The sequence below is a fragment of the Prosopis cineraria genome, unplaced genomic scaffold, assembly GCF_029017545.1.
Source record: "Prosopis cineraria cultivar Desert tree isolate PC_DT_omini unplaced genomic scaffold, ASM2901754v1 PC4, whole genome shotgun sequence".
In the NCBI taxonomy this organism is placed as follows: domain Eukaryota; kingdom Viridiplantae; phylum Streptophyta; class Magnoliopsida; order Fabales; family Fabaceae; genus Prosopis; species Prosopis cineraria.
In genome coordinates this window covers 35,784,552-35,856,640 of record NW_026555335.1, presented here as the reverse complement: position 1 = coordinate 35,856,640, position 72,089 = coordinate 35,784,552, and the positions used below count along the sequence as shown (strand labels likewise).

General features: G+C 31.0%; 4 protein-coding genes across 4 annotated transcripts; 1 reads left to right on the top strand and 3 right to left on the bottom strand.

The window, feature by feature from the left end:
• Positions 1-31: 31 nt before the first annotated feature.
• On the bottom strand, positions 32-5,707 carry LOC129308294 (ABC transporter F family member 5). Its single transcript, XM_054949370.1, has 9 exons — positions 4,612-5,707; positions 3,845-4,186; positions 3,376-3,516; positions 3,074-3,253; positions 2,803-2,958; positions 1,221-1,322; positions 1,013-1,141; positions 506-610; positions 32-311 (listed from the first exon to the last, which is right to left on the bottom strand). The coding sequence occupies exons 1-9, from the start codon at positions 5,509-5,511 to the stop codon at positions 216-218; spliced, it is 2,151 nt and encodes a 716-aa protein (XP_054805345.1). The 5' UTR covers positions 5,512-5,707; the 3' UTR covers positions 32-215.
• Positions 5,708-19,379: 13,672 nt separating this feature from the next.
• LOC129307919 (uncharacterized) lies at positions 19,380-21,606 on the top strand. Its single transcript, XM_054948874.1, has 3 exons — positions 19,380-19,589; positions 20,548-20,793; positions 21,446-21,606. Exons 1-3 carry the CDS (start codon positions 19,572-19,574, stop codon positions 21,491-21,493), a joined length of 312 nt encoding a protein of 103 aa, XP_054804849.1. The 5' UTR covers positions 19,380-19,571; the 3' UTR covers positions 21,494-21,606.
• A 4,385-nt stretch (positions 21,607-25,991) lies between these two features.
• On the bottom strand, positions 25,992-35,062 carry LOC129307918 (developmentally-regulated G-protein 3). Its single transcript, XM_054948873.1, has 10 exons — positions 34,853-35,062; positions 34,170-34,223; positions 33,200-33,373; positions 32,706-32,777; positions 31,894-31,953; positions 30,286-30,395; positions 29,415-29,714; positions 28,388-28,579; positions 26,913-26,964; positions 25,992-26,486 (listed from the first exon to the last, which is right to left on the bottom strand). The coding sequence occupies exons 1-10, from the start codon at positions 34,892-34,894 to the stop codon at positions 26,436-26,438; spliced, it is 1,107 nt and encodes a 368-aa protein (XP_054804848.1). The 5' UTR covers positions 34,895-35,062; the 3' UTR covers positions 25,992-26,435.
• Positions 35,063-42,343: 7,281 nt separating this feature from the next.
• Positions 42,344-45,387, bottom strand: LOC129307917 (pentatricopeptide repeat-containing protein At4g39530-like). The gene is given in 2 exon segments (XM_054948872.1): positions 42,344-44,532; positions 44,535-45,387. Coding segments are annotated over 2 exon segments (2,547 nt in total). The 5' UTR covers positions 45,346-45,387; the 3' UTR covers positions 42,344-42,796.
• Between the last annotated feature and the right edge of the window lie 26,702 nt (positions 45,388-72,089).

Below are 72,089 nucleotides of genomic sequence, written 5' to 3'. Positions count from 1 at the left end.
TGGGGTTTAGCAACATAAGCGCAAGAGACAATTGAGATAACAAAACTTCTATTTTCCATTAAAATTATATCCAAAGCTGTCAGTCCATTCATGCGTGATCTATACAAGAGCTTTAATAGCTAGCTCAATATGGCTACTTCACCTTCTATTCTATCCTGTCTACATGGTAAAATTGATCTAAGGCGGAGTTTCTATGGCCTCATAAAACGGGCCATTCAATTCCATCTCTTGGCATTTTTCGACCCTTTTGACTTCTGCTTTGCTGCCTGAAAAGCCTGCATCTTCTGTTTCTTCCTTGCTTCTTTCTCAGCCTATCATTGCAAACCAAACAATATATCTATACTATCATGGAAATTCCCCAAAACAGCGAAAGGTGCATTTGTATGACTTCAAATTACACAAAAGTACTATGTACATTGTCGCCATAGTGTAGTGTCTTGTGTTCGTGTCAATATTCATGTTTAGGTGAAAAGCGACATCATGCCAATCTTAACGAGGCATATACCTTTGACATCTTGGATTTGGCTTTCACTTTTGGAGCTTTGTCTTCAAGCTCTGCCTCCCGTTCAAGCTCTCTAGCCCTGGCATCAAGATTCTTTTCTAAATAGTACTGAAAATTGTAGGATTCAAAAGTGTAAGAAATTTATCACAATCAAGGAACTCGATTGATTACGTTGAAGTCATTCTGAGTCATATGAAAATGAAATATTACTAATCAGCTACAGGATCATGCGAATGGCAAAAAAAAAAAGGCCTATATACATGCTTATTTCAGCCACCACCACCATATCCTGTTTTTCTTTTCTTTTTAGCAAACGCCACAAAATCATGCTAAGTCTTATCATCAAAACTAAAATAAGAGATCAGACCATAAAAGAATATGAACCTACAGACACCGGAATTGACTGCATCTTGAGTCTTAAAAAGCCATGCAATCCAAAATTAACTAAATACGAATACAAAAATGTTGACTATCACAATGAAGTGGTTAGATTGTGATAATCTGACTTACATTATAGTCTCCTGCATAATCCTGCAAAGTTCCATCTTGAACTTCTATGACTCTATTAACTATCTGCTTTATGAAGTATCGATCATGAGACACTGTAATAACAGTGCCCTTGTACTCATTTATTGCCTCCTGAAAGAAAAATTATAAGTAATGGATCGATCACAAGACGTGAGCAAAGATAAAGTATCCAGGGAAAAGAAAGGCAAACCTCAAGCATTTCTTTAGAAGGTATATCCAAGTGATTGGTTGGTTCGTCCAACACAAGCAGAGTTGACGGTGTTACCATAAATTTGCAAAAAGCCAGACGTGCCTAGTAAAACAAGAGAAAAAAATATCCAGATAATTATGCCTCATAAGATGAGAGAGAGTGTGATGTCATTGAATTGAAAACTTATTAATTTATCACTGCACACTTTCAATAAATAGTGTATAATGGAAGCATGCGTATTCAACTCTGACTCACCATGGATATTTTAAATTTTTAACTGATAATAATGCCATAAAAACTGGACTGGACATTGAATTAGTTGAATTACTTGGTGTAAGGTTCACTGGCTGAACAGTAGTAAAACCATGGTTACATTTGTTGTAATTAAAATAATAAGTTTTCAATTTTATATTTAATTGTTTTGACTACAGATCTTTTTAACACTATTGATTTTCTTTCCTTTTTTTTTTGGGATAAACTAATACTTTTGATTTTTATCAAACACAATCAATCAAATTAAAAACCCATATTCTGTTTTGGTTTACATGAATCCTACCCCATACAGATTCAACTACTGATGCCACATCTAGTGATTGTGTTCTCCAAAGCCCATCCAATCCTGTTCAACCCAGTCTATTTCGAGAAGGTTCGGTCCTATTAAAAACTGGTCCTTTAGAACTGAAAAGACTAAAAAATTCACACTATTTATTTAGGTTGGAATGGACAGGAAATTAAGCATCTGAACCACTTAATCCAATCTGGTCCTATTAAATTTATTTAATATGATTATAATTAATTTACTAATTATTTATAATAAGAAGTTAAGACTATTAATAATTTAATAAGTCTGATTCCTTGCATGGTCACATGCTTAGACTAATAATTTATTAATTTAGACCACTTGGACTATAACTGAAATATTTTTTTCTTGTCGTTGGAAATTATCATGAATTTATTATAATTATAAGTATTTTTATTATCTTAATTGAGTATAGTAGGTTGAAAAGAATTATTGCCTTTCATAGAGGAAAAGGGCAAAAAAAAAAAAAAAGCTAAATGAGTATTGGAGTAACAAGACCAATCTCCCAGTTCTATGGATCAAGTCCAATCCTGTTAATCTTCGGGTTATTACTATACCAAACCGGACTATGAGTTGCCTAGTCCTTTTCATGAAAGAGACCAGACTTCGAGTTATACTATGAAAAGTATGACAAATATATGTGCATCTGTATATATATAGAGATTAGAGAGAAACACAACCAACCCAAAACCTATCTTTATCCATAGCCATGAACAAGGAAGCTTGGATCATCAATGGCACTTGATAATCTAGTACAAGTTGGGTTCATCAACGGCACTTGAGAATGACCCCATCCAGTGATGATGCTTTCCAATCACTTAAGTTATGAGGTCATTGCGTAAATTTTAAGTCAAATAATTATATTAGCTAAGCACATGGAACCAAAAATCGGATTTAGAGAAAACCACAACTCATTGCAGAATTAATGCCAAAATTTGATGTTTTTGTTGCCCACAAAAGCTAATTGGATATCAACCAAAAGAACACCAATCTTGAATTTACCTTCTCACCACCACTCAGTAGAGAAACTTTCCGGTCAAGCATGTCAGATTTGAAATTACAACGCCCAAGAAGTCCTTTAATATCATCAATCCTCCAGTCCTCAGCAGCTTCTTCTATTGTCTCAAGCACTGTCTTCTCCAGATCAAGTGCCTCAGCCTGTGAAATGAATCAAATATATCAGCAATAGCCATGCAAAAGGTTCAGCATAGAGAACTGAACAAATCATCTCTGATTAACTTAAAATATAACATTTACTTGATAAAAGTGATACCTGATTTTGCTCAAAATAGTTTGGTAATACATTATGCCCCCCAAGCACAACTTCACCCTTGTTTGGCTTCTCTAAACCCATTATTAGCTTTAGCAAAGTACTCTTGCCACATCCATTTGGACCAATAACGGCAATTTTTTCCCCCTTTTCAATTGTAAGATTGGCTTTTTTGAAGAGCGCCTAGCACCAGGGTAAAAAAAAAAAAAGGATCAGTTTGATGTCATAAAATTAAGTATCCCGCATACACATAGACACTAACTTCACACCCACTTTTCAGCATAAGATGATCATTGTTAACTCACTTTATCTTCAAATCCAAATTCCAAGTTCTTAATTGTTACAACGGATCTTCCACTTCTTCCACGCTCAGGGAACCTGATTTTCATTTGTTTCCGTTGAAATGGCTTCTCTACTAGTTCCACTTCTTGAAGTCTCTCCAACTTCTGTTGTCATAGAATAAGAAGGAAACACAACTGAGCAACAAAAATTAAATGCTACTCGCCAATAAACCATGTAGACATGCAATAAAGCAGCATAATCTGAACCAACCACTTGGAAATGCAACTAATCTCAGTAGTAAATACAGGCACCCAGTCGCTTAGTAACCATCCTAAGTTATAACTACATACATGAATACTAATACAACCAAATTAAGGAAGTATCCTTCACTTATTCACATTTCAAGAGGAAAAAAGAAGGAAAAAAAAGAGAAAGAGAAAGAGAAAGAAGCATGCCTTTAATAAAATGTCAGTTTAAAAAAATGTCAATTACCTTCTCAGCAGATGAAGCACGGCCAGAATTCACTCCAGCACCTAACCTATTTATTAAGTCCTTGGTCTGCTCAATTTCTTTCTGCTGTTTCTCCCATGCAGCATACTGTGCTTCAATCCATGCTGCCTTTGAAACTACATACTGGGAGTAATTTCCCTCATATGTTCTGGATACACCCATGTCAGTTTCCACGATTTTTGTACACAGCTGATCAAGAAAAGCCCTGTCATGGGAAATGATGACCATTGGCACATCCTGCTTGTTAAGATAGCCTTCGAGCCACTCAATGGTGTCAAGGTCAAGGTGATTTGTTGGTTCATCCAACAGTAATAAATCTGGCTCCTGCAAATGAAGATAAATTTCATCCACATCAGCGATATTCACACTTCAACACATAGCATCTATGTCAAATGGTTACAGATACACGTGGTAGACAAGGTTTAAAGCAAATAAGAGTAAGTAAGCAGTTGCAGGCCGATAGTCTGAAAATTTCAAATAAATTTAGATTTAAACAGTTGTGGTTAATTGCTTTGTAGAAGTATAATCAGTTTCAACATGGAAGCAGCCATTCACAAATTCGTTAACTCCATTAACTCAGCTGAACAAAGACAAAGAAAACATATATGCTTTCAGAGAATTAATTCGGCAATTAACAATGGTTGCAATTAAGTGTAACAAAGAAGAAAATAATAGAAGTGCAAACAATATTTGTAGTTTCAGGTTGAAAATGCAAAAGCTTATGAAAGAGTGTTGCCAAATGTCAATACCTGAAGTAAGATCTTTCCAAGGGACATCCTCATCTGCCATCCACTACTAAACGACGCCACCAGCCTGTCTGAATCATCTGAGGAAAACCCAAGTTCTGGCATCAATTTACTTACCTTTGCATCTACTACATCCAAGCTTACTGCCTGGGCCTTCCTCTGGAGCAAATCAAACTCATCTAGAAGCCTTCCCATCAATTCTAAATCATTCACAGCACCCTCAAGTGCCTTCTGCACCTTGTCCAACTTACCAGCTATCTCCATCTCCTCCTTAAACGCACTTAGAAATTCCTCCCTCACCGTCCTACTCAGAGATACCTCAAATTCTTGATTTAGAAAAGCAATTTTCATATTTGGCTTGGCTTTTATCACATTCCCCGAGTCTGGCTCCTCCTGGCCAGCAATAATTCTCATCTGTGTCGTCTTCCCTGCACCATTTACGCCAACCAATCCCACTTTTTCGCCCTTTTTCACTTCCCAACTAACATCTTTCAAAACAGTGACGCCCTTGTAGCTTTTGCTCACGTTCTCTAACTTGACACCAGATGAAATGCTCGACGCACCGGTACTCGATTGCTTGTTCACACGTCTATTCTCAAATTCATCAACCGAAGTGTCCGAAAACAAAGACTCAATGTCCTCTTCGGTGGTGGATTCTGCCGCCGATGTCTCGACGGCAACCGCAGACGAACTAGCAGCGATACTAAAATTCGCTCTTCTAGTACCAATAAATTGAGTGGATTTAACCAAATTAGCATTACCTCTAAGGGTTTGAGAAACCACGCGACTTGAAGCAGGCCGAACGTAAGGTCGAACAGCGGCCTTCCGTGTGTCCAAAATTACAGTGCCGGTGAGGAAGCTTGAACTGAGCTCAAGGTGATGAAGCTTCGCGGTCAAGTCCATTGACGATTGATGATTAATATGAGAAATTTGATTGAGAAATATAAAGGCAAACAATTCAAGAAACGTATAGTGAATACTCAAGAGGATAGGATTCGGCGATGAACAAAACCAAAATGGATTGGAGTGATTGGGGAGAGAAGAAACCACCAATAGAACTTCTCTCCACTATGAGCACACTGGAAATTTTCAGCCCATCAAAACCTTCAACTCGCATTGGGGGATTTCCAATTTATGGACCACAGCTTTTTTTTCCCTAACGCTTTAATTTATACACATTTCTTTTATTCACTTAAAAAATTTGTCATTAAGTTAATTGATTATTCTCTTTATGCATGTGTTATGTACTCGTTTAAAATAAATTATGTGGAAAGAATTTATTTATTTTTTAAAGGTGGGTGAAAATAGAATAAATGTGTGTTAAATGTACATTATATTTTTTGTGGCATTTTTTAATAAAAAAAGTTGATTGATTTTTAAAAAAAAAGTGATATTGTGCATGTGAAATTTTCTTTCATTCAGCTGCTTATGTTTATGTAATTTAAAACGTTTATTATTTACAAGAAATTTAGACAAAAGATTATAATTATGTATGTAATTTATTTTCTTTATCCAAACAATAGGCTCATGTTTTCCTCTCAATCTGCGAGATGTAATTATTTTTTGTAAAATTATGATTGTAAATTATTTGAATTGATTTTTCTTTCATTCCATTACAACAACAATATTTTATTGCCAATGTCTACGTGAGATTTAATAAAATTTATGCCAAGAGCATAGCAAAATCCTCATTCTTTGTTAAAATTTGGTTTAGCCTATAAAACATAAGCCGAATTATCTAAATACATATATAATCATAAAAAATAAACTATTAAAAAAAATGTGACCACAAGACTTCAAGCAAAGCTAATTCAACAAAAAAAAATCAGCTCTTCGTTTATTAATTAAAGTCGTGAGAAAATCAACTATATTTGCTACCCCAACTCGTGAAGAAAAAAAAAATTAATGGGGACGTAATTTTCAAAATGCTGGTAATGAGGACAAATGCAAGTGTTGAGAAAATTGAATAATACAAGTTGTGTTTGTTTGGGAATTTCAAATTTGGTTACGGCCACAAATAATGATCTTAAATTGTCCAGGCCAGGGATAACGATATTCGGAGAATATGAAATTTGTGGTTCTGCTTGATGTTGGCCAACCAAGTAAGCGATAACACCCTTTCTTCTCTTTCCACGTGTATCTTCGTGCAAGGTCAAGCTCTTTCCACGTCCATCATCTCCCACATGCAACTAAAAGTCCGCAGCATCCAATAACTATTTATAAAATTAATGCATTACTGTATATTTTTAATCAGTTAATTTTATATAAAATTTTAATTTAATAAAATTTTTTTAAACCATTTAACTCTAACATTATTAATTTTAAATAATTATTTTTATATTACTTATTATTATTTTAAAAAAATTAAATTTAATATATTAATATTTAAAAATGTTTATTAATATTTGAAAGTTTAATATAAAAAATTTGTTGGGATAAAATTAATAGTATTAGGGTTAAAGGATTAAAATGATATTTTATAAAATTAAAAGAGTAAAATAAAATAATGTATAAAGTTAAAGTATGAAATATATCTTTTAGCCAAATTAATAACAATTTTAACATGATCTTTCGAGGCGTTTAACTATTAATTTATACCTAAAATTTTCTAAAAAAATACTCCTAATTTTTCAAAAAATAAACAAATAATTTTTGATTTTTATAGTTTTATCAGGTTTTAATTTTAATTCCTATAATATTTTTTAATATTATTAATTTTTATAATTTTAGAAAGGTTGGGTGACTTTTATTTTTCATATCCTATAATTTTAATTTTTTAATATTTTTAATTTTATAGAGATTGAAAACACTAAAAAAAATTACAAGGGCTAAAAACAAAACTAAATAAAACTATAGAAATCAAAGATTATGTTTTCCCTAAAAAAATTGAGCTCAAAAAATTATTAGATATGCAATATTTTAATGATCAAAATAATGTGTGTGTAATATTTTAATAATTAAATAAAATATGAAGAACATGCTTACATAAAAATCATATTGGCGTGTTCAATATAATTTTCTAAATAAAATAATGATCAATCTACTTATATTATTATTATTTTAGTTCTAATATAATTATTATTTTTAATTATTCAAATTATTATTTTAAAAAATATATACATTTTTAATTAAATGATCTGGCACCCCCTAACTCCCGATTTTGGCTCTACCATTGCTTTAAATTGTACCGGAATGTATCAAAAATATTGAAGGAATAAAAAAAAATACATAGAGTTACAATATATATATACATATAAAGGGTAAAGTACACATTTGATTCTCTAATTTTATATAATATTTTAGTTTGATTTTTTAATTTTATAAATTTTCTTTTTAGTTTCTTAATCCTAACGCTATTAGTTTTAAATAATTATTTTTTATATCAATTATATTTTATTTTAAATATTCAAATATAATGTGTTACTAAAAATATTTTATTAATATTTAAAATTTTAATATAATAATTTATTGTTGATGAATTTAACGGTATTAGGGTTGAAACTTAAAAAATATTTTATAAAATTAAAAAATTTAAAATGAAATCTTGTATGATATTGCAGGAATAAAAATATATTTTAACTTTTATATATATATATATATATATATAAAGATGTAAACAGTTGTTATTCATGTATAGTTCAGTCCCTTGTAACTTTTATATTTATGTTGACATTGATGATTCTATTGATTCATTTATTTGAATTATGGAACATGCCTGTCAAGATCTCTATATAATCATAAAGTTCAAAAATTTCTTCGTTACAAATACACATGAATATTTTCGTATATATTACTCTCTCCAATTCTTATCATAATAATCTATCAACAAATTTACATAATTAAATACTAAAATTAAATCCAGTTAATGCTTTTAAAATTTTAAAAAAACTCTCAATGAAATTTATTAATTATGAAAGTTTATTGAGTTAGTTAGAAATATCGAAGTAAATGGCATTTAGAAAAAAAATAATAATATTTTATACAAAAAATTGTATATTGAAAACTATGAAAAAGTTTTATAATAAAGATAAAGGAGTGAATTTATATTACATGAACACACGTAATTTACATGGAACACAATCCACAATAATAAATTAGTTGTCTGATACGTCAAGCGATAAGTAAGAAAGAATCATTGTTGGGCCTCTTATCCTGAAATATGAATTCATTTCTATATAAATTTTGCTGAGGGACTGGGGCACAAATAATTTTTAAAAATACATTTGTGCCATGGCTTTGATTAAACTGGTTCTAATCATGCTTTGCTCGCAATAACTTGAACTGGAATTTCTTCATGCTTTGTGTGGTTCATCATATATGCCAAGTTCTGAGAGTGGATTTAAAATCGGGACATTGTTAAACATGCATAATGAAGAAGCAGCAGCAGCAGCATGGAGGACAAGGGAAGAATCATAACTGGTATATCATTATCCATGAACATTTTCTTCTATAAAGGACAAATAGATTCAATTACATCCAAAAACTAAAAAAGGAAGATGAACAAGCAACGCTAAAAGAAGAAGCTAAAACAGGAGATATATGCATCGGCTTGCAGATCGCATTGAAGTTGGTGAGGGGAGAATGAGTGTGTTTTTAATTTTCAGTTCATATTTGACAAAAATATATTTTAGGAATTCAATTTTTTATTGGATTTGGTGAAAGCATGTTTTGAATGTGGTTTGAATGTGTTTCTAGGTGTTACCCAAACAGGCCTTGAATAACTTTTGTGATTATTGAACTAAAACCTGTGCCAAAGAAGGAGTTCGGTAAGCAAAGAAAATGGGGGTCTTGAGCCCGAAGTTAACAGGAGGAGGGTAATGGGCTGGTTCTTTCACTCAAGAGAGAGGTCATTTATGGGACCATGGAGCAAAATGAGCTTGACTCCAAGTGCTATTCGGTTGTTTTTTTTGGGATCAGAATGGGCTTGATTTGGTGGGTCAGGCCATGGGCTTAAACATGGGCTTTCCTTTTAGTTATTTACCATTATATATTTCACCGTTTTCTTTTGTTTTGTTCACAAAGTTCTAGTCTTCAGACACAATCCCAACTCTGGAACTTTACTCAATGTTTTGGTGGAGATGTTGAAATTGATATTTACTAATACACTTTATCATTATTTTAACAGGGACCTAAACTAATCCAGAGCAAGCGAAAACTTTATCACCAATGCTACTGGAAGAGTTCGAACTTGAGATCTTTAGTTGAGTGTGTGAAAGACTTTTTGATACAGAAGAAAATGCTTCACCAATCAGTGCCACTTGAAAGCCGTTAATAATGGACATCTCATGGTTGGCATCCTCTTCGGCTAGGTTGTTTAAGGTACAGCCCAGAATATGTGTTGGGCTTGACCGGGCACCTGTTTAAGTGTTTTTTTTTAAATAAAGGTTCACACCAAAAAAGGTTAAGGGTTTTTAGTGTAATTGAAGTTTTAAGCTTGGGCTTATTAACCCTTGTAAAAACAAGCTCAGGCTTGAGCAGCCTCCAAGCCCATATTTTTCTTACAAAAAATCATATTAAAAATGAAAAAACAAGAATGTTTTGTAATTCATTTTTTTCAAGTTTGTTTATGAATTAAAATAACCATGAATTCCATCTCCCTTTTTTTTCTTGGTGAATTTGTTATTTAATGTTTTCATGACAATGTGATACTTTGAAATAATTATTGGTTTGGTTCTTTGATTTGTTAAGCAAGTTTAATTGTGAAATATTCCCTTCGTCCCTATGTGTAGATATTTTTAACTGAATTTTGCATACTAATAAAAGTTTATTATTTAGTCAAACTCACATAAAAATATAATATTTTTTTAGTTTTATCTTTAATAATATCATAATTAATATCGTGATGTTAGAGAAAATATATAAGTAATGATCTATTCTCTTTTTCAAAACAAAGATAAAATTATCTAATTACTTAAAAATATCATTGCCACCCCTTATATTTAGGGACAAAATAATCTTTTGGAAAACACTTTATACTCTTACTTCTAATTTAAATTTAAATTGATGTGAGTGTATTGGCTGCTTTCATGGTTTTGTGATGGAAGATTGTTATTTTCTATAAATATGTCTGTTTTGGTGACTTGAAATTGGTTCTCCTCTCCCATACTATCTACATAGTATATTCAATTTATATGTATATATATTTTAAGATATTAGCATGTAAAAGCTTGACTAATGATTATGATATAATTGAGGATCTAGATTTGTTTTATTTATTTTAATTGTTAGAAGATTTTAATTAATTTGTCATGTTATAATGCTGAACTTTATTTAAAAAAATTAATATTTTTTTAATAAAAGAGCTTACAAGTTTGATCCTAAACCTTTTGAACAAGGGTTTGATTGTAAAAAATGGTTAAATGTAAAGCAACTAAACTTATTTAGAGCTTATAAAAGTCACGCCCATATAAGCTAGGCTCCGCTATTTCTATACTATAGTTTAAAGTCAGAGTTAGATGTTGATGGTTGGTTATTGACTATCGGATATACTACTTCTAGTGGGGTTGTTATAAATGCTCAAGGCAATTGATTGTTTCGTTTTTGCAGCAAGTTTGGTTTGTTTGGTTTTTGTAACAAGTTTAGTTTCTTTTCCCAGGACTATAGTGGAAATGTTTGGAATTTTGAGAGGTCTGGACCTCTTATAGTTCAACGGATTAAAAAGTATAGAAGTTTTTTACTTTTAGTAACTATGTTGAGGCCATTAATTTAATCACAAGATTTCAAAACTCTTGCCATCCATTTCAAGTCATCATTCATGTGATACTGTTAAACTTTTAAACAAGGATTGGAATGATTCTATCAAATTCATGTGCAGAGTCTCTGATAGTATTGCAAATAATTTAGTTAGATGTTGTCATGATCTAGCTAGTTAATGATTTTGTATTTTTTATCACCACAAAAGAATCTTGTTTTTCAGCCAAACCCTTTGGGTTGATTATTTTAATTTCATCATTTAATAGTAGAATTTAGTTTAAAGACTTTTAAGAGGTCACCTTTCGTAGGACTATTCTTCAGTAGGACTATTTTTTTCTCAAGCATACTTAACTTTGAAGTTTAAACTGTCTTTTTCTGCTTTTACTTTTTCTGTTAAGCTTTGAATTTTTGAATTTGTATTTTCATTTTGTTATGTCAATATAATTTCTTTTTTATTAAAAAAACTATAAAGTTTTCATAAAGATCCGATGCATTGGCATTGATAAAAAAGAAACACGAACGAGATTGATATTTTTTTAATAGACAGGGCCATGTTTAATACCATGCAATTATAAACTAATCCCTTAATCACAAGGGATCTAATCGTAAAAAATTCTACACCCAAAGGGAGGAATACTGGAAATCCTAATATTGAAATTGCTATGAATCACTTAATGAGCAAGCCCAACAATGTATTGATTTGCTTCTCTAAAAATATGATTAATTAAAACATGTCAATTTCATATAAGTAGACTTTTAATCGGTGGCGGAGTCACATTTTGGGAAAAATTATAACCATGGCATGTAAAATTGGTAACTTTGCACTTTGAACTGTTGATATTTTATATTCCTAAACTAAATAAAAAAAATTTAGGCTTAAAAACTTATTAAATATATAATACTTCAATGATTGATATAAGATATGAAAAAGATATTTACATAAAAGACCATATTAATATATTCAATATAATTTTCTAAAAAAATAATAATTAATTTACTTATGTTATGTTATTACAATTTTAGTCATAATGTAATTATTTTTTAAAAAATTATTTATTTTTAAATTAAATTGTTTTGCATGCTTGAATTCACGTCCTGGCTCTGCCATTGCCTATAACTGTGTTCAATGGTTTTGATAATACTAATAAGAGGGTGAGTTTGATTGTATTTGTTCCTTATGAGATTAATAGCTTTTTATAGAGCCGCCATGAATATTGACACGAGAATACTTTCCATCGCAGTAAAATTTAGACCCTTCAAGATTGATATTTTCTTGAGACAAGTTGGAAGCACTCACATTGAGGTTTTGATTGGGGAAAATAATGAAGGATCACCAAAAAAAATTTATATAAGTCAAGAATAAGTTGTTACCAAAATTTAAATTAAAAAAAATAAATAGACTGTTGTTAATTTAAAATAAATTTTTATTAAAACTTAAATAGATACTTGTTAATAAAATACTAATTTAAATCGATAAGTATCCATTTAAATTTTAATAACAAATAATATTTGATTGATATAATTTTTTTTCAATTATCCTTGATTGATATTTTTTTCTTTGATTATAAAAGGAAGAGAAAAAGAGACAAGGATAAAATCAAGATTGAAAGTTACATAAATATTTTGTATATTAGTTAAATTATATATTATCTTCAAGGGAAAAGCCAATCGAAACCATCACTTGCTGCCTCTTTTGTTCACAATTCTCTGTGTTCACACCAACTCTGCCGGTATCCTTTTCCTCACCTCAAACAAAGTTCGAATCTTCTATTTTTTATTATTGAATAAAAAACATTAAACATCATATATACAAATATTTTTATTTTTTTATGTCATTTCTTTTCAAACTTAATGAAAATAAATATTTATATTTATAAATTAACGTAATTTGATGGTCTTGAGCAATTCTCCGAGGCTATACGAAATCCAACACACAGGAAAAATTGCGCAATCCCAAGTGAATACAGCTGCGCCGCCGGCCATTAAATTATAATTGGAATTACAATTAAAAAATGTAATTCAGGTTTGCCAATTTGGATGTGAACAGAAAATTAGGCAAATGTAAGCTGGCGATGGATTGTCGTGATTGTATGATAACCAATCACATGCCCAACAATAGAGAAGTTGCGTGCTCATGAATATTATTGAGATAATGAAACTTTCAACTTATTAGGTATGTTTTTAGCATAGACTAGATATATTAAATTTAATTTTATCAATTTAATTTTTTAAATTTTTTAAAGTTATCTTAATTATTAATTTGGTTCATTAAATTTAATTTTTATTAATTTAATATTTATATTTTCTTTAACTATCGTGTTAATCTTTCAAGTTTTAAAATATAAATAGACTCTCAAATTAATTTAATATAAGTAAAACATATTGATAACTTAGTGTGTATATATATGTAGTTAAATTGATGCTCAAATCAATTTAATTTTTATTAATATAATCCCTGACATTGCCTTTTATTTTTTTTAAAAAATAATTCAAGTTGTTTTTCCTTATTTAAATAATTACATTTATTTTTACTAATGTACATGATTGCTATCAATATTTCACCACCCATATTATTATATTTTAATAATGTTATATTCTTTTTAAACAATAAAAACTAAAACCATAATTGAAGAAAATATATGGAATCAAATTAATAAAAAATAAACTTAAGAAATTAAATTGATAGTTAAGACAAATTTAAGGGATTAAAATTTTATTATTTTCAATATTTTAGATAAATATTTATTATTCAGCGTCTTATTAATTTTACATTATGATGGCGCTTGTAACAGACTTGATTTTCAGCGGAAAGTGGATCTTAGACTACCTTACTATCAGGAAACAACGCGAGAAAAATGACATACACACACACACACACACAATAAAAAATGATGCATGAAAATTTGAAAATGAAGTGAAAATTTTATATATATATATATATATATATATGTGAGTAAAAAATACAAAGATGTGACACTTGAAAGTTGCTCGGACGAGTCATGATTTTTCTCTTCATTTATTTAATTTGTATCACATGTATATAAATGGATCATATGAAAAAGAAAGAAAGAAAATTCAAATATCAGAAATTTAATTCAATTACATTTTTGGAATTCTTTTTTTCGGGCCAAATTACATTTTTTTGAATTCAATTACATTGACTAATCAATTTCTCACTGTTTTGATTAGTCAAAAAATAATAATCAGTTGCGTGCAAAATTTATCTTCTCATCCTTCAAAGTTCATCATCTGGCAGAAATTTTTGACTAAAATATTCTTGTCTCTTTATCTTGTATTTTTATTTTAAATTTTACATACTTATCATACACCAAATTTTTTATATGTTTTTAAAATAAAATACACACGATATAAAAATTTTAAAATTATAAAAACTATTGAAGCATGATTTAGCCAATCGTTAAATGAAGGGTCATGAAAGAAAAGGAAGATAAGCTGATAGCTTGAGAGATCACGGGGCAGGGAGCAGGATAATTTTTTGAAATACCCAAAATACCCTTCTCAAAACCCAAAAAATGCATCCCTGAATCAACATAAGGGAAAATGACAATTAAGAACCCATAGGTCATGAATGTCAATTGAGAACTATAAAATATTAAAATTCCAATTAAAAATTATAGTCTTTACTTAAAATTTAAAAAATATAAATTGTCTTAAATGCCCCTAAAAAAACTTATTTAGTAAAGTTAGTAAATTCTTAAATCACTTTCGTATATTCATAAATAATATTGAAATATTTTAAAAATGAGTTTCTTTCATACTAGAAAACAATTTATTTTCAAGTATAATTTTTTATTTCTTAACTGACAATAATAATATTCTTATACCACGATAATGATTTTAACAATGTCATCCTTGTATTGTTTAGGTGATACTTATTATAAATAAGCATGAAATTTAACAAATAATTAGGTTCATATTCTTGAGTGAAGCTAGTAAATTTTTAAGACACTTTTTTATATTCATAAGTGATATTAGAACGTTTTAAAAGTGATTTTGTTTCATATTCAACAATTTATTTGGTGTGGTTCTTGTTTTTTCAACTGACATTAATAATATTCTCATGCCATAATAATGATTTCAGCAATACTATATACATTTTAGTGTTTAGTAGAGAAAAATTTTATAAAATTATATATGTTTTTTATTCCAAGCAAAGATTATGGTACTTAATTGGAATTTTAATATCTTATAATCCTTAATTAAAATTAATAACTTTAGGGGGTTCTTAATTGTCATTTTTCCTCAACAAAATCCCCACATCAACTACCAAATTAATAAATTGATACCAGCAAAAAAAATTTCCTTGGGACAAATAGCAATCAAACACCTCTATATAAAATTTATATCAGTCAAGAATTAATTATTGTCAAAACTTAAATAGATACTTCTTGATAAATAATTTTAAATAGATTATTATTAATTTAGAATGAGTTATTGTTAAAATTTAAATAAATATTTTTGATTCGTGTTAATCTTTTATCAACAAATATTTATTTAAGTTTTGACAATAATTGATCTTAAATTATGTGAACTTCAAACAAAGATCCTTAATTGCTATTTTGCCTTTCCCATATTTGATCAATAAGTAACGCAAATCTAAATTAACAAATTCTTTTTAAGTAAGTCTCATCAAATTTAAACAAATCCCTAGCCAGGGGCCTAGGTAATAAAATAAGAGGAAAAAAGAAAAAGCAACAATAACTACAAAATTGTTTAAGAATGACCCAATGCTAAAACCAACAACAAATGAGATAAATCCACCCAAATTTGATGGCAAGTTCCCATTTCCTAATACCTAAATCAACACCAATGTAGTAGTAATTAAGAATGAAGAAGTTGAACAAGAAATGGTCCATTCCTCTCAATGCCAACTTTGAAGGATGATGGATCGAATCAATAGGATGGGAGAAACAATCAACAAGGCCAATATTAAAAAAGGCAAGCCCACTAGACTTCAATATTAAAAATTAGAGATGAGTAAAGAGATAGAAATAGACATGATTTGAGAGTGGGGAGATGTTAGGTCTTTTGAAATTGAGACAATTTTTCTACAGTGAAGCTTTTTTTTTAATTATTGGTAGGAAAGATGCTTGGATTAAATGCTAGCAGACCATCTTCATTCGGACAAGGGTGAAATTTGGTTGCCTAACTTGCATAGTAAGGGAAGTTGGTCTCATGCATAATAAAGGAATGGAAGTTAGTCTCCTTGGATGCCAAGTGAGATTTTTTTTTAATACAAGACCATGGTAAAAACACCATGCAAAAAGACCAAAGTCAGGTCATGTCAAAAGTTAAAATGCTTCTATAATCTATGGGAGCGTCATCAAATAAAATAGTATTAAAATTTTCGCTTGAGGCCTTGTGGGCTAAAAGATGAGCACAGTGATTTGCTTTTCTGTAGACGTGTCTTAAAGTAACCTCCCAATTCCTCATGATAAGATTTTTGATGCTTCTGATAATTGCTGAGAGTAGATGGCTCCGGACGAAGCTACCATTAATGAGGGATATGGCCTTCATTAAATCAGAACAATCATTAATTTTAGGAATCTTAACATTCCAACAAATGTTTAGCCCTTCTAGAATTCCTATAAGCTCAGCAGCTGTGCTATGTTGGTAATCAAGTTTTTTAGTGAATCCTTTGATTTAGTTACCCTTGTCATTTCTAATAAGACCTCCACAAGTTGTGCACCATTACGCTTGACTAAACCATCAACATCAAATCTCGCCTACCCAGGATTCAAAAGCTTACATCTTGCTTCATATTTGGTGTTGAAATTACTCAAACAATCAAGCTTGGATTGAAGTTGCAAGTTATTTATAATTTATTGGGTGTGAAAGAAAGCAATGTCTTTGTCTAAAATAATGTCTTTAGAGTAAACTTCCTTGCATCTTGCTTTCTATATATTCTAGCAGGCTTGGCCAAAAAGTTTTTCCCAAGGTAATTCTCTAGTGTACATGCTTCTTGCTTCATTATTAGCAGTTTAAATTATCCAATCCTGCACAGAAATAAAAAAAAGTATTTTATTTGGAAGGGTTAACTAATTTTTTTCCAAACCTCTTATGCTAAGTGAGATTTTTAGCCAATTACCAAATGGGACTTTCAATGTTTCATGACGTTATAAGTAATACAATTTTTAATAGTATATCCGTCTCTTTTATCAAATATAAGCAATAAAACCCCTATATTTTTTATGCAATTGTAGCCTTTATCTTTAAAAATTTAAAATTTACCTTTCCAACTTTTTATTTTTTCAATTACAGATTCCTCTATGATTATTTTTTAACTATTTTACTAGCAAAAGTTATCACATCATATTAAAAAAGACACAAAGCAGTTTATATGGCACTAATGTAAGCTAATAATAACATATTAACATTTATGTAGTTGAGCTGATGGTCATTAAAATTGAAAGTCTTATGATTGTTTGTGGAAAATTGCACCCAAGGACCAATTAAGAATATTTATTGCAGAAAAAAGAACCAAACATTTCTGAATTTACTTTACAAGACCAAATGACTTAAATAAAAGCAAAATTTATTATAAAAAGACAAAATTACCCCTCATCTGTTTTTTTACTTAAAAACCCACTACTGTAAAAATAATTTTTTTAAATCAAATATGAGGATAGTTTTGTCTTTTCACAATAAATTTTAGTTACATTTAGGTTCCTCAATCATACCAAGAAAATTCAGAATTATTTGATCTTTTTTTGCAATAAATATTTTTTTGGTAAAACGCAATAAATATTTTTCATTGGTCATTGGACGCAATTTTCACGATTATTTATAAGATGCATCTTTGTAAAAATAACTTTAAAAATATTGATGAAAATCTGCAATGGCAAAAGATTCTTATAATTTTTTTGGTAAAAAAAATTCTTATTATTTGTTATATATCCCGGTTATTTGATTTATTATACGCTTAAAGGAGAAGTTTTGTGGTCCTTTTTATAACAAACCAAATTTATTACAATTTTTTCATTTGAGCTCTATTGATGAATGAAAACAATCTTTTTAAAGATGTATTCAATAAATTTTAGAATTTTTCCTTTACTAATAACATTGTGCTTATCAGCAAAGAAAGAAGAAGTGAAGTACCGATGGGTTGTTGGGGAAAGTGGGAGAAATGATACGACCAACACAAAAAAAAATTCATGGAACCGATTAAATGCGAAGAATATTTTGTGCTTTGGAGACAGCTAGGAAACCCAAAGCAAGCCGCGGGTATCTGAGTACCAAAAAGGCAGGAAAAATAACAATTAAAAACCCTAAATTATTGTAATCTTAATAATAGCTTATTGTCCTTGTTTGTAATTAAAAATATATGAGTTTATAAAATATCACTCCACTTAAAAATAAAGAAATTGACACTGTTGAAATTATTATCATTATAAATATCATTAATTTCAATTGGAAAACTAAAGAATAATAGTTGAGAATTGATTTTTTTTCAATATGAAAATAAAATTTATTTTTAAAACTTTTTAAGGATACTTATGAATATATAATAATCACTTAAAAATTTACTGAAGTTACTTTTAAAATGAACCCAATCACTTAAGAATTTTTATACTTATTAATATATAGGTAGACTACTTAAAAAATAAAGAAATGACCTTGCTATAATTATTATCATGTGATGAAATATTATTAATTTAAGTTGAGAAACATAGAGTAATAATTGGGAATGAATTACTTTTCAAAATAAAATTAAAATTTATTTTTAAAAATTTTTAAAAGCACTTGTAAATATACAATAGTTACTTGAAAATTTATTAAAATTATTTTTAAAAAATATTTTATACTATTTTTATTTTTTTAATTTTAAGGATGGATTATGATTTATTATTAAAATTTTAAAAATTTAGAATCTCTAATTATAATTAATGACATTTGGGGTCCCTAACTGTCAGTTTCCCGAAAAAAGGCAAGAGCGATCAAAATAATAGGGCAAATTAGCAAAACGAGGGAGAGAGTAAGGGCATATCCGTAATTGATCGAAAAGTTAATAAAGAAAAGGCCCGCAAGGCTTTCCAGTCGCATATGTTCAGTCATCGTGTTGTACGTTTCCATACAGCTATTTCCTGTTGGCTCTTAGCTATCTTGCTCTTCTCGCGCCCCACTCTCCTTTCTCCTTTGCTTCACTTGAATATTCTATAAATAATTAAATATATACTCACGCGTCTCTACGCTGCTCAGTAGCATCAATATTAGAGTTCTGAATTCTCAAGATCTGAAATCGCGCTCTCATGGAGGATCGTAAGGAGGTAAATTCTTGTCTATTTTCTTTTTTCTTTCCATTCCCTCTTAGATGTGTATGGTGTTTATCCTTGATTTCTCGCGTGGTGGCTAGTCCCTTCCCTCTCAACATTCTTTCGTATGGCGCGGACCTGGAATCGATGTTATTGTGTGAGAGTTGTGCGATTGAGGAATTCTTCAAAATGAATTGATGGTTAAGAGCTCCGTCGGTCTGCATAATCATAAATCTAGATAGAAATTTTCAAGGTTCTGTTTGAACTAGCTTATTTAGGTTCCGTCATAGAAATGCCTGAAAATCAGCTTGTTATTGGTTTTGATTTCTGTAATTAAGCTTGTTTTTGGAAGTTCGCGTGAATGAGTCTTCGAAAGCTCAGTTCGATATTTTGCTTCTCCTGAAGCTTAGCCCATCTTATTCAATGTTCATTTTGGTAATTAGTTATTGGTTCCATATTACAGGTCATGCGCCGTCAGATAGATTAATTCTTTCTTTCATTCTTTCATTGTTTTTTTTTTCCGTTGCTATTTTTCTTTGTGCTCCTTGTACTTTTCGCCGTTTTACTTTGTCAACAGTGGATGCGAATAATTTTCCAGCTCTTTTTTTTTTTTTAATTTCGGGTCCGAATTTTCCAGCTCAGTTTAATCAACCAATTCATCCGTGTTACTGTTAATCCTTTGACTAGACGACGTCAATGATGCATTCGTACAAGTAATCATACATTTCTCTTTAAATTCTAGAACGTTGAAACTTTTTATTTATTTATTTATTTTTAATTTGGGTTCTTCTGGCAAAAAGATATTGTGACCATCTTATTTCTCCAAATACTTGTCTACAACGTTGAAACTTTTTGTTTCATTTCACAATGAGAAATAGTGCCATTGCTTCCTTTAATTCATGTCATTTCCATTATAACCAATGACCATGCGCAGTGATATGTAGATATTAAGTTATGAATCTCTTCCTTGCAGAAAAATGCGCCCTGGTTATCTGTTCCACAGTTTGGGGATTGGGATCAGAAGGGGCAAGTGCCAGACTACTCAATGGATTTTTCAAAAATCCGGGAAATGAGGAAGCAAAACAAGACAAATGTTTCCAGGGCGAGTCTTGGTAACGAAGAAGAGCTCATGGCTTCTTCAACTGCCAGCATAAACACTGGGCACAGTATCACTGATCACCAGCATTCCCATTACCATCGAAGCCACCACTCTTCAACTGTAAGATTCATTGCTAACTTTTCAATTAAGAAATAATTTAACTCAAAATAGGAAATACTATTATACAACTCGTAGTTGGCGCCATGAATGACAAAGATAGAAGTATATCCACAATAGTTTTGCTGAAAATTACGAATGTTCCAAAATGTGTAGCAGAAATGAGGACGCATTCCTAGAAATCTTGTAGGTACCTGCCGTCTGATAATTCGTATCCTCAGGTCTCCTGTCTCTTGTTATGATGTTTGGGTCTATTATTATATTCTTTTCATTAGGCCTTAAAATATGGTTCACCATTAGTCTTTGGGTCAATACGTCAATAGATGTGACACTTTCAATAAATTGAATTTCAGCTTGCTGGAGGAAAGAAATGACCAATCGACATTTCACTAGCATATGAAGTTAATTTGAATTCTTTTATTCCTTATTTTGCTTAATATTTTAGTGTTCTAGTCATGTAGCTGTGTTGGTGGAAGTGTTAAATTGTAGCTTACGAAAGGTGGGGGCAATCTCGAGATTCAGAAGAGAACTGTCCCAGGGATATTTGGGGTTTCTGAAGGAATGCTTTAATACCCAACAATTACTTGTTAATAAACCGCGAACAGTTTATCCTATTTAAGCTAATTCCTCATTTACTTTTCATGTTCTCTGACAGGCAAGAAAGAGCATCTTCAGCTACTTCAACTGTTGCGTGAAAGCTTAACATGAATACGTGGTGTAGAATATTTTTCTTGTCTTCTGTAGATTAATTTGGTTGGGGACAATCATGCTTCTAGGCATTTTGATCTTGAATGAATTTTTTTTTTTCCTTTTTAATCCCGCTCTTTTATTGGTGACACCACTACCTAAAATATTCAGAAATTTAGTTAAAGAATAACATGCACAAAAAAAAAAATTATAAACATGAAACCGTACTCCCGACTGATTTTGCCGGGAAAATATATTAAAAGATATGCATTTTCAAAGAACATGATAATTTTTTACCTGTAAAGAAATTAATGAATTAAATCAATTAAAAAACAAATATAAGCATGAAAAATTAATTATCTTAAGTACACTTTAGGCTGATGGAGTTTTTAGCAAGGAAGGATGAACAAATAATCTCTGGTTTTATAAAGAAATGTAGAAGATAAAAAAAAAAAGGCACTCACTAAAGTTGTTAGTCAAAATCTATAAATTATGTTTGGTAGGTGGATTAAATTTGAAATAAATTAAAGTGGGGTGACAGTAGGATTAAGTTTTAAAACCATGTTCGTATAATTTTTATCTAACATCTATATTTATAATCTAAAATACCATTCTACCCTCACCAACATAAAAAAAATTAACAATAAAAAAATTGAAATCAGCCATCTACTTTGATGAATTCTGCCAACTATTGAAACTTTCAAAAAGCACTATAATAGTTTTCTGGGTAAAGGAACAAATTAGTTGTTAAATTATAGGTTCAAGAATATCTGAAATTTTAAATTTATTTCTTAATATAATATTTTTCTTCAACTTTTAAAAATAATATAATTTAACTCCTATTATTAATAAAAGTGTTGAGTTGACCAAAACATGACAACAACAATTGCCAAAAAAAAAAAGGGATCAACACAAGTTCCTTTATGTTTTCCTATAACTTTTTGGATGCTTGTTTGTATTTTGTATCACCAGATCGTCATCAAATTCGAACTACATCTGGTACTAGTTAATGACGGTGGTTATTCCCCAAACGTCAAGCTAGTCATGTGTTTTTTTGAATCGGTCTCAATTCAGATCAGCTTTATTTGGGCCAATCCAAATAAGCAAGAATATATAGAGAAATCTATATAATCGATCTTGTCCCTAATAATCATCAGATTTATTTTTAAAATTTTACATAATTAGATTAGGAGAGGGAGCACGGTTGGAGCAAGCTTCAACTTGCGGCTTCAGTTTCAGATCAACAAGAGAGGAGCACGAAATGACAATTCCACATAATATTGAAAGGGGGAAAATTAAGTTTCAAGCTTAGCTGTTATGCTTTGTCCATGAATGGACAAAGGATAACAGCTTCTTTGCATCTACCTTTATTAATTTCCGCTGCTTTTCCCAAATATTTATACCAACCAAGATCAAAAATTACATCAGCCAGGATCAGAAAATTTCCTATAACCTCCATACTAAGAAGGCGATGGAGTGAGTGAAGGAGAGCGTGGAGAGGAGATCGTCGACGACACCAGGGAGGGTGGAGAAACTCATCCACGTCGGCGCCAGTGGTATCATCTAAGTTTGGGGTTGTCTTCAAACGCATTTAAGTGGTAACGTTACCAGTTCAGCAGACACATCCATGTTTATTGTTTGGACATCTTATGACACTGCTTAGATTCCTAATCTCCGCCACGCTGTCACCAAGTTTGAGATTGTTGTCGGCATTATTCATTACACATACTTAGTTGTTATCAACCTAAAAAATATATTTTCGTGTTTTTTCAATAGAGATTTCAGCAACTAGAAAGTTATTGGAAACTTAAAAAAAAAAAGAAAATTACACTGAAGTCCCACCAAGGATTTCAATTACCCTCAAATCCCATACTACCAAGTCCTAAATTATTGTACAATTACAAAAAAAAAAAAAAAACCCTTTCAATATTTTATTTTTTTTAAAAAATATATAATTCATCCACCATCGGCCCCAAAACTCCAACCAGCATCTGCCAGGGGCCTCCCAGTCATTCACATTCACTGATATAATAGTGCAAAATATATATATATATATATATATATATATGTTTAATAACTTGTAACAACTTCAACAGAAGAAAATGACAATTTAAATTTACGTAAATAACAGCTTGAATATACGCATATGACGACTTAGACAAAAAAATGACTACAATATCAGAAAAACACAATTTGGGTTGAACTGAATAACAATTCAGGTAAATCAAAATGACAAATTAGCCAAAAAAAAAATGACAACTTGAATATAAGAAAATGACAACTCCACAAAAAAAAATGATAACTCATGTATCAGAAAATAACAACTTGAGTTTAAATAAATAATAATTTGGATATAAAAAAAATGACAATATGCATGTATGAAAATAATAATTTAAGTAAATGATAATTGGGATATATGAAAATGATGACTTGAATATACAAAAATCACAACTTAATAAAAGACAATGACAAGTTGGGCATAGACAAATAAGAAGTTACTATTTTTTTATTCTCAAGTTTTCATTTTCTTTTATTAAGTTGTTATTTACTTAAACTCAAATAGTCATTTTTTTGGGGTCAAATTGTTATTTTCTTAAATGTACATATAATAAATTATAAAATTATAAAGTTTAAAATTATTATATACCAAGTATAAATATTACATCTCATAATTATTCTTATTTTTAAAATCATGAAATAGTAATTAGATTATATTTTGTATTTATCATAACAATTTTACTAAGTTGCAGAGAAGTTAACCTCTCACCTTGGCCTTCCAATTTTTAATTACTAATAAAATGATATTTAATCATATGAGAAAAAATTATTTAAACTCACACTAGAAATTTAATTTTATAAAATATTACTTTCTTCTTTTTTTGAGAAAAATATAAAATATTACTTTCACTGTTATATTCATCAAACTAGAAATACACTAACCTGATCATGATAATTCCAACTATAGTTGGACCCTGATCATACCAATGGCTACTGACTATCCTTTTTCACTGCAACAGCAGGTCCAGTTTTTACAACAATTTCTGCACAATTTAGTTTCTCTCAAAATAAAATTACCCTACCGGCTTTATCCTGGTTCCAGATAACAGTCACTTGAATCAAAATTTAATGCCAACTTTTTTCCCCGGCAGAAAAGGCAAATACATAAAAGGCCCGTTTGATTATTAAAAAATGATGAAATAAAATGAATTAAAAAATTAAAATAAAAATGAACTAAATCATCCTCCTCCCATAATAAGCATAGTAAAATTTATTAATATATTTAAACATGAGAATTATCATACTATCAAAAAATCTTATGAATTGTAATTCTCAACTCCATAAACTAAAGTACCTTTTTCCTTATCAATGTACTCACTCATCCCCTTCAATCATCTTATTTTTACTTTTATTTTTTCAATCCATTTCATTTTATTTCTTTTTAATAACCAAACGGGACCTTTTAAGTATAATCTACACATAAAAATTAAAGAATGAGACTAAAAAGTAGGTGTTAAAATTGAACACCGACACCAGGAACCAGTGACAATAGTGGATCAAGTGGAGAAGATTTAATTAAGTAATGCTACGAATTAAATTTCGGTCTTGTAGATTAAAAAACAAAATCAGACTTTCGCCCATTTAGAAGTCCACAAGAATCAAATTGAGATTAATCAATACTCCCTCTCACCCTATATGTAGAAGCTAGTTGAGAATTTTATCTTGATTCCAAATTTTATTCTAGTCTCCCATCTATATTATTTTTTTCCAAAACCCAAACTACCCTTATAATTAGATTCTTATATGAAGTATAACCTATGTTAAATTGTTAATAATATCCCAATGTAAATGACTAAAACAAAAGTCTTTCAGGAAAATCAGCATACATTTTCATACAAATAATTAACCTACCTTACCTTTTTTTTAATCTAGGTGAATTAGCTCACTAGCTTATACATATAAAATCGAAATAAATAATACCAAATACAAGTAGGGAGAGGGGTCTCAACCTGTTTTTACCCTCCTTTTCTCTCCCAAGTGTTCAAAAAATCATTTTATAAAATGATACCAATGGTTAAGATTGGGGACGCGGAGAGAAAAGGAGGGAAAAAAAAAAAAGAGACACCTCTCCCATCCTATTGCGTGTGTACAAGATAACACCAAACACTAATGCTAAACAGCTATCACAAAAACAAAAAACAAACAGCATCAACATGGTCATGGTAAACTTCAACTCATAATAAAATTTCTCCAACATGATTGATACGTAATCTTCAAAACTAGAAAAACCTACGAACCAAAAGGATTGAAAAGTTAAAATTTTGTAAATTTCATGCAGTTTTCTTTTTTAAAGAAGAAAGAAAAGATTTTATGTTTTATAAAAAGTAATAAAACGAGGGAAAATACTAAAAATAAAAAACTTAATAGAAATTCATGAATCTCAACTTTGGATTTAAATTAGAACCCAAATGGGCCATGCAGAAAGATATGAAAGGAATACCAGGCTACCAACATAGTGAATTCTCAAACCAGATAATTTTATCATTAATCTAGAGAATTGTGTCAATCCCCTAAAGAACTACTACCCATCATTTTGTTCGGATGCCTGGCACTGGACTAAATTTCGCAGTGTCTATAACTAATAAACCTCAGCTTAATGTCTATAAAAACGCCGACACACAACTATGACACAAACTCCGGGGACAACCCACAGAGATTTTACAGGCATCCTTTGACCACAAAATGGCTCAACTATACATCAAGCAGCACCATAGTCTATACCTAACGCTAATTCCCCACTGAAGAAGGGGCACAAAACAAGTTATGGGAATAGAATATAACTGGCAGACCCTGGAATCAGGGATTCACGAGATATTACTGCCCTAGAGCCCAATCCCAAATTACCTGCCTTGCTTTTCGTTCACTTGTCATGTATCATCTTCAATCCCTTTTGAAGTAAACTATACTTTTTTGATAATCTGAACAACGTCTTCATCCTCAAGTTCATGCTCCTGGAGAGGTGACAAAAGACCCTGGTTAGCACCTCACATCTTTTGATAGTTATATATATACTCCCTCTGAAACACAATATATATCATTGTTAACTAATTCACGATTTACAAAAAATATTAGTTGAAACCTCGATTTCCAAAAAACATCCATATCCTTCCATTTATGCATTTTTAAGAGTTCCCAGCCACACAAACACGGTCTTCAAATATGGGGCATTTAAAGACAAGGAATTTAACAAAAAAGGGGGGGTATGAATGAAAAGAAAACATAAAATTTACCCAATGCCCTATATTTTGAACCAATGGTGGCTTCTAAAAAGTGACTTATATTATGGTCTAGAGGAAGCATATATTAACAAGGGAAATAAAGCAAAAGGACAGACTAAGGAAGAAAACAGGTAAGTTAGTAGTTCAAGTGGAATCGACCTTGCCAACTCTTTGAGGCTTGTGCTTCGCGCTCGAACCCCAAACCAAAGCACTGCATCAATAGCATGCGAAAGCAGAGGATAAGTGCAAATCATACTTATGACAACCCCCAAAAATGACCAAGGCATTTGAAGTAACAACATCAAACAAATGGAATCCAGTATTAGTAGATTCAATCCAAAAACCCAGAGTCCAGAGCCAGTAATTTAGGAGGGACAGGCTCAATTCAAGTCAAACTTATTCAGATCAGGCTTAAAATACTCAAACATATAAAAAAACCCATATAACCAAACCCAACCCTAACCCCTAAGGCTTTCAGGCTGGCCTGAATCCTCGAATTATTATATATTATTTTATTTTATTTTTATCTAATTTCAACATCTATTTAAAAAAAAAATATTTTCAATCTTTATCTTAGTTTAATAGTATTTTATTAATAATAAAAAAAGAATTCAGATACTCATACTAAACTGATAGAACCCAACTCTAAACTTAAATGCACAACAACATAAAACTATAAAACAAGCAATAAATGAGGGAAATGCTGAGGTTTTGCTATTAATGACTGGATAACCGAATCAATGTTACAAAAGGACTTTCACTGATTCTGGCCAAAACCCTATTCCCTAATCAGTACCAGGATTACAAGGACAAATGCTGAAACAGCCCCTCGCTGGTTTTTCGAGAGACCAGGACTCTCCTCACTTGTATCTCTTCTCTAAAACATTCTTGATGAGTCCTTCCCAAAACAAAGTACAATATTAAAGCAACCCAAAAGTAACTCTAGCTACTATGCTGAGTCTATAGCCACTCTACAAACATCATGACTTCTCCCTATTATCAGGACCCTTAGTACAATAACCTTAAACTGCTGGGTCTTTCCTCTCTGTCCCTTGTCTCCCCCTCAATTTCCTCTCATATGTCTTGATATATTTTCTGGCTCTATCATAAACCCATTTAGGTTTGGGCTTCGCCCAGATTTATTTTGAACTACCACCTCGGCCAGAGTCCACATAGTCGCAAGCTGTAGACATATGATATGATGGGAAATTAAATTTCAGGACCATAAGTTGATAGATACTCATCAACCAGTTGATGCTTTCATTGTATTTAGAAGTAAGATTGCACAAAATGCTTGGTGCTTTCAATAAATAGGATACATTCTAAGGAAAGTATAAACGAGAGAAGAAAGTCTGAGCACTGCACAGATGACTGACAAATATCTGCAACCATGTTTGAGAGAAGGGACCGTCACAGTGAACAGTTCTACATGAAACTAATTTTCCGCCCTTGAAACCCAAAAACAAAACAAAAAAGAATATCACTCACTGAGTATAATGCATGCTATGCACAATGAGACTACTTGCAATCTGGATACAGTTCTCAAACCCAACTTCAAGCTAGCATGGAAAATTGCTTGGCATTTTGAATGCATAAGCATCAAGTAATATCATATTTTGGGAAGAGGTACTCACTATTTAAACTGTTTAAGCATATCCTTGTGAATGCGATTGCAGAAGTCCTCAACCGTCCTCCTCTTAGATGACAATATTACAGGGTCTTCGTAGTCGGGATTCATCCCTTTTGGCTTTGTATAAATACGAGTCAAATTCAGATATTCCCAAACTTTCTCAAGCAGACCATCAAGGTTCCACTCCAGGTGGGCACTGCAGAATAAATAAAATTATAAACAACAAATTCAACCATGTACGTAAGCAACTTTTTTTTTTTTACACAAGGCACTGTTTTACTTTCTATAATGGCTTGATCACATTACACCTTAAACATAGTTCTCAACGTTTTACTGTTGAATGAAATAGCAAAGCTAAGATTTGGAACCCTGATGCTATTGTTAGGTTCCATAACATTAAACAAGAGACAAAATCTTAAAGGAAGCAAAGATTTAGACCGTCTGTCATACACTGGAGCACGCATGCAAAGCTGCAGCGAGGAGATAATCCACAGGGCGTCCACCAACATAACTAAAGTCTTGGGAAACTAAATATCAAGGGAAGGCAAAAAAGGGAAGGCGAAAATAGATCTAATCACAATAAATAAATGGAAAACTGTAAATATCTCCTATACATTTTGGCACATATTAGGGACATCAGTAAATAAGAGACCTCAGACCCCTCAATCAACAACAACAAGCTTTAATCTCACTAGATTGGATCAGCTAATGGATTGCATAATGCTATTGTGCTCTATCAATAACCAAACCTCTGAGTATATTGTTAACCAATAAGAGAGCTCAGACCCCTCAATCAAATCATCAAAACTGCTCAGAGAAATAATAACAATTCATCAACTCATGCATTTGAGGAAATATATAGAATAAGAAAAAAAATCTTTTACATTCCATTTTATAGTTTTCTACCCAAACAAAAAAAGAAGAAGAAGAAGAAGAATTACAATCATGAAAATCCACCAAAGGCTGCTAATAAATAATAATATGCATTTTTTTTAATAACAGAAAAACACAACGACCAAATGAAGAAGTACCTGATTGGGCAGTAATGGGGTAGCTTATCTAAGATCTCCAATTCTTCAAGTGTAATCTGATCAATCTTGTTCACAACATAGATACAAGGCATGTATACTCTACTGCCCTCTATGACATCTATTAAGTCATCTGCAGTTGCATCATATCTGAGAGTAATATCAGCATTGTGAATTCTATACTCGCTACATATAGCCTTCACGGTCTCAAGATCCAGATGTGTATTAGTCACAGTTGATGTGAGATTGATTCCACCCTTATCTTTTTTCCTAAAAGTCAAGTTTGGTGGTTCTTTGTTTAACCTGTAGTTAAAAGATAAAGCGTAAATATTCCAGAGAAAAGAAAATAGAAGCAGGAATATCTCAAAAGCCAAATATTTAATTCAAACGCATAAAAATAAAGTACATGACTTTTCTAACCTGAATGGCCAATGGCCAAATAAAGCCCAAAATTACAATTATTTACTGAATTTTTATACTAGTTCATTCAGAGAGTATGCACTAACCACCATACAACAAGGTGACTTAAAATTACAATTATTACACCTATTAGCACTAAAAGGAGTCAGAACTCCATGCACATGAGAGAAAGGCAGGGAGGAATGAGTGAAACTACTAACACATTTTCATTAATGTCAGAATTGATAAGTTAACAATTAATGCATGAAACGGATGAAGCTGCAGAGATAGTAAAGCAAAATGATAAAGGGATGCTTCCATAAAGACTCAATCAGGAAGCAAGACCAAGAGTCAACAATATCTCAGAACTGTACTTCATCAAGAGAATGATGACCAAAAACCCATAGTAAATCAATGCTGCCACACAGACAGTGACATAACAGAAACAAGAGAAATAAGGACCATGTATTATTACCTTATGCCAAATCCCTCAAGCTCTTTTTCTATAAGACGCTTATGAGTTATTGGCTTTATTGCATCAAGGACAATCAAAATGCAGTTGCATGTCCTTGCCGTACTGATAACCTGCATTAAAACAAAACAGTTCACAACCCAACACAAAGATATGCAACAAAAGAAGAAATGGCACTGAGAAATTATGAATGAGACAAAATGAATCCTTCATTGTTGCAAGACCCAAAAAAACAGTACATTCAACAGCTAACAAGACTTGAAGTTACATAAAAAACATGTCATGCAAGCTTTTTTCTTGGAAAAAAAATTAACCAACAATAATCTTAGAAAAACTCAAAAGTTCTACAATAAAATGTAATAGAATGTTGGGTCTCAATCTCTTGAAACACTTCAGGATTCTGGAGGTGAGCAACAATTAAAAGTTCCATCTATTCCGATATACAGACCCAGGTGTTTTCAATACTTTAGACTGTGAAAATGATGTGAGCACAGGTGGGGTCCAATATAGCATGCAATAGGACTTCCATGGTAGCATCCATGATGACGTCAAGAATGGCAAAGTCAAGAAGCTGGAGAGAATATTTTGGCTATTAGAGTCTATTTAGTTTAATTCAATCAAGTTTTTATATTTTTATTGAATTTTTCGTATTTATTTTTCATGTATTTTATTTATTTAGTGTTTTAAGCTTCAATAGTCCATTATGTTCTTCTGGGTTTAAGTTACCTATTAGAATTTCTAGAGAGTCCTAGTTGAATTAGGAGTCTTTTTTATTTCTTTAAATATTACTCATATCTAGATGGCATAAAAGGAGAGCATATGGAATAAAAATAAAATTCAAAATGAGCATATACGAGAAAAGTGGGCATAGCACCTATTGAGGAGAAAATGGTAGAAAATCGTTTGAGATGGTTTGGACATATAGAAAAAAGATTGTGAGAAGTATCAGTGAAAAGAGTGGAACAAATAATTTTGAGCCCTGTTAAGAGGTATAGAGGAAGGCCAAAGAAAATACTTACAAAAATTGTTGGCCAAGACCTCTTAGTTAACAACATTCCTAAAAGCTTGGTAAATAATAGAGTACAATAACGTCATATAATCTATGTAGCCAATCCCACCTAGTGGGATAAGGATTGTTATTGTTGCATGGAATAAATTATTTCTTCTTAACAAGCTTCGCTTGCTTATCAATATCTAGGGTTAAATACCATGTGGCTTTTCGAATACTCGTGGCAGTGAGAGTTCCTTGTTTGAGAGATTCTAGGCATGATTCCAGCCCTTTGTGTGGGTATTTTCAATTAGAGTGTTCTCCGTGAGATAACACACCATGGGATTTCAGATTATCATGTAGTTTTCCATATCATTGAAAATACATAAATGTAATTTTTTATGTACAAAATAAAATGAGTCTCCTGGCCTTACCCATGCATTCAGTCAAAGGTCAATGCTACCAAAACATTCTCTAAGTTTCATAAGGAACTTTAAACACACAATAGAGTTTACATTTTATCGCCATAGCTGGGTAATTGAAGCTAAGCAGTCCAGACACAAATAATCCCAAAGAAGGGCCACAAAACAAAATTATGTTGATTGCATAGTATAACTTTTTACCTGCCTTCCTCTGCCTTTTCCATCCTTAGCACCCTCAATGATGCCAGGAAGATCCAGCAACTGCCACATAAAATTCAATTAGTATTAGTACTACTCAAGAGTTAAAAATACCTCCTTTTACTAGTTTGATAAAAAAGAAAGACTAAATGAGATAAAGGAGAAGAGATACAAATATAATCAAGGCTGTATAAAAGTCTAGTAAAAAAATGAAAAGAGAAAGCCCAAGAGGTTTAAAATTCGCAAAAAGCGATACAAAATCAAGGCAAATCTGAAACAGAGGCTCTCTCAAAGCAACATAGCGCTTAGCCATTAACATATGTAAGGACAAAGAGCTTATGCTCTAGAAGATATGGGCACTCCTCATCAGACATATATACCAAAGAATTACATAACTACACTCGACCACATAATTATGGCCTCCTTCTTATCAAAACCTTGAAGGGGTAGAAAGTGCAATTACTCTGAATTGTGAGGATGAATCTAGTGTAAGCCTAGAACTTCAAGTTAAAAACAAAAACAGAAAACCAACCAAAAATTTCCGCCCAATCATGTAAAGATGCATGGACGCTGATATGAGATTATGCATCTTGAATTGGAATATTATAAAGTTGCAGGCAAAGAAGATTGTTGCTTTACATAGGCATATCTAATTCATTGGGGACAACTTTTCAGCATTGAGAATACAATTAAATATTTCATTTCAAAACAAGCAATATTAATGGGAACATCTAGTCTATAACATGACAAGGAATTCAAGTTAACAATTTTTAAATGCCTGAATGATGCAACACAGTTTCTTTCTGTGGCCATACCTGAATTTTAGCTCCACGATACATTATCACACCTGGGATGCAAGTTAAAGTGGTAAACTCATAAGAAGCAACCTGAAAATAGAAAGACAGAAATAGTTATTCAGTAAATACCTACACAAAACCTAAAAAATTAGATACTTTAGAAAATTGTGATGTTATCCAACACCTCTACAGTGAAATATGATAATGACAAAATGCCATCCTGAAAAGGGAGGCTATGAAAGCACTGACGCTGTAGAGAAGGTTATAGTTCACTATGTTATTCAGATTGCTTAATTGTTTATGTTGCTTCAACTTTCTTGCTCTAGCATCAAGTTTCAGGTGGCTATTTTGAGTTCCTTAAAGCTTCAACTTTCCAAATCCTGTCCAAAGCTACATCACTTCTTCAGACTATTCTAAATGAAATGCTAATCAATACAAGGAAAGAAAACATTGGTAACATGATCAGGCATCTATAAATTAAATATTAAAATTACATAATAAAACTTCCATACCTCTGAAAATGTCCCAGTCAGCTTATTCAGTAGAGTAGATTTGCCAACTGAAGGAAATCCAACAAGACCAACCCTTGCATCCCCACTTTTAGTAACATCAAAACCTTCGCCAGCACCCCCACCTCCCTTAGATGGAGGTGCCAGTAGTTCCCTCCTCAACTTTGCAAGTTTGGCCTGGTACCATATATTTAAAAATATTGTACTTATACTTATTCCACAAATGTATCATCCCAAAAACATATATAAAAGAAAAAATTTTAAGTTATATTTACAAAATGTAAGGGTTAAATTTCAAGTATGATTATATCCTTAGGGTAATTTAGTTATTCAAAGAAACAACGTTAAAGAAGAAAACATTCATCTTCCCTTCCAATCACTTGTTAAAAAAAAATCATACAAAGAATCATTATGGATAACAGAAACATGAAATCCTATGAGAAAATTTTTAAGAAAAGAACTCAATTCCAAAGTTCCATTTAGCATTTTCTATCCTTTTAACCATATGAATATACATCTATGAGCAGATCTAAAACTATAATACCTTTCCAAAGACTACCAATAGTCCTTAATCCTCAATACTCATAAGGGCAGACACAGCCAAATGCAGGGGCAGAGCATTCAATGCCCATAAACACTACTCTGACAACAAAATATTGGGAAAAGGATGGGATCAGGCCATATGCGCTTGCGAATGCGAGTCTTATCAATATGGCAATCCTCTCCTTTAACCCATTCAAACACCAACTTAACAATTTTTTACTATGGTTATATTCAACCAAGACGTAGCATTTTTGTAAGAATTAACCTGACTTATCCCCTGGCCTATAAAAGTACGGCTCAGCTTGCTAAAGAACATGTCATTTACACCATACAAATAAATTCAATTACAACACACTGGTTATTAATGAAACCTAGACATATTTTCCAGAATGCAACTTGATAATTGAACAAACTAAACCAAGGTATTCACCTTCAGCAAGCCTAAATGATGAGCGGTAGCCTTGTTCTTTTGAGTCCTTGCCATCTGCAAAATTAAAATAACAACGTTCATATCGTGAATAAAAAATGCACAATCAATAAAAGTAACTGTCAATTGCATTACAACAATCAGAATATACAATGCTTTTTATGGCTAAGTACTCCTCAGAGATACAATTAAAAAAATTATACAACAAGAATCTAAAGATGAATTTCTCGCGTAAACATATAACATTTGAGAAGCACAGTTGTTTTAGTTGCACCAAACCAACTTCAGTTATTCTGAGAACCACGACATCAGTCATTCCCTACTTGATGCTTTATCATTTTAAATTGCGAACCTTCATGATTAACTTAAATGAGCTCAAAGCCACCTAGCAACCAAGGAAGGAATATGCTCTGAGGTTTATGTACGGTGAGATTACAGCTTTTATAAAATAAAAGGAGTCTCCAAACGAATTTAAATAGAGCCGGAAAACAGGAAAGAAAAATACTGCGATAGAGCAACAACTCTCTCCGCCTTACGAAATAGTCAAAAGTTGGAAGTTCCTAAATCAACACAGACTGTCATAACGTAAAATTTCCAATCAAACCAATTATATAACCACAGGCATGCCCTATAATCTTCTCAGAGTGAGATTGGATCAGGCAGGAATTAAGGCCAAGTATAGGAACCTCATCTTCGATGTCTTTGATTTTCTGCATCACCGTCGCCATTGTTGAAGAAAGAGAACCTCCGAGAAAAGAAAAGGAGAATTAGATTGCTCCTGGCGGGCAGTGCGGTTGGATTATGAGAACTGAGAACTGATGAGAAGCTCTACTCAATGTCCAAGACGAGAGCAGAGAAGGGCGAAGAAAGCGCTCGAACAAATACAGAGAAGCGAAACAAGGAGCTCTGCGTGCGATATAAGTAGAATTGGGCCGTTCCTTGAATAGTCTGGCCTGTGGGGCCTGGCCTCTGGCGAGCCGGGTAATGAAGCAACGTCAAACCAAGAATGAAAGTAGTTTGGGCTCGATCTCCGTCCGCATGAAAGACTACTAACTAGGGGAAATGTATTCCCAAAAAATACAAGGGAAATGACATATACAGACCTTGCTTTTGGTGAAAGACATATACAGACCATACAAAAAAGGCTAATAAAATTTAAAAATTGTTTAGGTGTTATGAAATTAAGGAAAAAGAGGGTAGCAAAACCAAAAAAAATTGAAAGATGAAGCAAAGGAATATATTTTATTATCTTGTGTGCATAATCCTTTGTATATAGCTTCCATTTATAGATCTTCAATCATTAAAGTCTAATATTAATATTACAAAAAAATAAAGAATGACACAATAGTGTAGTGTGTAACCTTTGAAAATTATAAGATATTAATCATAAGAAATTCCTTCTAAATCATTTATTGAAAGGTTATGGAAAATGAAGAATTCTAAACATTTGAAGTTGTGGATATCAACTCATACAATCATATGAACTTCATGATACTTTCCTTTAAATGTCCATAATAAATATTGTGCCTCATTAAATTTTTTAAAAAAAAACCCAATGAGACAAAAAACTAGTAAAGGAAAAAGAGTATAGAACATATACTGAAGCTACCACATTGAAAAACTTATCATGAAAATCCAATGGAACAAAACTTTGGTCAAGAGAAAAATATTATAACACAATAATTACCCTCCTTAATGACAATATCACTATTACTTTTCTTTATAACAGCATTACTTTTACTCCCTATAGTAACAACATCACTTTATTGTTATTATATGTCAATAGAGAATATTAATTTCTCAGATGAATTGTTGTGAATGATTTTTTAAGAAAATATTCTTTGTAATTAAACTATTCATGATGTATTATCATCATATGATATTTTTCAAGCATATTCCTCTAACATATTTTTTGGATATGTTAAGTCATTAATGTATTCTCCATTTGCCTTATGCAAATGGTTTCATAGAGTGTTCGTAGCAAATCTCTATTTCATTATCCATCTGCGTACCTTCATGAACTCATTTTTTTTTACAGCAAAATTATAACATGTGCAATATAAAAAAATGATTATTATCATAGAATAAGTATTTGGGTCTTCTCAACCATTAAATTCAATATATTTTTTTTGTAAACAAAACCATAATAAAAAATTCTAATGATTTTGAAATCAGGATATTGAATAATTCGATTTATGAGTTGAATAAAATGTAAAATTATATACATTTTTCAATATATATCCACTGAGTTAATAATATATACCCAAATTATTTTAATTCACATAATAAATAATTGTTTTGGTCATGCTTCTGGTATTTTTTATCCTTCAAGAATTCTTGTGTAAATTTTACTATGTAGTGAATCATAAGCATATGCTATAATATCCAATAGGCGCATCATATTTTAATTTCATATATTGCCAAACTAATTATAAATATAAAAATTCACCATGAGATAACATACTTGATCATTATCATTATCATTATTTGACCGTTGTGAAAATCCTTCTTTTCACAGAAAAATGTTTATATGTTTCATAATAATTTTACACTTCAAGTATTTAGACTACATGCCCATAATTTTCATATGTTTAAAATAAATGTAATTATACTCAAATTGTGCCATGTTTCTTTTCCCTTCCTTTGGCCAATCATCTTTCCATCTACTTTATATATCATATTCGTATATAAGATCCTTGTCTGATCACCTGTTTTTACCATCAAAATTATTATCGACAATTTTATGTTTTTGCTTTCTTTTTCTAGTTGTGGCATAACCTTTTGAAACCTCTTTATTGCTTTCAGGTACCTGAATCTTTTATGAGGTTTTAATAATTAGTTACGTATGGACCTTCTTTTAGAGTTCCACCTCCTCAATATAATTATTTTAATTATATGGTCCTCTTTTTCAAGATATTTTTATTTGGAACCAATTAACTTGCCATGCTTCAGACATGTCTTGTTTTCTTTTATAATTATTGGGGCATTTCAATTAAAATATGAGATTTAACAATTCTCATTTTGGTCAATAATTACATTTGATAGATATTTTGTAATATTTTATGAATGCATTTAATGAACTTCTAGTTTATATTATCATTTGAGATTATCTAAATAAGATTATGATAATAATACATTTCGTATATTTTCTTTTTCAACCATGTCTTTTCTCCTCGTCATGTTGAGATAACTTGATCAACTAATAATCACCTCATTATATAATATAAGTTTCATAATTCTACTTATTTTTTTTAGAAAACATTCCATTGTTTCACTTAGAGACAAAGAAAAATAAGAAATCTTTTACCTGACATTTATTCTCGACTTTCTTCAAATATTTATCTATGTGAAATGTGGTGGAATAATAAGACTAAACATTGCTCATTCAAATTTTTTAAAATGAAAAAATATTTGGCTATTGACCTAGCACCTTATGGAGGCTTTAATAAATGATTTTGCTAGATCTCTCAATAATATAGACTTCTCATCTGCTTTTGATAAACATATAATAGTCAATGAAAGTCTAAGATATAAATTCTGAAGAAGTTTCTATAGGAATTGTCTAAATTGCACAGTCTTGAAATTTCTTACTTAACATAATGATTTATTTAAATAATTTTGCAAATTTTAGGTTGCAAATATAACTATCTTTTAGATGCATCTATCAAATTTATTGAATATTTTTATGGTTCACATTGTCCAAATAAGTCCATATATATGAGTTTGCTATATTTCCATAAATGTAAAAATCCATATCCATTCAAAATCATAATTGATGATCTTATAATCAATTTTTTTAGAACAAGCAACATGTTCTAATTATGTGATATGTTGGCTATTTGTGAAGAATATCCTAGTTCTTCAATGAAAGTCAATACATAATTTCAATCCTTTGTTAAATCATATATAATCTATAATATCAAACAAGTTATGCCAGCAATATATCTATTTACATCAACAAACTTTCCTCTTTTTTTTTGGCCAGAGAACTTCTAATTTAATATAGCATGTTTCTTAACAAGCAATAAATTTATCAATTTTTTATAACATTCTTAATATGACATCCATTTGGGCTTTGAAAGGAAGTATAAAAGTAGAAATCTATCCACATTAACTCACACTTATATTCCAACAATCTTCCCCTTAAATATAAGTCACACAAAATTACTCCACTTGTTCTCATATTTCAAAGATGGTGATGGGCATATATAATAATCCAATAGCATACAATTTACTTAGAAGTCCAAATGCTTCCTATTTCACAAACAATCTTAAATTTCAATTCAATTGAATTATCACCTTCAAACCCTTAACAAACTAAATAGATCTATAGAATCATAGCTCTGATATAGATCTATTAGTCATAATTTTCATTATCAATTCTTTTTCTGACCATAGAATAAAAATTCATCTTAGTTCCTTTAGGAATTATAGACAATTCTTCAAGAACTTTCATATATTAATTGCTTACATACATACATAAACTCATATTTTCATTACTCATTAATAACATAGTTCTATTGGCTTCTTTTGATGCATATTTTAAATATAAGATAAAAAATATTTAAAATTTTCTATTATATATTTTCTCAAAATACCTTTTCATTAGAGGAAAAACATTACTTCTTTTACATCTATCTTGCAACATCCCAAAACTTATTTATTGAATTTATAAAGAAATTCAAGTGGAATTTGAAGAAATCTATAAGAATTAAAAACAAAATACATAAAGATAAAGCATAATGATTTAAGATGTTTGAGGGCTAAAATGAAATGAAGAAAATTAAAGAAGAATGTGAAGACAAATTCATCAAAGAAAATTTATCATTTCAGAAAATAAGATCCAATATATAGATTATTAACATTATAGTATAGAATGATAAATATGAGATTTGTGACTTTCTTTTAAGTATCCCAACTATTTAAACATTTATGAATTTGACTTAGGTTTTTTTTGCTTTTGTAGCTTTTAACATTTAGAAAGTATTTTTTTACTTTTCAAAAGTTAGATGTTGTTTGAATATTTATTGTTATGCAAACTAATTTTGGTAAAATATATTAAAATGAGATCCAAATGTAAATTTGGCCAACTTTACTTTCTGAAGCTTTTCAAAATCTGAAAGCACATTCCCTATCTTAACATTTCACTAGCATTTATTACTTTTCCCTCTCTACCCTTCATTCCATCGTTAGCCTCCCTTACAAATTAAATTAAATTATAAATAAAATATGTAATGAAGACTTCAACACCAGTTACATTATATTCTTTCATTAAGTGATTTTTACAAGATAAAATTAAGAAGCATGGTTAATTCAATAACTTTGATTAAAAATAAAATAATTCAACCTTTTTCATACTTAAACACGCGTTCTAATGAAAAAAAAAATAGCTAAATAAAACAAAAACAACATATATTAAACAGAGGAAATATTAAAAAACTGTAATAAATAATTAAATACTTTCATATTTAAATACTTTCTAGTGAACAAAGTTCATGATTAATTAGATACCAAATTCTACATTATAGATTGAATAATTAATTATGTTAATTTTTAATATTAATGTATGTTGAACTCTTTATTATATAATTTTTTCAATATGTCAAATTTATATTTTTTATTCTTCTTATTTAACATATCAAATTTTATATCTTTTAAAATTTTATTACATTTTTAGACATTTATAATATATTATATTTATATAAGAAAAATTACAAAACATCATAAATGAATGTATGTTTTGGTAATTGTATATTTAAAAATATATTTTATTATATATAATTTAAATAATTTTTAATTTATCAAACTGACTTTTAAAAAATGTATGTAAACACAAATTTTATTATAATAATTTTTATTAAATTAATTTTTATTGAATAAACTTTTAACAAACTAAACACACACTTGAACATTCATGAATTTTTATTTTTATTCATGTATATTTTGCACACATTACAAAAATGATTGTCAAAATTAATATCAATCATTTACAATAACTTTCTCATGTATAAAATTAAAAACTATAAATTCAAACTGAGGCATTCTCAAATTCAAATATAGAACACACACATATTTTTCTTTGCCTCAAAAGACACATAAAATGAATTTAATTCTAATATATATATATATATATATATATATATCATTATTAATGTCTAAAACTTGTGCAAATAATATTCACACTTCCTATATGTGCATTAGCAAATAAATTGGTACAGTATATTAATATCTCTATTTATGATCAATAATGAATTTTTGGTTTATTTGGTTTCACATCACTTTTTGAACACTTATTAGTATCATAATATCAAATATTTATAATAATTTTTCTCACACAAATTGATAACAATAAATTTAAATGCTAATAAAAATCAAACATTATATAGCTTTCCAAGCATATAGTCTCTTGAGCTTATAGTTACATCTTGTGGCTTTACAATAAATTTTAGCATTTTTCTCCAAACTTATGGCATTGGGCATCATAATAACTTTCCACATTTTTTATAATATCTTTCTTTTTACATTTATTTTCAAAGAATTGACGCGTATTTGTATATGTAGCTTCTGGCCAACATTTGCTCACAATTTTAATTACCATGGATATATTATTATTCCAACAATATTATTTTCAATAGCCATGAGAAAATATCATTGGCTTTTAGCTATCAATTTTGTGATCATAGTCATTATCACTCTTATAGGCATATCACGTGCTTTCAATTTCTTCACATATTAGCCTTCCAAACCATGTAAAAAATTTCTCAAAAATGCATGCTCTTTTGTACCTTTGATGTTGGGACTAATAGACTTTAGGGCTCTGATATTTGTAACCAATCGGGTGATCAAAGTGCCACAAATTTAATTAGTCTTGAGGACTATTATTTTTCAGTAACATTATTTTTTATAAGCTATTAGCCTTTAGGGTTATGACAAAAATATTTTTCAATTGAATTTTTTTTTTCTTGTCCCATGAATTGCTTGAATCATTAACTTTCATGGCTACGGTGTTTGTAGCAACAGACTTTTTTCTGGCCCATTTATTGGCATTGGACACACAAATCGTTCTTTTATAGAACTATTACAAAAGTGATATAACTTTTGGTTATTTAATCACAAAATATAATCCAGAGTAATATGACCAATAACTTATCAATAAAATACCAATAGATATTCAATTGAATATTATAAATATGAAAGAATAGAACTTTAGCTATTAATTAATGGTAAAAAATAGAAATATTAACATAGGATAAAATATAAGCATAACATAAAGTAAGGATAAAAGGTAAATTCTTATACCTCAACTTGATGAATATGAATCTTCAATTACTGATTAATCAACAAAATATATACATTAGGCCATCATTCCGTCTAGACAAATTGGAAAAACTTTACCACACCATTTGGATTAAACTATCTTCATGGCTTCATGCAATGAACACAACTCAACAAGTACCAATAAGATGCCACGAACTAATTTGGTAGAAAGTCATATTAATAACATGTTATGAAAATAAGGAGAAAGAGAGTAGGAAAAGAGAATAGCAAGATAAGAAAAATTGAGAGAAGAAATAAGGGAGTATATTTTATTCACTTGAGAGATATAATGCTTTGCGTATGGCCTCTGTTCCTTCAATCATTATAGTCCAACATTAATGTTACAAAGGAATAAAGAAAAATATGACAATATAGTATATAACTTTGAAGGTTATGGGCAATTAAACATAAAAAACTATTTCTAAAAAGTCATTTACTGGGGGGTTATGAGAGATAAAGAATTCTAAGCATTAAAAGTTATGAGCATCCACTCATATAATCATATAATATTCATAAGATTAGAACAAAAGTATCATCATCATTATTTTTCCTCTAAAAATCAACCAGCCAATTTACCGAAATAAATGATGGACTCATTCCACGTTGAAATAGTCGTATATAAAAAATTAAAAATTTGGATTTAACTTCTTTTTAGAAAAAAAATGTTTAACTTTTTTATTATTTTAATTTTAACCAAGAAAAATATGTAAAAGTTTATTATATCATCTTTGCAGCTATGGATTCTCCATGTAAATGCATTAAACTCTTCTATAATGTGATTGTGACTTATAGGGAGATCATTTTAGCAACATTAGCATCGAAATAGTGAACAGGGCCATCTTCAAGCTCTTTCCTCAATCTCAGAAAATTGTCATCTATATCAATGTGCACAAATCTATACATGTATGTGTGTAAAATGAAGGCAGCGATATTTTAGCAATTAAAAAAGTTGAATAAATTACGGGGGAGGATAAGGAAAGAACACTGAAATATCTGGAACCCACCCCAAGACACTTGTATCCAAGATGGCTCGTAGATCCCCCAAAAAGAAAAAAAAAACCCAGAAAAATATTAATGTTTTCTGAAGCGCCTCATAAATTGTTAGAGCCACCCCCCCCCCCCCCGGGGCGCGGGGAATGTAATGTCTTCTGTCACTGTCTAACTCTAGACCAACCCATGATGCAGTTTTCTTTAAGCTCAACGTTGATTTAATAAATTGTTGTGCTGAGACTTTACATTCGAGGATCAACTTTTGAAGTTAAGCTAAATGAGCCTAATCGCCGAATCATCACTTTATCCCATTATGATTGGTCTCAATCATCCACCAGAATTATGACACTGTCAGCCTCATAACCAAGCTCTTTGATCTGCAGAATTAAGTTGTCTAAAACTGAAGCTATAAGTGGACTGTCACGATGAGATGTGTCCTTGGCAATAAACAAGCGGACCTCATTATTTACTTCAATCCAACTACAACCTGGTTCTTTCATCACTCCACTTAGATCCATTTGTTCCCTCACCCTTCTAACATCTAACCACATGCCTTTGGATGCGAATATGTTAGAAAGCATGATATATGATCCGCTATCCATTGGATCACTTGAAAGCGCCATATCAGCTGCATATGTCCCTAGTTCAACATGACCTGTGAATCTGCATGCACTGAGCAGACTCCTCCACACTACTGCTGCTGGTTTTATCGGCATTGTCTCAATGAACTCCTTAGCTTCGTATACTCTCCCAGCTCGGCCCAAGAGGGATACCATACAAGCATAATGTTCCATTCCTGGTTCAATTCCATATTGAGCTGCCATTGACTTGAAGTGATGAAAGCCAAGGTCAAGTAGTCCTGCATGGCTACATGCTGAGAGTACGCCGACAAAGGTGACATAATTCGGTTCTTTTCCTTCCTTAATCATGAATTCAAACATCTGAAGAGCTTCTTTTGCTTCTCCATGTTGTGCATACGTAGAGATCATTGAATTCCAACAGGCAATGTCTCTCATACTTGTGGTACTAAAAGCTTGGCAAGCCTCTTGGATGTTTCCGCACTTGGCATACATATCCACAAGAGCATTTGTGACAAAGGGATCACTGTCAAGACCCATCTTAATGACTTGGTCATGAATCTGCTGGCCATGATGCAGACTTGCTAGGTTACTCGTTGCTGCAATTACAGCAGCAAAAGTGAATTCGTTGGGCCTTATTCTTGACATCTGTAAATCTTTGAAAAGTTTGATAGCCTCCTCACTTTCCATGTTTTGGGAATACCCAGAAAACATTGCATTCCATACTACAATGTCTTTCTCATGTGTTTCTTCGAAAACAAGTCTGGCATCCCTAACAAGTGAGCATTTTGAATAAACATCTATCAGAGCACTTCCAGCAAAAATGTCTAAAGAGAACCCATGTTTGATAATGATGCCGTGGATTTGGTTGCTTAGTTTTAGATGAAATATGGAAGCACATAACCCAAGAAGGCTTACAAATGTCAAGAGAGTTGGTGGCAATGAACTTAGCCTCATTTTATGGAAAAGATCTAATGCTTCATGCAGCTTCTCTTGTTTACAATACCCCTCTATCATTGCATTAAAGGAGACAACATTATAACCAGCCACAAGATCGAAGACTTTTCTTGCCTCAGTTAAAGAATCACATTTTGCATACATATCAACCAAACCATTTTTCACAAAATTATCATCTTGTAGATTGGACTTGATAATATAAGCATGCACTTGCCTTCCCATTTCCAGAGCCTGCAGTGAACCACATGAAGTGAGTATGCTCGTGCAAGCAAATGCATCTGGCTTCCAACCGATGTTTGCCATTTCGAGGAACAGCTTCATGGCATCCCAGTCAAATGAATTCTGCATGTAACCTGCAATCATTGTGGTCCATGAAACAAGATTTCTTTCTACCATCTGATCAAACAATTTCCTACCGTTTTTCACTCTGTGACATTTCAAATAAAAATCTACGAGTCCATTTACCACTGAGATATCAACGTCAATTCCCCTCCTCAATACATAAGCATGAACTTGCTTACCCCTTTGAGAAATTCAAGCACGGAACAAGCACTCAACACGCTAGAAAGTATATATCTGTCCGGTGATACATCAGTTTCCCTCATTTGGTTGAATAAACTTAAGGAAATGTCACTCCTTCCATGTTTGATATACCCTGCTATGATTGTAGTCCAGGTGACTGAGCTTTTTGACGCTAGACCACAAAACACTAGCATTGCTTCATCAATATCGCCATGTTTGGTGTAAAAATCAATCAAAGAGGTGCCAACATAAAGATCATGAAGGAAGCCACCTCTAACAACAAAACTATGTATTTGAAGAGCTTGACTGACACTACCTAATTGTGTGCAAGATCGAATGACACTGGCCAAAACGTATTCATTTGGTTTCTGGTCGCTGCTTCTTCTGAATCGGCAGAACAACGTCAAGGCTTCTTCATTGTAGTTATGTTGGGTGTACATAGAAACCAGAGAAGACCAAGTGATCAGGTTTCTCTCAGGCATTGTATCAAACAGATTCTGTGCATCACTAAGAAGATCCCCTTTAGAGTATTTATGCAAGAGAATATTGGCGAGGAAGACATCCTGTTGAAAGCCCAGCACCACGATGTGGGCGTGAATTTTCTTGTATAATGACCCGTGAACTGATGAATCAGAGGATTGTAACAAGGTGGCTAGTTCACGTCTGATTTTTCTCAGATTACGAATTGGACGATATGGGTCCTCTGGTGGAAGAAGAGCTTGCGACAAAGTGGAGAAAAAGTAGAAATTTTGGTTTATATTGATATTGTGAAGAAGTTTCAATTGAAACCTCAGGGGGTGATGGGAGCTTCGCATGTTCTGGTTCGCAAGCCATCCACTTCAGCATTCCGCAAGTACCTATAGTTCTATAATTGTTGAACGAGTGTTTTTTGGCCAGAAATGGTTGAACTTGTCAGTTAGAAGTTAATTGTGCAGTTAGGTTTCTTAAAATAATCTGTTAAATTTTCCCTTTTTAAAAAAAAAATTCATATCTTTTAAATCGTGTATATTTAATTAAAATAAATATGATTTTGACTTATTTAAAATATTATCATTAACTATCTAGATGAAAATATAATAGGGTTAATGAGTAAATATAACCCTGAACTTTTAAAATGTGTAAAATAAATCCTAAACTTTTAAATTCATAGTAAAAAAACCTTGATTGTTAACTTTTTAATGCTATTACTATTCATGTGAGTACTGTTTACTGTGGGGCTTAGTTAATGTTAACGTATCATTGTGAGTTAGCATTACGGACCCTAAACTATTATGTTAGTAATGTTTTGAACCCTGAACTATTATGTTAGTAGCGTTCTGGATCCTGAACTTTAAAATTTTAAGGAAATTATCCCCACTGTTTACGTATAAAACGTTGACTATTATGTGAAACAAATTAGCTTCAACATGGTTTGCCATGATAAATGTATCGTTAGTTGTAGCGAACAACTTATAATTTTATAAAATGACCTTTTTTATCCCTTTTTTTGTAATATTTTTCAAACGATTGGTATTCTATAACTCTAATTTAGCCTTATTTTTAATAATATTTATTTATTTAATGATGAAAATTTGAGATTCTATTTAAAAAGAAGTTTAAGTATTATAAGATTTCACAAACGATGGATGCGAAAGTCAATTATTTCATCAATGAATTAAAACTCAAATTAATTAGTTAATTAAAATTATCTAATATTTAAACTTTTTCAAATGAGATTCTAAATTTTTACCATTAAATAAATAGACATTATTTAAAATAATATTAAATTAGAGTTATAAATTAGGGGGAATGACATTAAATGTCTTAAAAACAAAGTTTATTGCACTCATGGCCTAAATCATTTTGAAATTATTCTACAGGCCTTAGGGCCCTAATTGCAATATTTTTTTAAAACAAAAATACTATTTTGCCCTTAATAAAAAGAAATGAAATTAAACGTAGAAGAAGGATGACAAACGTGGGAATGATTTCAAGATTTAGCAGATGGTTCACGAGATAGAAGTATTAATAGCTCAAGTTATTCAGTAGCGCTTCTGATGATTTCAAGATCTCAACTGAAGTTTTTCAGGTTTATCATATTCTTTCTGTAGAAATGAGCTGAAATTTTTATTGTTCTTGCTGAAAAAAATGAGCAGCATCCGTTTTTGCTGTAGAAATAATTTAAGGTTTGCATTGTTGCATATTAGTTGCTGATGAAGTGGTAACAGATGTGATATTCACGCATTCAATATGTAGCAATTCATTTAATGGAAGCATTTAATAGAGTTTTACATGAAGTACTAAGGTGCATATGAAATAGACTTTTTGTTGTACAAACTGTAATGTGATATTGTTGAGATTAAAATTTTATTTGTGATTTTACTGCTGATATGAGGTAAAGGTTGCTGAACTATTTTGACCACGAAAGTTTTAAAATGGATTAGTTGTTGTACAATAATAATAGTTGACTTGTTTATATTAGACTTTTACATGTGAACTAAATAAAATATGAAGAAAATCTTCTATAAAAATGTTAGAGTATTTGTTGTGCAAAAATAACTTTGAGTTATTTTTGTTGAACGTTGAGTTGTGCATTATGTTAAGCTTAACTTAATAATAAATTGAAATCACATGACTTTCAAGTGAGAATATAGAAACTTTGTGTTGTGCGTACTAGATATTATGTTATGCCATATTTGTCTAACTTGAGCATTCATTTTGTTAAGTCTAGCCTAATAATAAATTGGAATGACATGGACTTTCAGGTGAGAAGATATGAACCTTATGTTGTGCATAATGGATATTGTGTTGTACATTGTTTGCCTACAAACAAGTAGGATAGAGTCTCAATTCCAAGATAAGAAGATTTATCATTGTTCAAGATATGGAAAGGCCAGATATAGTCACAAGACATGTAAGAATCCTAACCCAGCATGAGAAGTAGTCATATTATACTTCTTTGGTATACATAGGCAATGATAATTATGTATATGGAAGTATTCCCAAGTAATATTGTTTAGGTAATTGGGAATGATAGATATTTTTTGTTTGTATATAAAGAAGCAACCGTTAGATGTTTTGAATATAGCGGCTAACTTTTTGTATATATCAAACTTGAAATATTGTAATATCATGTCAAATTTCATTTGGGTACTTATTTTAGTACCTAAGCTAGTACCAACATAAAATTCTTCATATCTGATGTAATTGTCCTTCTTAGTATTGAAAATTCATGAACTTTCTATTAAGTATGCATAGACATTGTCTTGTGCATAGTGAATGTTGTGTCGTGTATGGTTTGCCTAACTTGTCATTTCTGTTGAACAAGGTTAGTGAAATACTCAAAATACATAGATTTTTATTATGCATGTGTGGACATCATTTTATGTATAATGAATGTTGTGTCATTCACAGTCTACCTAACTTGTCATTTCAGTTAAACCCAAGGCTAGTAAAATACTCAAAATTCATGGACTTTCTGTTGTGCATGCGTGGACATCGTCTTATGTATAGAGGATGTTGTGTTGTGCATGGTCTGCCTAACTTGTCATTTTAGTTAAACCCAAGGCTGGTGAAATACTCAAAATGCATGAACTTTTTGTTATACATGCATGGATATCATCTTGTGCATGAAGGATGTTGTGTTGTGTATGGTTTGCCTAACTTGTTATTTCAATTGAACCCAAGGCTAATGAAATACTCAAAATGCATGGACTTTCTATTGTGCATGCGTGAACATTGTCTTGTGTACAGTGGATGTTATGTCTTGCATGGTCTACCTAACTTTTTATTTTAGTTGAACCTAAGGCTAGTGAAATACTCGAAATGCATGGACGTTCTGTTGTGCATATGTGGACATCGTCTTGTGCATAGTGGATGTTGTGTCGTGCATGGTTTGCTTAACTTGTCATTTCAGTTGAACCCAAAGCTAGTGAAATACTCAAAAAAGGCTAGTGAATTACTCAAAATGCATAGACTTTCTGTTGTGCATGCGTGGACATCATCTTATGCATAGTGAATGTTATCTTGTACATAATGAAAAAGGCTATGACTTGTAGATTTCATTTCCTTTTCATTCAAATATATACATAATTTCAATTACAAATAAAAGCTAATTCTAAATTACAAAAAAATTTAAAATATGTATGTAATCTAAGTAGGAGAACCTAATTCCACAATCCTATAATTTTTCTTTCTATACTTCAGTTACAACCTAATTCCATTTTATATGGCTCCCTCTCCTCTATGCTCATTTCTTTCCATACTTCAGCTATAGCCTCATTTGAATCACCTACTTTTTTATATTTGTCTTTGTTAATCTCCAAAAATTCTCTTCTAAAATCAGGCCATCCCGTAGTTGATATTGGTTTTTGTGATTTGTTGAAAGCCATTTTATTCTATGCACTTGTATAAAGTGACTATGATTACCAGAAGAGAAAATGATCAAGGATAGTAAAGCACAGCATGCATTACTATATTCTCCATTCATATAATTATGCTAAAAGCTTACAAGTCTTTATTTAGTTGTTTACTTGTTGGCTTGGAAGAAGAGGAAAGGGATATAAAAAAGTGAAAGCTTGCCTCTCTTACAAAGTTTTATTCTCTCTCTCCCTCTAGGTATTTTGATATTTTCTCTACTCCCAAGCAAACCCTAGCCTAACGAATCATGCACAATAAAAAGTCTATGTATTTTGAGTATTTCACTAACCTTGTTTAATAGAAATGACAAGTTAGGCAAACCATACACGACACAACATCCGCTATGCACAAGATAATGTCCATGCATACTAAATAGAAAGTTCATAAATTTTCAATATTAAGAAGGACAATTACATTAGATATAAAGAATTTTATGTTGGTACTAGCTTAGGTACTCAAACAAGTACCCAAATGAAATTTGACATGATATTTCAATATTTCAAGTTTGATATATTCAAAAAGTTAGCTACTATATTCAAAACATCTAACAGTTGCTTCTTTATAAAAAATAAAAAATACATATCATTCCTAATTACATAAACAATAATACTTGAGAATGCTTCTATATACATAATTTTCATTGCTTATGTACATCAAAAAAGTATAATATGACTACTTCTCATGCTGGGTTAGGATTCTTGCATGTCTTGCAACTATATCTGGCCTTCCCACATCTTGAATAATAATAAATCTTTGTATCTTGAAATTGAGACTCTATCCTTCTTGTTTGTAAGCAAACAATGTACAACACAATATCCATTATGCATAATATAAGGTTCATATATTCTCACATAAAAGTCCACGTCATTCCAATTTATCATTAGGCTAGGCTTAACAAAAGGAATGCTCAAGTTAGATAAATATGGCACAACATAATATCCGTTACGCGCAACACAAAGTTCCTATATTCTCACTTGAAAGCTTGTGATTCCAATTTATCATCAAGTTAGGCTTAACTTAATGCACAACTTAACATTCAACAAAAATAACTCAAAGTTCATTTTTGCACAACAAATACTCTAACATTTTCGATAGAAGATTTTCTTCATATTGGATCATATTTTATTTAGTTTACATGTAAAAGTTCAATATAAATAAGTTAACTATCATTATTGTATAACAACTAATCCATTCTAAAACTTTCGTGGCCAAAATAGTTTAGCAACCTTTACCTCATATCAGCAGTAGAATCACAAATAAAATTAAAATATCAACAATATCACATTACAGTTTGTATAATAAAAAGTTCATCTCATATGCACCCTAATACCTCATGTAAAACCCCATTAAATGCTTCCATTAAATGAATTGCTACATATTGAATGCGTGAATATCACATTTGTTACCACTTCATCAGCAACTAATATGCAGCAATGCAAACCTTAAATTATTTCTACAACAAAAATGGATGCTGCTCATTTTTTCAGCAAGAACAATAAAAATTTCAGCTCATTTCTACAAAAAGAATATGAAAAACTTGAAAACCTCTAGCTGAGATCTTGAAATCATCTGAAACGCTGTGAATAACTTGAGCTGTTAATACCTCTATCAAAACTCAAGAGCAAGCTGTTCAACTTATACATTTTTGCATATAAATTATGCAGACTGCAGAGAAGAGTTATCTCTCAGCTCTACATCATGCAAAGCTTGTAGAGAAGTGATGGGGCAGTAGTACTCACACCATAATTATATTTAGAATTAAGTATCACTCCTTAATTTCCTTATATTGCAGATAAAATTATCACACTACTCAGTGATTGATATGGAGCTCTTAGCTCTCGCAAGCATGAGTTGCTTGAATTACATATCCATTTATCACTTTGAGAGGTTAACTTCAAATGGCCTAGTGGCTTTTCTTATGACATGTCGAAGTCTGATTAGAGTAAAGCTAAACACATCTTTTAAGTCATTACTACCTAAACATGTTCAAGAATACATGAAAGTAAAGAATCTCAGGCTTTCAGGTATCAACTCACTCATATTCATGTTTACAGGAATATTTTTCTGAGTTAGATATATAACATTCCATTTATTATTCAAGCTCACTAATCAAAATCTATAGACGTATTAACAGGTAGGAATAAGTCCAAAAGGAGAGAGGAGTTTTGAAACTCCATAAGGTAAATATGGCATCCTAGTTTTTACTATCCGAGAATAGTCAGCTAAGATGGTTTTGTGGTTTAAATCATTAAATATCATTGTGTTGACAGTGGCTACTCACATGATTTAAATGTTCGAAATTTTCAAGCAATACTATTTTTTACTATCCAGAAACTTAGGCCAGAGGAAGGATATCTTCAACGATTCAATCAAGGATAAATATACATGAATTGTATAGATCATACACAGATAGCTGAGAGACTTGAGTGAGATCAGCTAGATATATAAAGTATGTGGCTACACAAACCATCCAAGACACAACTTAAAACTACTATATGACTCTGTTCTTTATTCTTGGAATTAATTAGATGTACATATCTCTCTTAAGCTCATGTCTTTCTTCTGATTTTTAACGTATATGACTGTAATTTTTTGAAATGAAAGATTAACCAACTACTTAGGTGGACTTAACCACAACCAAAACTAGCTTTTAATTTCTATTAACTTCTTATAAGAACAGCCCTACCAAATTCGATTTGCCAAGATAAGAAAATAAGGTTAAATATCAATGTGATATTGAGAGAGAAAAGGGAAAATTCTAAACAAAATTTTTGATTCCTAAAATTAAAGTTCTCTCATTTTCTAAACCACCTCGTGGATCTAATTAATAGAATTCAATGTTAAGAGGTTGAGGCAAAGAATAGAACTAATTACCAGAGTCACAGACACTAAAGACTTAGTGTCGAGATGCAAAGCGACTGCGAGAGATTGAATATGACTGTGTGAGGATGTGAGCTTCAGACGGCAAGAATGAGACTCCGATAGAAGCTCAAGGTCAAGTTGTGAGAGTGTTTGGGATGAATGATGATGGCGAAGAATGGATTAGGCCAAGCGCCAGCAATAGTGAAGAGAGTACAGTGGCACAGGAAATAATGAGCAGCAATGGAGCAATGAGTAGTGAAATGAGAAGGAAGACAAGAAAAACACAAAACAGAGCTTCGTTTCTCTGAAGGTTCACACAGGTTTTTGATTCAAATCAAATAAAAGGACAAAATAGTATTTTTGCTCTGAAAAAATTTTACAATTGGGGTCCTAAGGCCTGTAAAGTAATTTTAGAATGATTTAGGTCATAAGTGTAATAAACTATATTTTTAGGGCCCTTAATGCCATTCTCCCTATAGATTATATAGAAGCATGAGATACCAATCGTTTGAAAAATATTACAAAAAAAAGGGGCAAAAAAAGTCATTTCATAAAATTATATATCATTCATTACGACCAACGATACATTTACTGCGGCGAACTATGCTGAGGCTAATTTAGTTTACATAATAATCAACATTTTATACATAAATTGTGGGGTAATTTTCTCAAAATTTTAAAGTTTAGAGTCCAAAACGCTACTAACATACTAGTAATAGTTTAGGGTTTGTGACACTAATTCACAATGACATGTCAGAATTAATTGGAAAACACAATGGACAGTACCAACGTGAACTTTAACGGCATTAAAAAGTTAACGGTCAGTGTTTATTTTGCTATGAATATAAAAGTTTAGGATTTATTTTACATATTTAAGAGTTCAAGATCCAGGATAATTTTCAAGTAAGAGTTCAGGATTTTATTTTCTCATTAAACCAATATAATAAAATGAAAATATAATTAAAAAAACATATAAACTTACTTGATACACCATATTATGGATTGAGGAGAATTTCTAAAAAAAAACATTATTTTGGTTCGAAGGGAGGCATTTAGTATCCAATTTTAGTGTTTTACCACTTAGCATGACATCATCATAAAATCTTTTAACTATCAAACATTCGATTTATAGCAATAAAAAGATTGGTGGATTCTAAGTTAACATTTTTTTCCTAACAAAAACAAAATCTAAAAATAAATTATACTTTTCTTAATAACTTATGAGTATTGTAATTTATTAAATTTTGTATATTCTATACAGATGAGGTAAAAATTAAAGGATAAACATATAAATTTAACTATGAACCATTTTTTTAGAAGCGTGTGGTTTTCTATACTATGAGATGGTACAAAATAAATCACCAACTAAGAAAAATGGAACAATGTGTACCTACCATTAAATTTGAACCAACATCCGTTACTTTATTTCAAGTTGTGAGTCCCACATTTCTTTACAGCTTCTCTTACCTTTTGGTCCATGTTCGTTTTATGATGGGAGAAGCTTATGTGTTGTTGGAATTCACATCATCAGCTCCAAATGCAGCTCCCCATCTCTTGTATGGACTATTGGAAGTCCAAAAAAAGATTTGGCAAGAAGCTAGGGATCTTGTTCAAGTTAGGTTCTTGGATGATTCAATCTTGCTTTTTCTGCCTTGAAGAATTAAAGAGGCTGATTCTGTGATAGGGAAGGAAAAGAACAAGACAACAAGACTCTCATATACTCTTTCCCTAGTCTCTTCCTCACTTACTGATTATCGCTAACCCATTGAAGCCATGGTTAAAAATCAAGGTGGGCATATCAAACTTGATGAACCTCAAAACTTATGTAACACCTTCAAAAATACAAACCGATTTTTCGTAAATTATTAAAACCATTATCATGGTAGAAAATTTTCTTACCATGATATATCCAAGACAATATACCACAGGTCTTAAAATATCCAAAAAAGCAATTAAAACCATGAGGGACAGACATAATCCTCTTGGTCATATAAATATTTTTAATAAAAAGGATTAGAGTTTACATGCTTCACAAAGAAGATATGTCCTAAGTTGGCACAAGATACATTGTATAATCCAAAATAAGAGACAACGTAAAAGATGGTGTTTCATACACCATAGTTACACCTCTGGTGCTTTCTCGACTGGACTCGCTCCTGTAAAAATATTAACCACGGGGAATGAGACTTAAAAGTCCCAGTAACTAAAAATTAATATGTAATGATGCATGCGGATGTAACTAATCATGCGACTGCTAAGTGGGCACACAAAATATTTAACAGAACAATATTTTCAAACAAACCGAACAAGTATTTAATTTGCATGACTGCACCTTATATCCTCCTTTCGCCATGCTCGGATGCCAAATCACCCAACCAAAGGTGAGTTGGACCAAGCGACATGCCACTCATTGGGTCCAATGAGGGCTTACCATGTGGTAATAATTAACCAAACAGAAATTTCCATTAACACCATACATTAAAATACCTTGACAAGTCATGCATCATTCAAATATCCAAACAGGAGTATATCGGAACAATAATATCTCATCATGATAAACAAAAATAAATTTTAACCCACTTGGCAATAATTTCAAACAAGTATATACAGTATTTATTTTCAATAATTCATAATTTTTTCCAAACAATAAAACAACATATAACCATTCACAAACACATCCATCACAACATATTAATAATGGTTACCTTGTGTCTTGAATAACAAGTTCCCCTTCACAACTCCTTTTTCACCACTATCTTTGTCAATATAATCTACATAATTATTTCACAATATTATGTATTAATTTTACATTAAAATTAATAAATAACTCTAAATTAAAGAGTTAGAAAGTTTCAGGCCTAAAATCCATATTAACACTAATTTAAGATTTATGCCTCATTTAACTTTCCAAATTCTTTTCTAAAATTCTCGTACCCTGATAAACTATTTTTAAGCCTCAAATCACTTCTAGTATCACAATTTCATCCATCTATATTCTAAAAATTCATTCAAAAATAAATTAAAAATTTTAAAAAATAATTTGAAGCCTCAAATCACCTTTCTATAGCCTCAAAAATACCTATTCATACTTAAATAAATATTTAATAATCAGATGTTCATCCCTATATCTCAAATTCAACATAAATTCAACTATATAGATATAGAGTTTAACTCAAAAATTCTTAAACATGAGTTTCAACCTCAAGAAAATATTCTATAATATTTATTATATTCCTAAGAGTTTTAACCTATATTTTTAATCCATCATATCATCAGATTAACTATCCTATAGAAAAATCCTAATCAGAATATTTACTCTATCCTACAAAATAATCACATCACTAGAAAGATAATATTATTTAGAAAACAACTATAAAATTAATTTTATAATTAAATAAATTTTTAAATGCTAATCTAAACAGGAAAGTTAGAACATATCTGAAGAAAAAGAAAATAATCCCCCTTGCGAGAAAACGCCGAGCAACGTGAGAGGAAGAGAGAAAAATAATATAAAAATAGGATTGTGGGTCCCAAAATTATATAAAAAAACTATAGGTTTAAATTTAATTATTCAAACCTTTAGGCCATTACTTGCAATTTTCACAAATTGCATCTTGGGCCCTTAGTTGCAATTTTTACAAATTGTAAAAGTTTCTTTTTTCCTTTTGCTTCTGCCTGGGTCTCCGCGTCACTCCTTTATACACGAGGAGCGTTTCTCTCTTCCCACATCTAATCGATGTGGGACTTCTACAGTTCGCTCCTTTTTTTTTCACTTTCTTTTCTTTTTTTAACTCATACACACACATATATATTTTTTTTAATTCTAAATCTTAAAATTATATCTTAATAAAATATTTCTTATATAATTTTTAAACCTAAGTTTTAAATTCACAATTAAATTTCTAACCATATTATTATTTCTAAATAATCTCAAATAATATAAATTTCTATTATTAACTTAAATTTCATATTTTTTTATCTAAAAATTAGGATGTTACAACTTGCAACCAATGTTATATTTACCAAAAAGGATTGAAGATATATGAATATATGGTAGATCCAATTTCAAGGAAACTTAATTCAATCTATAGAGATTAAATCGATTTATTCTTTCGACTTAAACCATGGATGGGCAAACTAGTATGTTATCGAATTAGATAAGAACCAAATTCAAGAATAAACACATTAGTGAGTCTAATCAAAAATTAAAACGAAAAATCAGAACCATAAAGAATGCAACATATTATTGCATAACCAGCAAGACCCATCCACAGAGAGGAAATGTGAGCCCATGAACAACGTAAACATATCAGTTAAAACTTGCACAATCTATGCTATTTTCATTAACTCTACCAGCCATGGTCAAAAATCAAGATGGCTATAACTGAAAATAATGTTATATTTACCAAAAAGGACTCAAGATATATTAAATACATGGCAAATCCAATTTCAAGGAAACTTCATGCATATGATCAATCTATACAAATTAAATTGATTCATTCTTTTGATATAATAATAGGCAAACTAACATGTTATCAAACTAGATAAGAACTAAACCCAAGAATAAACACACTAATGAGTCCAATCAAAAATAAAAAAATAGAACTATAAGGAATGCAACATATCATTGCACAACTAGCTAGACCTATTTGCGAAAGGGAAGTGTGATGCTGGAACAACTTAAACCTATCAATTGAAACTTGCACAACCTATACTTGTCACCTTAGATCTATTGATCTCACTATTAATAATGGCAATAGAGGTTGGAACGGCATTGGAGACAAGTAATTGGTAACTATATTGCTAGTTACTACCCTTCTCGAGTCTCTCACAGAAACAAGGCCTAAGGCCATCTCTCGACTGCCTTAAAGTTATAGGTGGCATGGTGGTGGGGTGATGACAGAAGAAGGGGGTGAACATGTAGAAGGAGGTGGAGATTGGAGAAGAAAGGGTGACAGTGAAAACAAGAATATGAGTCCTATCAATTAATCTCTCTTTCCTACAAACATAGGATCAGATTATTAGAAAAGGTTAATGAATGTGGCTCTCATTAATAACGGTGTTAGCAAATAACGGACAACAATACTAATTGCTCCGTTTTTCTTAGTTGATAATTTATTTTGCACTACCCTATAGTATAGGATACCTTATGTTCCTTGTAAATAACTAAATTTACACCTTTACCCAAAACTAAAAAGTCTCAACGTTGAGTTTAAGTTAGTAAAAAAGTGGAGAATTTTAGTTAAGGCCTTAAAAGGAAATTAATTACATGCAAGGCATAATAAATTCTGAAACTCTTTTACAAGGCCTTAATTGCAATTAAATATTTTGATCCAATTACTAAAATGCCCTTGGTTTCTCTAAAAAAAAATCGAAACCCCCACTGTCACTGAAGTTAGAGCTTTATCACCAACAAACAAACTAATACAATGATGGAGGCTGAACCTCTTGCTCTAGTGAGCGGTCAATGGTGGGTCAGTTCCAAAAAGAGACTAAGAGAGGATTTGATTCAACCCTTTGAGTGTTTAAAAGGAATGTTATCACTGAACCACCAAATATATTTAATTACATATTGCAAAATATAATATATATATATATATTATAATTTTTTCAAGCATTTATGTGACTTGGTATTAGTTATGGACGTGCTGTTGTTTATATTTAAACATTTACTTGTAAGTATTCGAATATGACTTATTCATATAAAAAATAGTTATCTATTTTTAAGCCCAATTTTTTCAATTTTTTGACAACTTGTTCCTTGAATATTAACATGTTATCCATATTATGCTAAGTAAAAAAATATGTTATAAGGGTTAAATAATAATATAGACTTTAAACTATAAGTCTAGGAGTGATTTAAGTCGTGAACTTATATTTGATACATTTTGAATCTTGACCATTGAACTTTGGAGCAATTTTCCTACTACTGTTAGTATAAGATAAAATGTCCATTAGTGTGGGGCTCATTATCACCTCTCATCTCTTTCCTTCTCTCTTTTTCCACTCTCTCGCGCTCTTTCTCTTATCCTTGCTCTTGTCTTCACCATAGAGTTAGACGTGGGCACCTAAATTTTGGTTCTTTGAGTCATAGTGGCCGTAAAAGTAGTGGTGGGGTGGAGGAGAGAAGTTGAGACTACAAATACCCACCTTCTGCATCACTTTTTAATCCTCATGAGTTATCTTCATGGTCATTCTATTTCTACCAAGCAGGCATAGCAAAGTTTGTGGCCACATTACAGTTGAATTCTTGGAAAGGTCGAAAATGAATTAAGGAAGAATGAGAATAAGGAAGCTCATTCAATGTAATCTAATTTTTTTAAAAAACCAATGAATCCTAATTAGGTAAAATACCTTTCGATCTTTCATTTCTACTATTTTGAAATTATGCAAAAAACATCATCAACATAGACAATACCTGATCAAGCACTTTAGTATGCATAATCCTAATCCCTATAGTGACAGAGGGTGAGGAAGAAGAAGCAGGAAGCTTTATTTTCATCATCCCTTTGTATGCTAATAGAAACATATGATGAATGATCTATAGATAGAGACCTCTTTAACCCTATCATAGAACTTGATGAGGATTTTCTTATGCTTGATGATATATAAGCTGCACAAAGAGAGAGAGAGAGAGAGAGAGAGTGTGTGTGTGTGTGTGTGTGTGTTGAAGTGGTATGTCGCTAAGGCCACACAAGATTAGATGACGCTAGCACCAAAGATAATGAGAGGGTTTGCAAAGTAACCAAGGTTGCCTTGGCCATCAACGGCAGTGTTGTTTATGTTCATGTCTCATGTATGTTCTTATTTTCTGTGTTAGTGTCGTAATTGCTTCAACTTGTGGTAATGTGGTTAATTATGGCAAACCTTGTATATGGTTTTTCATTTTTAGATGTTAGTTTTAATAAAGTTGGAGGCCATTAGGTTGACTACTTGAGGGATTTGCTTGCCATAACCTCTACATAGTGGCTCTAGACTCTGCAATATTATCTCCAGCTCCATTTTAGAATGTGCGGCCATAAACTCTATTATGCCTACTCAGTAGAATGACCATGAAGATATCTCATGATGCTTAAAAAATGGTGTCAAAGGTATGTCTTTGTAGTCTTGACTTCTCTTCTCCACCCTACTACTACTTCTATAGCCACTTTAATGGTCGCTGCCACCTCCACGAATAGAGAACCAAAATCTAAGGTGCCTGCGTCCAACTTCATTGTGAAGATGAGAGTGAGGGTAAGGGGAGAGAGAGTAAGAAGGTAGTGAAGGAAGGAAGGAAAGAGATGAGAGGTGATGATGGGCCCACACTAATGAATGTTTGTCTCGCATTAACAATAAGGGAAAAGTTGCTCTAAGTTTACTTGTTCGGTATTTAAAATATACCAAGTATGAGTTTAGGGTTTAAATCTCCTCTAAACTTATAATTTGGGATCCAAAGTATCATTTAATCTTATGTTATAAATTTATTTTTCAAGTATTTTAATAAGCTTTGACTAACAATAAACACGTTATTATTCATATTTGAATAATCACTCGTAAATATTAGCTGTTCATTCATGAAAAAAGTTTTCAATTTTTAAAATTGACTTAAGTTCATATTTTTTGTAGCAATTTAGTCTTTTAATATTGACAAGTTATCAATATTATGTTAAATAAAAAATATATATTATAAATTTATTTTTTAAGTATTTTCATGAGTTTTGATTAATTATGGATATATTATTGTTCATATCCAAACAATTACTTGTAAATATATATGAGAAATTTTTTATATATATAAACAAGTCATGTTTGAATATATACAAGTAATCATTTGAACATGAGTAACAATTCATCTATGATTAACCAAAGCTGATAAAAATGCTTGAAAAATAAATTTGTAATATATATATAGCATAATATTGATAACTTGTCAATGTTGAAGGAACAAGTTGTTAAAAAAAATTAAACTATTGGGTTTAAAAATTGATATCTTTTTCATGTATGAACAAGTCATGTTTTAATATTTACAAGTGATTGTTTAAATATGAATAACAATGCATCAATGATTAACCAAAACTCATGAAAATGCTTGAAAAATAAATTTATAACATCTCTCTCTCTCTCTCTCTCTCTCTCTATAATGTAATATAATATTAATAACCTATTAATGTTAAAGAAACAAGTAGTTAAAAAAATTTGAACAAGTTGGGTTCTAAAAATTGATAACTTATGAAAAAGTCATATTCTAATATTTACAAGTAATTGTTCGAATATGAATAATAATGTGACCATATTAACTAAAGCCTATGAAAATACATGAAAAATAAATTTATAACTCATATATATATATATATATATATTATTTAACATAATATTGATAATATGTCAATATTCGAAAAACAAGTTGTTAAAAAAATAAAAACATTGGGTTTAAAAAATTGACAACTTTTTTATATAACCAAATTATATTCAAATGTTTACAAGTGATTGTTCAAATATGAACAACAATACGTTCATAACTAATAGCAAATAACATAAATGCTTGAAAACAAATTATAATATGCATTGTAACTAGTAAAATATATTTAAAAATATTTCTTGGTTCAGTGGTAGCATTCATTTTGAACTCAAAAGATAAAGGATTAACCCCTCCATTTGCCTCCTTTTAGAATTAACCCACTATTGACCACTCATTGGCACTAGAGTGGTCAACTGTAGGTTAATTCATATTCTAATACATGTATGTATGTAAGCAGTATGTAAGTATTTAAGTAAAATACATTTGAGTTCCTCTTTCAATTAACCTAGCAAGCAGCCCCTAATAGTTTCTCTCTAACCCAAATGTTCAAAAAGATCAACTCCTCATAAAGAGCATGCAAGACATGAATCATTTTGGAACCTGATTGCTACAAGAATCTTCTTTACTTACAATTCCATAAATGTTATATCAAATACAGGGAAAATGACAATAAAACTTCAAAGTAAATCATTAATTATAGTTAAGTTTTTGATAAATTTTTTTAAAAAAAATGAGTTATGAACAGAGAAATTCTTATGTAAATTAAATGTACTATGTTATTTGTGGTTTATCTAATTAAAATATGACATTCATATAGCATTAAATATAAATTGATTCTAACATTAATAATAATAAAAAGAGAAGAGGTAAAAATTAAATATATATACTGTTATAAAAATAAAATCTATTAAAATAATATTACTTAAAATTTTATTTAGATAATTTAGAGAATTTTAATTGAATAGACCAGCACCTAATCTACTTAAATATTTTTCATTATAAATATTATAAAGGATTAAAGGATAAAAATGTCCTAATTTTTTTCTAACGACATTTATTATCGCAAACTTTTGCTCACAATGGTTTTACCTTGGAATTAAAAAAAAAGGTGCCTTTTTACCCACCATTAAATCTAAAAATGAACAATTAAAAATGAGATTTGACCAAAGTTGTTTTACTATTTTGGCCCTTCTTCCTTCAGGTTTTTGGTCGTACTCCACTACTCCTCTTCTTATCTCTTCTTCTCCTCCTCGTTCAACCTTTTTAGGTCCCCACAATCTTGCTTCCTCCCTTGTGAGTTTGCTTCAGGCATGGCTGTTGTAGCATAGTGAAGAAGATTAGTATTAGCAACATTGAGCTCCTCCTGCAACCTCCTGGACTTATCTCTGAAGGAGAGAGATGGCTCCAACACATCCATACACTGGGTCCCTCGCGTGACTTTGCATCATAGGGGAGCAAGTTGATGGTGTCTTTTTGTTGAGGGAGAAGCTCACTGAGCAACATGGTCACGTTGCTGGCATTGAAGATTTTGTGCACATGGGTGAATTTTTTAGGCTTAGTGGGTTGTGGTAGCTTCAAATTGTCTGGTTTAAGCTGTTTAGGCTTTAGTGGTTCAACAATTTCGATGCTCTTGAAGGCACCACAACCTTTACAGAAAAGCTTACCCCTTATCATCTCTAGGCTACAACACGCCACTTTAATCATCACAATGTTCTGCTTCTCAGTGAACATCTGGCCTTAAATTTCTCTTGTGCCAAAAAAATTTAAACCACATAAATCCATAAGATGAGAGAGAGAGAGAAAGAACTACAAGTAAGCTAAGAGTGAAACTAGCAATTTCCTTGAGAGAAAAAAAAGTTCAGACATCTTATTAAGCCATTGGCGTTTCAATACTAATAAGTTACTACTTTTTGAGTTGAGACTCCTAAAATCAGAAAGCACAATAAAAGGCAATCGAAGTTCTGAAATCTCATTTCACCCTCATAAACACTCAAGATAGAGATCATTGCTTTCAATGTGAAAAGCTTTGAACTTAAAGCCAGCATAAACGAGTATGCATCCTGCAGCCAGTGTAACGTGGTTTCTGCAATCTCCTCAGATGCCTTCCATTCAATAATTCCACACATCTAAAACTCTATGAGCTCTCAAGCATACAAGGTTAAACAAGTATAAATTATTAGTAGTAGTTAAATCTAAGACTCAACTAAAGCCCAATAGATCATTGTTTAAGCCCAATAACCTAAAGTCTTGTAGCTAGAATATCTAATCTGTCTTTACTCTTATTCTTTATTTCTGCTACATGGCATTATGTGTATTCTCTAGGGTTGTGTGCCCTAACTATATAAGGTAATGTTTGCACCTATACATTGTGGCCAACAATAATACAATACCTATTTTTTTCTCAATTCTCATCTTGGTATCAAAGCCAAACCATGGCTTCTTCTCTATCAAACACCGCTAGCTTCTCTTCATCGTCATCCAGCTCTAATATTACCTCTTTGCTTGCTGCTTCTAATCTTCCTAAGCTGAATGGAAACTCTAGTTCTCTAAGTCAAATCTGCTCTGTCAAGTTAAACAGAACAAATTTTACTGTCTAGCAAATGTATGCCCTTCTTATCACTAAAGGCTTCAAGCTCGAAGGCTTCATTAATGGGACCAAGGTCTATCCTTGTCAGTTTATTAATACTGGCAACTCTATCATGATTAACCCAGAGTTTGAAGACTGGTTAGCTACAGACTAGATTCTCTTCGGCTGGTTACTTAACACTATGTCATTGGAAATCTCTTCACAAATGACGTATGTTTCTTCATCTGCTGGTCTTTGGCGTGCTGTTAAATCGCTTGCTGGAGCTCAAACAAAAACTAGAATCCTCCTTCTTTGCTTAGAAGTACAACACATGTGAAAAGGAAACTTGTCCATGGATTCTTACTTATAAAAAATGAAGAATCTCGTGAAACAACTTGCTTTGGCAAGAAATCCCATTCCTCAAGCTGACTTAATCATTCAAACCTTAACAGGACTAGACACTGAATATAATGCATTGGTGGTAAAACACTCCTCTAAAGAAAAGACACTTAGTTGGATAGAATTTCAAACCTCTCTCTTAACCTTTTAGAGTCGTCTGGAGCAACTGAACCAATTTGCTCAACTCAATGTCTCAAATCAATTTGTGAACTATGCACGTGCTGTGAATTTTTCTACTTCAAAGGCTCCTTGGCGAGCTCTCCGAGGTTCTCGTGGTCATGGTAGAGGAAATAATGGAGGCTGAACCAATGGTGACAAGCCCAAATGTCAGCTTTGTGAAAGGTTCGGTTATCAAGTTGATAAGTGTTTCTATAGATTTGATAAGACCTTTGTGAAACCCAGTGCTAAAAGTTCCACCTCTTCAATAGATGCTACTAACTCCTATTTTAGCTCTATTTTTATGGCTACACCAGAAACTGTCAGTGATGACTCATGGTACCTAGACAGTGGTGCCTCTACTCATGTCACAAATGATGTTTCTCGTCTTGACAAATCCTCTAAACTAAATGGTAATGTGAAAATTATAGTAGGTAATGGTAACAAACTTCATGTTGAGAAAGTCGGCTCTATTACCATTCAAAATGTCCCTAACAAGAAGGTCAAATTATCTAATGTTATGTATTCTCCAAGAATTTAAAAGAACTTATTAAGTGTTTATAAGATGGTGAATGATAATGATGCTAATGTTGTTTTTAATACTAGAGGTTTTTCTGTGAAGGATCAACAGATGGGGGAAACAATGCTGGAAGGGATATCAACTAATAGAATATATCGCGTTGGTTATACTAAGGAAACTGGAGGTCATGGTGTCACTGTGATAATTTTGTTCTTGTTGCGAATGAAGAAGATGATATTTCAGCATCTAAGTCTAATGTTTCCAGTAGAGTTTTTTAGCATTCTAGACTTGGTCATCCTAGTGATAGGATTTTAAACAAAGTGGTTAGTGATTGTAATTTGAAAGTTCCTACTAATGAAACTATCTTTTGTGAATCTTGCAAGTATGGAAAAGCTTATTCATTACCTTTCAAGCTATCTACTTCACATCCCATAACACCTCCTGAATTTAATTCATATGGATCTTTGGGGTCCCTCTCCTTTAGTTTCTATGAATGGCTATAAATATTATGTGTTGTTTGTTGATGATTTCAGTTGATACTCTTGGATTTATCCTCTAAAGAGTAAAGATGAGGCTCTACCTATTTTTATTCAATTTAAAACTTTTGCTAAAAAACAATTTGAGAAACAAATTAAAATTGTTCACAGCGACTGGGGTGAAGAGTATATGAGTTTTTCCAAACTCCTACAAGAATCTGGCATACATTTTCACCACTCACATCCTCATACATCACTACAAATTGGTAGAGCTGAAAGAAAGCATAGACATATTGTAGAGATGGGACTCATACTATTAGCTCAAGCTAAAATGCCACTTTTTTACTGGTGGGAAGCTTTTCATACTATCACAGAACTAATAAATAGACTGCCTATACCTATTGTTAGTGGAATTTCAACTTATACCAGACTACATGTCAAACATCCAGAATACTCTCAACTTAAAGTTTTTGGTTGTGCATGCTATCCATATTTGAGACCTTACAATCAAAATAAACTTCAGTTTAGGTCCACTAAATGTGTTTTCTTGGGCTACAGTAATTCACATAAAGGCTTCAAATGCTTAAGCTATATAGGGAGGATCTATTTGTCTAGGCATGTAGTATTTAATGAGTCTAAATTTCCTTTTGAAACAGGATTCATAAACAAGAAAGCTTTACCAGTTGAAGAAGTTCATCCGCAAGTGTTCTTCAAGCCTCTAAATGCTTCAGCTTCAAACATGTGTCCTTTAGATACTGTCATATTACAAGAAACAGCTCAAACTCAGTCAGACAGTCCTGAGTTCCTTGTCCTACTTCGAAGTTCAGGAACATCTACTTCTCAATCTCCAATTTCAAGTCCTGTAAGATTATCAACAGAACCAAACTCTCTACCGTAATTTGAATCAGATGCTACATGTGAATCAGTTGATACACCAAAGAGTCCTTAAAATCAACATCCTATGGTGACTAGAAGTAAGGCTGGAATCATTAAACCTAAAGTTCCTTATATTGGTATAGCTGTAGAAGAATTAGAAGCTCACTTAAAACTAAAAAATGTCAAAGAAGCTTTGAATTTAAAGAGCTGGAGAGAAGCAATGGAAAGTGAGTTTAATGCTTTAATCCTCAACAAAACATGGACCTTAATGCCTTATTCTAGCAACAAGAAGATAGTAATTGTAAGTGGGTTTTTAAAGTGAAATAGAATTTTGATGGCATCTCTAAACATAAAGCCAGATTGGTTGCGAAAGGTTTTTAACAACACCCAGGAATTGATTTTGATGAGACCTTTAGTCCCATCTTAAAGACCACCACTTTGAGATTTATTCTCACTATTGCTGTTGCATTTGACTGGCAAATAAGATAGATGGACATTAACAATGCTTTTCTCAGTGGTACTCTACAAGCAGAGGTATTCATGAGACAACCTAAAGGTTTTGAGGATCCTAAATTTCCAAACCATGCATGCCTACTGAATAAAGCAATCTATAGCCTAAAACAAGCTCTAAGAGCTTGGTTTGAAAAACTAAGAACTACTCTCCTTAATTGGAATTTCATGCATTACATTTTTGAAGTACAACAATAGCATAACATTTGTTTTGATATATGTAGACGGTATTATAATTATTAGAAATTCTCCTAACATGCTGAAATTATTCATTAAAAATATGAATTCTATCTTTGCCCTGAAAGAGTTGGGTCATCTCAACTATTTCTTAGGAATTGAAGATCACAGAGATCAGATAGGTCTTTATCTTAAACAAGAAAAATATGTTGAAAATTTATTGAGAAAGTTCAGTATAGATCAATGTGCTATTGCACCTACTCCAATGGTGGTCAATCACTATTATTCAAAAGAAGATGGAACAAGTATGAAGAATCCTACGGTCTACAGGCAAGCAATTAGATCTCTTCAGTATTTAGTTACAACTAGACCATACATCATTTTTACTGTTAATAAGTTGAGTCAATTCCTAAATGCACCTACTGATGTCCATTGGAAAGCTCTAAAATGAGTTTTTTATTACCTTAGAGGAACATCTGGATTAGCTCTGCATACTAAGCCTTATGATTTTCTTTAGCTGTAAGGCTTCTTAAACGCCGATTGGGCCATTTGCCCTGATGACAGGAGATCTATCAAAGGACATTGTGCATTTCTAGGAAATTCTTTAATTTCTTGGTCTGCAAAGAAGCAACGAGTGGTCTCCAGATCAAGTGTCGAATCTAAATATAGAGCTCTTTCTGATTTCTCTGCAAAACTCACATGGCTTCGATCACTCTCTCAGGCGAAATAGGACTCCGATTAAGACAGCCCTGTATTGCCTGGTGTAACAACATCAGCGCCTCTACTCTTGCTTCTAATCCTGTTTTACATGCCTACTCAAAACATATTGAATTGGACGTTCATTATGTTCGAGATCAAGTCATCACTCGCCAGTTGTCTGTCCAATATGTCCCATCCTCTGACCAAGTTGCAGACATCTTTACTAAGGCATTGACTCACTCCAAGTTTTAGGCTTTCAGACATAAACACGATTTAGTGCATTCACCCAACTCTCGTTTGAGGGAGAAAGTTAAATCTAAGACCCAACTAAAGCCTAATAGATCATTGTTTAAGCTTAATAACCTAAAGTCTTGTAGCTAGAATATCTAATCTATCTTTATTCTTATTCTTTATTTCTGCCACATGGCATTATGTGTATTCTCTAAGGTTGTGTGCCCTAACTATATAAAGTAATATTTACACCTATACATTGTAGCCGACAGTAATACAATACTTATTTTGCTCTCAATTCTCACCTGTAGTTTCCCAAATTCATCATAGAAATGTTGTTTATAGGTTTCAAAAATATTTGATTATACCAGATACTAAGAGAATTCTTTGACTAGTCCTATACCAACTTTTCTGCCTTCAACTTCTCCTTGCAGATGCTGCGTACAATGGGTATGAACGCAGAAGAAGGAAGATAGAAGAAAAGGTAGACGAAGCCAAAAATGAGTGCAAAAACTTGGAAAGTCAAACATACCCTTGGTCAAATCCTGATTTTAATAGTGAATGTTTTCAGATTCAACATTAAGGCAAGAAAGTACCCACAAAAATTTAAGATATCAAGTATTTTAGTTCTAGAGCAATTTTAATCCTCTACCCTTATTATAAATTAAAAGTTACATTTATAATTTTAATATTTTATTTTTAATTAAAGATTTAAAATTATTTAAATCAATATTTATAATTTTTTAAAAAAATTATGGAAAACTTAACTATCATTAATTTTTTTCTTTTAGAACATAATTTTTATTTTATTTTAAATTAATTTTGAAAAAAAACTGAAAATAAAATATATATACAAGTAGAATAGCAAGAGAAATGAAAGTAGCCTTTAAGAGTATGTTTATTATGGATTTAAAATGATTTTTTAGGAATGGAAGTAGAATATGATTTTTGTTTTGAATGCAATTTTTAAGTACATAAATGGATGAAACATTAGTGAAAAGACCAGAGCACTACCTTGCGAAACCCAAAACGGTGGAAAAATCCAATCGATCGGAAAATCACAAGATCCAAAAACTAAAAACCATTCATCAGCAAAACTGGATCCATAAATGAAACCAAGGATCCTCAAATTTAGGAACGCAAAAGCCCAATCAGATCTGCCCAAGGTCTAAACCAAAATTGTTGTTTGAAAAGCCGTATTTACAAATAACACTAAAATATATTTTTAAATAAAGTCATTCCAACATATTGAATAAATTAAATTAAATTAAATATGCTAAATAACTTATTACTGTTTTATATTAATTGATAAAGTATTAGTTTTATATTATATTTTAATATATTTATATATTTGAACATTTATTTGTTAATAATCATAAACTCATGTGATTTTGCGATATGAATTTATGTTGTGATTTCCTCTCCCCTTCACGGGTTAATTTAAACTCTCTTGATTTTGATAACCTTGATTGTTATGTCACTTTTTCTTTTTCAAACTATAAAATGTTTGAATCTCTGTGCAAATTGCAATAACCGGATTTCAATAAAATGGGCAATTCAGGATTGTAATAAGTTAAAATTTTGTTCTTAGATTTTTTTTTAGATTATTTGAATCTAACATATTGTTGGCATAAAAAAAATCTATCACTGCCTTTCAATATATAGCTATAACCTTTTCAGATAGGAAAAAATATTGATAAAAACAGATGGGAAAAAATATTTTATTACTAAAGGAAAAATTGAAATAAACAACATTGTTATTAAAAAAATGAACTGAATTAGTGGATTTCATCCATGGATAGAACTCTACTTCAATTCGAAGTTAATTCCATAATCAATAAGGGCATAAGACCTAATTTTTTATTTCATGTATTTAAAAATATATAAATTCAATAACAATCCATTTCTGGGCAAAATAAATATCAACCATTCAACTACTGAGACCAATTCATGCAATGTTACAATTACAAAAATTATTAAACAATTACTTCTCTACAAATACATATATACCCTTACCTCTAAATTGAGCCGTATTTGTAAGTACTTCATGTACAGGGTTACACTCTAACTCCTCCCGTTATTATTTATATTTTAAAAAAAATCATATTTTTATTTATAAGTCATTTCACAAAATCTACAAATTTGTTGCATTTAATTAAAGGATTAATAAGCATTCTGGGCTCTAAACTATTACTTGAATAATATCATGGATCCTAAATTATTGTTTGAATAGGAAATTAACCCCTCGCCATTAATTTACATATGATCATAGATACTTTTAACTTTGTAGGGCTCAGTCAAAGTTTAATGTGATATTAATCCACTCTTGACATATGGCATGTCAGTTTGGCAATATAACAACCAACATTATACAACTAAATTGTTGAAGGTAGTTTGCTCGAAAATTACAAATTAAAGAAAATTTTTATTTATTTTAAGAGTTCAAGATCTAAAATAATATTTGAGTAAAATTTAGGATATAGAATACTCATTAACCCTTAATTAAAAGTTAAAAGTGTATTTCTGTCCTAGAAATATTCCCAAAGAACTGAAGAAGAAATGTAGCACAATTTTTAAAAATTGAAGTAGCATTGTCCTCTAACAGTCAGCAGAGTTAAAAAAAAAAAAAGTCTCCCAGCTTGTATTAATAATTAGCTTTACGTTGACAGTTTAAAATAGGATAGTATTGTGCTCTTTCATTTTAATTTATATAATATTATAAATAAAATATAGAGACGATAGAAAGGAGAAGAAAGAAATGGACGACGAAGAAGAATAAAAGCAACAGAATGAGGATGACTTCTTGTATTCTCTTTTCATACGTACAATATAAATGAGATATGGGATAAATGAACATTTATGTCTTTGTATCCTAGCATTTTAATAATATAGTGGCTGTTTTTGCAACCTGAAGTTTGCAAAATTATGTGTAAATCACAATGTAAAAGGATACAATTTTTGGGCTGTGTGATCCAGGCAATTTCAGTTGCATATACTAGTGAGTTTATACCTTAGACTTTCAATGTATGTTCATTAAAAGAATAGTTGAAAAGTCTATTTAAAAGATGATCTAGCAAAATTATTCATTAAAGCCTCCTCTACAAATAGCTAAATCAATGCTTATGAGGAAAAAAAATTCATTCTTAATCTGGAATATTTGATTTTACAAATTAGAGCATAATACACATTAAAAAGATAAGGTATTATAAATTTTTCTTTTTAAAATGGGCTTTTGGTCAAAAGCCAAGTATATGTCATCTTAGAATTTTTGAATGTGCAATGCTTATTATTATTGTTTCACCACACTACACGAAAATGATTATTTATAGAAAGTTAGGATAAATGTTGGATATAAAACTCTTCCTTTTTGTTTTTCTCTAAGTGAAAATAAAGAAATGTTTCTAAAGGAAACAAATAGATTTAGGAGACTTATATTGCATGATTAGTTAGTTATCATCATTTGACAAAGTTTTTCTAACATGAGGAGGAGAAAATGAGTAGTTGAAAAAGAAAATTATGGAATGCATTATTACTATATCTTTTTTTGTTCCTTAGGTATAAAAATATGAATTAAGAGCTCATCAAATGTTGCATTCTTAAAATATCACAAAAGAATCTACAAAATACACTTAATAACTTATATGAGAACTACTAAATTTCTCATTCCATCTAAAAATGCTCTAATTAAAATAAATGAAAATAAATCAAGTCTGAAGCATAAGAGATTAATTGGTTCCTAATACAAAATCTTAATAAAAGAGGAACATAACATTAAGATGATTATATTGAGAAGGCATACACTCCAAAAGAGGGGCATGACATAACTAATTGTAAAATCTCAGAAGAGATTCATGTATCTAGAAGCAATAAAGAGATCTTAATAAATTATGTCACAATTAAAAAAATAAAACAAAAAGATAAAGTTGTCGACAATAGTTTTGATAATAATATCATGTGATTAAATGAGAATCTTGTATACAAATTTGTCAAGAAAAGTAAACAACCAATGATTGGCCAAATAGAAAAAGACAAAAGAAAAGACACAATGTAAGTAGAATTATATTCATTTTCAATATGTGAAAATCATGAACTTACAGTCCACACAACTAAGGTGTAAAATTATTATAAGATAAATGAACATTTGTGTGCAAATAAATATTTTTACAAAGGTCTAATGATGATTAAGTATATTATCTTGCGGTGGATTTGTATACATGTCATTAGTCTGACAATATATAAAGTTAAAATATAATATATTTATTGAATATTATCATAACATATGCAAATTAATCATTACATAATGAGTGGCAAGGTTTTGGAGTTTAGAGAGAGGTAGTCTTTGGGGTGGCTTTTGAAAGCTCTTTTGAAGATGTTAAATAATAACAATGTGCTAGCTACAAGAGTTTGTGGTTTGGTTGAATGGTCAAGGTTTGTGAGAGATATGAAATTGGATAGGTTGTATCTAGATTTATAATTTTTTTTAACTTCTCTTCTTTTCGTTTTTTACTTTTTACTTTTGCTAATATCAGTGAATATAAATAATTATCATATTCAAGTTGTGTTTTTTAATTTAGAAAACCTTTTGATTCTTTTTTGACTTAGTTGGCCTTTAAGGTGGCTTTTGAAAGCTCTTTTGAAGATGTTAAATACTGACAACACACTAGCTACAAGAGTTTATGGTTTAGTTGAATGGTCAAGGTTTGTGAGAGATATGAGACTAGATAGGTTGTATCCAAGTTTATAATTTTTTTTTACTTCTCTTCTTTTCGCTTTTTACTTTTTACTTTTGCTAATATTAGTGAATATAAATAGTTGTTATATTCAAGTTGTGTTTTTTAATTTAAAAAACCTTTTGGTTCCTTTTTGACTTGGTTGAAGGCAATTATCTCATCAATTTAGTCCAGGAAAATTATGAATATTTCTTGACAAGCATTCTGCACCATGTTTTCATGAATAATGATGTTGAATGATCCTCTCTCTCTCTCTCTCTCTCTCTCTCTATTTTCCTTTTTCTTTCCTTAATTGGGTACAATATGCTCCGCTTTCATTTTGCTTCCAAATTACCTAATGCAAAACTTGATTTCATGTATAATTTTGACAATTCTTTCTAGTCTTTTTCGTTAGGTATGAAACAAATTAATCAGGCTTGGTTGCCTATTGAGGTGAGGAGAATCATTTACAGTCATGCCATCATCAATATTCCTATTATAGTTTGGTTTTGTTGCTGCTTTAACTCATTAACCTACCTGTTTAACTATAATTCATGATCTGATATTGTTAAAAATCTATTCCTTTCAATTGGAAAGCGTAGGAGCAGTAGTTATTTTACTGATTTTTGTATGCTTGATATTGCAATTCATTGAAATTTATCATTTCCTTGGCCATTATGATGTTAAAGTTGAGCCATATAG

What these genes read in the sequence shown, in the direction of transcription:
- LOC129308294 (XM_054949370.1), bottom strand. Translation starts at nt 5,511, where the DNA reads ATGGACTTGACCGCGAAGCTTCATCACCTTGAGCTCAGTTCAAGCTTC. An exon ending in GTGCTTCATCTGCTGAGAAG is followed by an intron (nt 3,517 to 3,844) that starts GTAATTGACATT and finishes CTATGACAACAG; the next exon opens with AAGTTGGAGAGACTTCAAGA. An exon ending in CTTCTAAAGAAATGCTTGAG is followed by an intron (nt 1,142 to 1,220) that starts GTTTGCCTTTCT and finishes TTTTTCTTTCAG; the next exon opens with GAGGCAATAAATGAGTACAA.
- LOC129307919 (XM_054948874.1), top strand. An exon ending in GAAGCCACCACTCTTCAACT is followed by an intron (nt 20,794 to 21,445) that starts GTAAGATTCATT and finishes GTTCTCTGACAG; the next exon opens with GCAAGAAAGAGCATCTTCAG.
- LOC129307918 (XM_054948873.1), bottom strand. Translation starts at nt 34,894, where the DNA reads ATGGCGACGGTGATGCAGAAAATCAAAGACATCGAAGATGAG. An exon ending in TCAAAGACATCGAAGATGAG is followed by an intron (nt 34,224 to 34,852) that starts GTTCCTATACTT and finishes TTAATTTTGCAG; the next exon opens with ATGGCAAGGACTCAAAAGAA. An exon ending in ATCGTGGAGCTAAAATTCAG is followed by an intron (nt 31,954 to 32,705) that starts GTATGGCCACAG and finishes TTTATGTGGCAG; the next exon opens with TTGCTGGATCTTCCTGGCAT.